Source organism: Crotalus tigris, unplaced genomic scaffold, assembly GCF_016545835.1.
Source record: "Crotalus tigris isolate CLP2741 ecotype Arizona unplaced genomic scaffold, ASM1654583v1 scf7180000017551.9496454, whole genome shotgun sequence".
NCBI lineage: Eukaryota > Metazoa > Chordata > Lepidosauria > Squamata > Viperidae > Crotalus > Crotalus tigris.
The window spans coordinates 1-67,327 of NW_024096469.1; the positions used below are offsets into that span (position 1 = coordinate 1).

General features: G+C 39.6%; 2 long non-coding RNA genes across 2 annotated transcripts; one reads left to right on the plus strand and one right to left on the minus strand.

The window, feature by feature from the left end:
* Window positions 1-3: 3 nt before the first annotated feature.
* LOC120307562 lies at window positions 4-16,453 on the plus strand. Its single transcript, XR_005556577.1, has 3 exons — window positions 4-53; window positions 10,943-10,976; window positions 15,901-16,453. It is a non-coding gene; the product is annotated as an uncharacterized LOC120307562 (long non-coding RNA).
* Window positions 16,454-16,856: 403 nt separating this feature from the next.
* Window positions 16,857-33,594, minus strand: LOC120307558. The gene is made up of 3 exons (XR_005556576.1): window positions 33,256-33,594; window positions 22,333-22,366; window positions 16,857-17,409 (listed from the first exon to the last, which is right to left on the minus strand). It is a non-coding gene; the product is annotated as an uncharacterized LOC120307558 (long non-coding RNA).
* Window positions 33,595-67,327: the final 33,733 nt, after the last annotated feature.

Here is a 67,327-nt window from a genome sequence, read left to right on the forward strand (position 1 = left end):
TCTGGTGCTAAAGTTTCAGATCGTTTAGAGCCATGGGGAATGGGATGAATAAGGTAAACTCTGCTTATCTTTGTTTTTTATTTTCGGGGTTGTGCTCGCGTGCGAGGGTTTAGGGGACCCCCCCCCTCCAGGACAGAAGCCTTCCGAGTGCCCCCCCCCCTTTCGGGTCCTTGCTTTGATCAGTACAAAAGGCTATGTTGAGTAACCCTTTGAAGAACATTCTAGATGCTGCAAGGGCTAAACAAATTACAGTAGCGTTTCGTTTGGAAAGCTGGGGTGTTTGCGGAAATCGGACGCGTGTCCGCCTCTCTGCGTGAATGCCATCTACACGTGCAACCAGATCCAATGCCTATAATGTATTCGGAAGTGGCTGGCGCTGAGTTCAGTGGATTTTGATTGCCGTTTACTCCTGCCGCTTCCTAACGGGGTTGCTCAAACAGTATAACTCCCGTTGGTTTCTAAATGGGGCTTACTCGAAGGTCGGTGGATTTAAAAGTTGGAAACCACGCGTTTTGCACCGCCTCTGTTAGAATACCTTGGTTTAGCAGAGAGTGAGAGAAAAATAGTTGTCCTAAAAATAGAAGACAAAAAACGCCCGCCTCGCTCATTAAAACTGCGCCGAGGCCCCCAACGCGCAGCTTAATCGGCAGCTTCGAGGTCTGCATTTTCAAAGTTTAAAGCTCAGCTCCCTTCCTCGGTGACTATTGGCGTCTTTCTCATTTGCATATAAAGCCGGAAATGCTTGTGATCATCAAAGATCTTGCAGCTGGGTTATTCAGCAGCTGGGCGAGGCTGCCTGGGCGCTTTAAATCGCTCGCATACCTCGGGAGCTTTTGCGAGTATTTTGTCTGCCGTTTGCTCTTTGCCAACGATGCTGTGATACGAAAAGGGAGGCCTATTGCCTCGATCTCCACACTCCTCCTATTCCCCCCCCCCTCCAAAATCCATTATTTCCATTTCCATTATTCTGTCTGCTGCTTGGATTGGTGGGAGATGTTTATACGTTTTCATTTTCAGTTATAGTGGAATAACTTGAAGGTAATTTGTGACGGTACTTTTGCACCTCCAGGTAGTCCCTGATTTACAAGGGTTCATTTAATGACTGTTCGAAGTTACAACCGCAATGAAAAAAGAGACTTACGACCTTTTTTCACCCTTAACAATTGTTGCAGCACCCCTCTGGTCACCTGATCAAAATTCAAAGGTTTGACAACTGACTCATATTTATGATGGTTGTAATGTCCCCTGGGGTCATGTGATGACATTTTGTGACCACCTGACAACCTAAGTCAATGGGGAAGCCAGATTCACTTAGCATCCTGTTCCTAACTTACCAGTTGGAATTATTTACTTAACAATTGTAACGAGAAAGGTTGTAAATTCACTTAAGAGCGAATTTTGGAAAGTTTAAAATGGCAGAGGTACCTGAAGGAAGTTGAAGTTATGTTTGAGTTGTAAATCAAAAATAGCATGCTGAAATTGAATCTGGGGATGAATAAAGTCAAAATTAACAGGTATGATACATTCAGAATTTCTAATTCGGGTTTCCACAAGCTATGAAATTTATTGCCAAGAGATCATTTCTATCATTTTAGTCAAAGTGGTTGTGATGCTGAGGTTAATAAGAATTTTTGTGCTATATATTTGGAGATCCCCTAGTTAAGGGGTGTCAAACTACCGGCCCGCAGGCCAGATGTGTCATCCGGAAGCCGTGCCCACCCCATTGCCGGCAATGGCAAAACCGTCCCGATATGTTGCCATGTCTGCCCTAGTTAGAGAAGATTGCTATAAGTCACTCCCCCCCCCCAAAAAAATTTGGTAGCATATACCAGTTGAAGTTTACAAATTGTTTTAAAGAGGGCCTTGTCATGGATTGTGTTATTGCATTCAGTTCTTTAGATAATCACATAATTAGCCTAAGCCACATCAAGACTTTTTAAGGAAGGTGGTGGGATGCAGATGCTATTTCTATTTGCTGATGACTCATAGAATCAGCTCATAGAATCATAGGGCTGAAAGGGATCTTGGAGGTCCCTTTTAGTCCAGCCCTCCTGCCAAGCTGGAGTCCTTATACCATTCCAGACAAATGGTTGTCCAATCTTGAGATGGAGCACCCACAACTCTGGGAGGCAAGCTGTACTGTACTATTGGCAAATTCTTTGACTGTCAGGAAAGTCCTCCTTATTTCCAGGTTGAATCTCCCTCTGACAAGCTTCCACCCACTGCTTCTTGTCTTCTCCTCAGATTCTATGGAGAATAAATCAGTGTCCTGTGACAGCCTGTCAAGTATTGGAAGACTGCTGTCATGTCTTCTCTGAGCCTTCTCTTCATTAGGTTAAACATACCTAGTGCCCTTAGCCGTTCATTGTATGATTTAGCTTCCAAATCCCTTATCTTTGTTGCTCTTCTCTGCATTCTTTCTAGGGCCTCAGCATCTTTTCTGAATCATGGTGACCAGAACTGGATGCACTATTCCAAGGGTAGTCTCACCAGTGCAGTATAAAGCAGTATTATCAGGTCCCGTAATCTTGATGCTATCCCTTTGTTGAGGCAGCTTAGAATTGCATTAGCTCTTTTGACAGCTGCCGTACGCTGCTGAGTCATATTTACCTCCTATTCTATAACTATGCATTTGGTTTTTCCTGCCTAAGTGCAGGACCTTACATTTCTCACCACTGAATTGCATCTGTTTGGATAGGGCCCAATGCTCGAATGTGTCAAGATTCAGAAGAATCTTGAGTCTCCTCCAATGTGTTGGCTTGTCGTCGTCCCCCCGCCCCAAAAACAAAACAAAAAAAGCATTGCTAGGAGAACCATTAACTTGCAGAGTTGATCTTTTGGGCCAATGCATCAGGTTTTTTTTCTGAGAGGAGATGCAATGCTTAGCTCCCAAGAAAAGAGTCTGGCCACAAACAGCGTTTCTGACTTGTCTGTTTTAAGGCTTTTTAAAGCGTTGGTTGCATTTGTAGGTTTCCACAACTAAAAAATGTGTTGCATGTTTCCTATAACCTTAAATGTTCATATAAATCCGGATTGTTTACTTATAACTTATTATTCATTGTGTATAAGCACCATCACTTTTTCTGTTGTTTTTTTAAATTTCGTTCACTTAAGTTTTTGGTTTTTTTTAATTGTCCTTTTTATTAGTTTATAATATAAAATACAAAAATACAAAAACAATAGGAAAAATAGGGGAGGGAAAAGAGAAGGGAAGAGTGCAGAAAAGAAGGGAAAAAGAAAGAAAAGGCGTTGACTTCTATTCCCTTTGGTGCAGTAGAATAAGATACTAACATCAAACCTCAACTTTTTACTTTTACCTAAATAGTATAAACTAGCCATTTACTTATTAGATAGATTTGTTGATATAGAAATGGCACTATCACTTTTTAAAATTATATATCATGTAATCATAGATTAGCTAATTTGTAAACATAATTATCCTATCTGGATCTTCAAGATCAGAAAACAGCTGTTTTGGATTTTCCGTGCTTCTCTAGTATCAGTTTTATTGATTGATTGCTTTGCTTTCCATTCAGTTGTGTCCAGTTTTTGGAGATTGCCTGCAACATTTCCTGCAGTTTCCTTGGCAAGGTTTTTCATAAGTGGTTTGCCATTGCTTCCTTCCTAAGACTAAGAGAAAAGGCCTGGCCTAAAGCAGGATTAAAACTCACAGCCTCCCATTTTCTAGCCTGATGTCTTAACTCCACTATACCAAGTGACCCTCACAGGATATCATATTTAATAATGGCCTTTGTCTTTAAAAATGGGTTTATCTCTTATATTTGAGCTTTAGATTTTATTCATTTTATGAAATTCCCAATATTTGTACAACAGAATTTATAATAGCTAGTGGTGCAGGCTTATGAAGGTGAAATCCTGCACATACTATTCATTTCATGTTTATCAACATAGATATTGACAAAGTACAGAAATAATGTAACTGATTTGACTGTAAGGTTGGGTAGAAGGTGAATGCCTGCTCTAGAACTAAATGCACAAATTTTAGAAATGAGGTTTGAGATACATATCTGCAAATAAGTAGAATGGAGAGATTTTCAAGAAACCATTCATTGTTCTAAATTTCAACATGTCCATGCAATTGTAACTTTATTAGCCTATAAGGTTTGGAGAGGAAACAGGGAGTAGCTTGAATGTCTATTGTTGTTTAAGCTGTGTTTAAGCTCAGTTGTGATGACTTCATTGCAAGGTGTGAGGGGGGGGCACAATAAGGGAAGTGGGTGTGACCATAACAAACCCCATCCACTTTACACTTTGATACTTCCCTTTGTAATACATGGGCCGTCTTGGCACAAGAACAAAGGATAGGTTGTAGCAGTTGCCCTATTGTATTCAGGGTCAACTTGGAATGAGTAAAGGAAGTTCCTTGCTGAGTGAGGGGGCTTGGCCATATTTTTATTCAATGACAGTAGCTAGAGCAAAACTCTGTTTGGCACTAAAACAGCATGCAAACATCTAATGAAAATCAAGTGCTAAAACTGCAAATTTATATGCCTCTGGATCTGATCTGACCTTCATAAATTGCCTTAGTTGGTCAACTGAGTCTATCCTTTGGTTAAAGCTATATATGGTTTGGACAAGAAAAATCTGCTGGAGGGATTACTTCAATTTTCAAAACTCCCTTTGTTCTTAAGCCGGGGAGGCTTACTTCCTTCCCCTTACTGACCAGGACCAACCCCCAGAGCTTGCAAACAGCTGCTGTTGCCACAGTTGGTGCTTGGATCATCTGGCTATTGTTTGTTCCTGTCTGACCAATTGGTAATGCCACCCAAGGTAGCATGTCCGCTCTTGGAACCTACATAGAGTGGAATGAGAGACATTCACTCCACATTCTTCCCTCTTCTCTCTTCTCTCTCTCTCTCTCTCTCTCTCTCTCTCTCTCTCTCTCTTTTTGTCTCCAGGTTGTTTTTCTTTTTGCCTTATTTTAGATTAGACGCTCTTTAGCATCATAGGCTCGGCTGGATTGCTTCCTGCTTATTCTAGAGGATGGTGTAGCTCAGTGGTTCTTAACTTGGGCGATATTGCCCCCCAGGGGGCGATTTCATTTTTCAGGGGGGCGATGGAACGAAAAGGAGCGACACGGGGGCAAAGGAACAAAAAGGGGACGATATGGGGGCGATGGAGCAAGAAGTTTTGGGGACACTTTTGAGACTTTTTCGTACAGTGAATCGCTGTATATCTGTCGTACAAAAACATCAGATCACTCGCTATTAGTGGATTGAATTATGTTTTCAAATGTTCCTCCAGCTAGCTTCAGTACAGAACACCGTACATATGTGAAGATGCATCGCTTATCTTCATGCGCGTTGCGCAGCAGCCTCTACCCATACAGTGGCGCGCCATTGGCCAGAATATGGGAGATATGGGGAAAAGACTGGAAATAAATTATTTGCATCAATATGTCCTGATGACAGTTTTAAAGAAAACAAAAAAAGTGTTTGCATAAATTGAAGAATTATTTCCTATGTTGTGATTGAGGTTATGTTGGGGGAGGGGGGCGATGACAACTTCCTCATTGGCTCAAGGGGGCGATTCGTTCAAAAAGGTTAAGAACCACTGGTGTAGCTCATCTTGCCCACTAAGATGCTATAAAGTAAGAGGCAACCTGGTGTCTTCCCTTTGGCTTACATGGGCCAGTCTTGGCACAAAAACAGTGGCCAGGTTTTGCACTGCAGCTTCTTCCATAAACCAAGAGCAATGGGGCTTCAGAGCAAGCATTGACTTGGGGCCATTTTATGCTACCATATGCCAAAATGTGATATATTACTTGAGTTACTGTCATTTCCCGGTTGACATATATATATATATATATAAATATTTATTAGTTATTTTATTCATGTGTCATTTCTCTCTTCAAACTAACTCAACGTTCTCTGTTTTTTTCCTCTTGCCATTCTGAGCTGGGCATCGTCTTATCAGAGTGAAGGCTGATTCATGGCTTCCAGACAAAATCAGCCTCTTCTATTTTCTAAATTTTCCTAGTGGCAGTGTTTACTTATGAACAGGCTTTAAATTATATTATGAGAGCACATTATAAGACATTTCCCGCTTTGATTGTAATGTAAAAGCAGGAAATACGTACATACATACCACCCAAATTATTATACTTAAAAGACGTAAGCGTTCTTCCATACATCATCATTTTCATTTCCTGAACCCTCACCAAAAACATTTTGAAACTCAATTGCAATATTGAGAATAAGTGAAAATTACTGTGCCACCTTAAACTGTTGTGGGTCCCGCAGCAGCAGAAACCCTCACCCACATTCCTTTTGAGGAAGAAAAGAAAGAAAACAACTGAATAGTTTATGACTTTTTCATTGTTTTCATGATGGAGAACATACAAAACTCTTGTTCATGTTGTTGCTATTCATCTTGTGTGAAAGGAAGCTGCAGAGGTCTCAAGTTAGCATTACTCTTGCAAGACCTTAAACCCAGGAATTGGAAAAGGGGGTTAGTGTAGCAAAAAAAAATCCTCTTCAGTGGAAGGAACATCTCAAGTAATAGCAGAATCCTTTTTAATCTTAGTTCCCCTGGCCATATTTCCCAGTGAAGTAAATCATTCAAACCTCTGAATAAAATCAAGTTTGAAATGTGAACTCTCTACACTGCATAATTGCACAGGGTGCTTTCTAATACCCCATCTTACATTTGCTTAAAAAATTATCTGGGCAGGTAGGCACACATCCAAGCAAGCATTCATGGTTTTTATTTTCCAAGAATTTCTGTGTCACGTATTCTTTGCAATTAAATTGATACGAGAAATTAGTGCTTTGTTTTTCAATATTCTACAACTATCTTTAAAAAAAAAAAAGTCAGTTGGGGCAAGGACCCTGGCAGGGTTAAATAATGGTGGACTTGTAGTGTATTAATTTTTTTTAGTTTGATTTGATAATGTGCCACCTAGTCAGTGCTAACTCTTAGCAACCACCTAGATAGATCTTCAGTTTGATCAGTCTCTGACTTGGCTAATCCTGTTTTTCTTTGGTAATACAGAGATACACAAGAGCTCAGAAGTCCTACTGCAAAATCTAGAATAATGTTCTTGCTGCAGAATAATTGTACCTGCTTTGTGATCACATTATTTTTATCCTTTCTATTGGATTGGGACAGCCTCCTCCCCCTGGTCCCCCCCCCCATATTTGGGCTACCCTGTCATTATTGCACTTTCAAAGAGCCTTGGAATTCTCGATCTCCAGGAAGATATATGGGGACACTTGAAGATCTTGCTGTCTATTAAAGGATGTTGTCAGGTTAGAGTTAAGTTAAGTTAAGTGTGGATTGTTCATTTTTTAATGTTATGTTTATTATCTGTGAGCTGCTTGGATTCTTCAGAAGTGGAATTGCAAACAAGATGAAGTAATAAATACCTCTGATGAACTTTGTCAGTATTGTTATGAATGTCAGTATTAAACAGTAACATTGTTTAATGAAGTGGAAACTGTCATTCATCTAGAATTCTGAGATATCATAGTTGGTCATGCTGGCTTGGGTTTCTGGGAGTTGTTGTTCTGCTACAGCTGAAGCACTACTAGGATCGCAACTTTGTAAAGGGATGTATTATTGGCCTTTACTACATTATACTCCTAGGGCAGAGTTTCCCAACCCTTCTAGCTTTGTGGACCAGCGGTGGGGAGAGGGGGATGGTTCAGCAAGTGGTGGGCAAGCACATGTGGCCACAAGTCACCCAAATGGGGTTCATCTGCTTGGCCACTGCTCACACAAGTGAGGATGCACACACATACATTTGCCCACCACTTCCGTAGCCTGGTTCCAAACAGCTCAAGGCCTGGTAGTGGGCCACGGCCCAGCGGTTGGGCATCACTATCATAGGGTAATTACTATGTTTGGTTGTCCATGTCTGTAATTTCCATATCTGCTCATTAGGATTGGATCGATAGGAAAATAGTTATCTACTAGAAATACGATTCTGTCTAATGTTTTTTATTATAGGATAAGGAGAAATTAGGAATCTTTTCATAATATCTAGCTCTAATGCACTTGACTATGGGGATACAGAAGTCGTGCTATGGATGTATTAAAATACATTGATATTGCTCATTTAATCTAAAGTGATATCTGGTTATTCCTGTAACTGTTGGAACTATCACCCACATGTTAATATCTGCGTATGCATATTATTATTATTAATCATCACAGAGTCAGCCAGATGTTCAGTCTGGGTTTGGCGGTTTTGTCTATCTATTCAGTCCTTACCAAGGACTTGGGATAGGAAGATGTGGGTGTTTGATGGTATTACAGATATTATTGCAGGATGAAGGCTGTTCCCAGTAAAGCTGCCTTTTGCAATTGACTGATGGCAAATTTTTCAAGGGCAGGGGTATTCAAGTGGCGCTCCAGTTGTTTTGGGATTGCACCCAAGGCATCTATTACTATTGGTACTACCCTTGCTTGCCTTTGCCATAGTCATTCTATTTCTATTTGTAGGTCTTTGTATTTTGTTATCTTCTCCACTTCTTTTCTTCTATCCTGCTGTCTCCAGGCACTGCCATGTCCACTATCCAGACTTCTTTGCCTTTCTTATCGACAAATGTTAACTCTGGGGTGTTATGTGACAGGTGCCTGTTTGTTTGAGTTCTAAAGTCCCAGAACAATTTAACTTCTTCATTTTATATGACTTTCTCTATTTTATGGTCCCACCAGTTCTTGCTTGTAGGCAAATGATATTTCTTGCAGATGTTCCAATGCACCATTGTTGCTGCTTCGTCATGCTGCTGCTTGTAGTTAGTCTGTGCAGTCTTCTTGCAGCAGCTTACCAGTTAGTGCATTGTTTCTTCAGTCCTCTCCTCCTCCTCCTCCTCCTCCTCCTCCTCCTCCTCCTCCTCCTCCTCCTCCTCCTCCTCCTCCTCATTGTGGGGTGCTAGTCTGCAAGCATCCTATGTCATGAGAATGTGGGAACAACCCCCAAAGTAAGCCATGCTCAACAAAGAATGGCAAGGATGTGGTAAAGGAATTTAGCATTGGTAACGAGTTCCTTAAAAAAAAGTCTATCCTAAATATTTTAGCAGTGTTTTATTTTAACAATATGACGGGACCAGTCTTTCTTAGAGGTGTTTTCGTGGTAGCAGAAATGACAGCTATGATGGCTAAATGTCTCTATGTTATGATTTGTAAATAAACAGGCCATTAGGTGCTTGCTGGCTTCCTCAGAGAGAAATTTATAATAGTAGCCGACAATTCTAGGACCTATTCTGCTAGCAGTTTAGTAGCTGTTAAAGAAAAACAACAACAGTAAAACCAAAGAAAATCTCCTACTGCTTTAAGAGGCATTTGCCACTTGTCCTGATTTATCACAATCTACAAGGCATAGTATTCCAGGCAAATGTCGTACCTCAGATATCCTGTACGGGGTGCATTCCTGAAATGATAAACAAGTTTCCTGCCTCCTTCTTTCCCATTGTCAAAGGAGCCGAACTAGGAAAGATCATGATTGGCAAGCTAAATTTTGACAGTGGATTTTGTGGAAACAAGTAGGCTTTTTGGTATGTTGGGTTAAAAAAGGAGAGATCTCTGCAAAGCTGATGGTCTTTTTTTTTTTTTTTTTTGGTCCTTGGTTTCCCTTTGAGTTCAGGCTTTTCCATGCCTGCCAACATTTCAGAATCAGAAATAGGAGCGTGGTAACCTCTAGGCAAGATGAGCAGCATTCAAGTCTAATAAATAAATTCATTGTACCTTGGGCACACCTTTCAACGTTATTTTGGGTGATCTTCCTAAGCAGCACCCAGCATACTAGACATCCAGATGGTATAAATGTTCCTTGACTTAACAGCCATTCCTTTAGTGCAGTGTTTCTCAACCTTGACAATTTTAAGGCATGTGGACTTCAACTCCCAGAATTCCACAGCCAGCAATGCTGGCTGTGGAATTCTGGGAGTTGAAGTCCACATGCCTTAAAATTGTCAAGGTTGAGAAACACTGCTTTAGTGACTGTTTGAAGTTACAGTGGCACAGAAAAAAGTGACTTATGACTGTTGCAGCATCCCATGATCACATGATCAAAATTTGGACACTTGGTAAGTGGCGTGTATTTATGACAATAGCACTACCCCAGGGTCATGTGATCATGATTTGTAATCTTCCCAATCGGCTTCCAACAAGCTGAGTCAATGGGGGAAAGGGGGGAAGCCACGTTCAATTTCTTACTAATTTAACCATTGCAGTGATTCACTAACAACTGTGGCAAGAAAGGTTACAGAATAGGGCAAAATTCACTTAACAAGTATCTCGCTTCGCATTGGAAATTTTGGGCTCCATTGTGGTCATAAGTCAAGGACTACCTATATTTTGGGGGAAATTGGAAGCACTCTACTATTGACTCACATCATGGATTGCAACCTTCTGGGCCTCATTTAGAATTGTGTGAGTGTGTTATGAACTTCAATGAGGCAATTTCTCTTTTCACAAAATGGCTGCTATGGTGGGTAAGACCAAGAATAAAACTGGTAAGGTAGCTCCCACCCATCTCTGCTTGTCTTGTTCTAAGAATTCTTAAGCTGTACAGAGTCCAGAAATATACAAGCAAACCAATTTAGAAATAACATATGTCAGTTTAGAGGCAGAGCAATTAATCTTCTAACTGTTGAACTCTGAGCTATAAATATTATCTTCTATTGGTAATTTTCTAACCCTCAGATGCTTTGGCCTATAGAACACCTAGAGGGAACCAGATTGTATACCCATGTTTGGAGTATTATTTCTTCTTACTGTTCTTAAATTATGGGACATTGTAATTGAAAGGTGCAAACATGCCACTGTAAAACAGTGTGGGAATGTGACAAGAAATAGCACGTAAACCTTACTGTGCTTGAGTGGTGTTATGTTCCCCTCTGTATGCAAATTGAACTGCGTCATACCATATTACCACAAAAGATTGACATTTGATATTATTTTTTTCCTCTCACAGATACTTCCTGGTTTGTTCCTTGGAAATTTTAAAGGTAAGATGAATTTTATTAGCAGCTATTGCAAAGTACTCTGCATTGCATCCCCAACATTGTCCCCTTAGAGGTTTTGCTTAATGCTCCCAAGGAACAGTGGCTCAGATTGACTTATTTGAAAGAAATATGAGTGCCCTTCTGATCAATTTTTCAAGCAGTTTTAAATAACAAATATAAAATTAAAAACAATCTTAGCTTCAAGGGCTAATATCCTATAGTAGGGGATCTCCAAACTTGGCAACTTTAAAACTTCTAGACTTCATCTCCCAGATTTCGCCAACCAGCATGGCTGGCTGAGGAATTCTGGGAATTGAAGTCCACAAGTCATAAAGTTGTTAAGTTTGGAGATACCTATTCTATAGGCAAAAATCTGATTTTGTTAAAAATTCAAACCTTTATGGTCTGCGTTCAGTACAGCGGATCTTCCTTAGAAGGGAGAATTGGACCAGAGAAATGCCATTTGCTCCACCTTATCTAAAGCGCTTGCTGATCTTACTTTCTTTTCAAAATAGATCCATTATTATTGCAGCTACTCTCTTCTCCTTAACTTTTATTTTCCTAGGGGATGTTTGGCACTTCCAGGCTGTTCCCTCCCCTGCCAAATATTTCACACTGAGTTCCAGAACTTGAAAAATCTAAATAGGTAGAAACCCATGTCCCTGTTAGCTCATTTGAACATTGTACCATCACAAAAGTCATGTAAGAAAGAAAATAATTTCACTTTATAGTTTCCATTAAACTTTAGTTTCATAGTTAAAAGGAGAACATCATATCAGTTTCATTTCTTCTGTGAATATTAGAAACAGTGGCCAGAAAATGAATCCTGCCCAGCCTTGATTTCACATGCTGTTTTTTCATTTTCTCCAGCCATCACTGAGGAATGCAGCCTTTTTAATATATAATAAAGTGACCAACTTTTTTACAATGAAAAGGAGGACACAAATAAATTGAAGAAAAAATATCATAAATAAAAGAAACATTTTATTCATTGCAACAATAATACAGACAACTTGCATGTGCAAAGTTTGCCAGCCGGGTGTTTTGGCGCGCTCAGCAGCAATTCCTATTGGCTTTCGAAAACCAATAGCGGGAAGTAGCACAGCTCATGCAAAAGTTGAAAAAAAAAACCATCAAAAAAAGGTGCCAGAACGCCATTCTGAGCGTTCTATGAGAAAAAAAAAAGCCCTGCAGATTAGTCTTCAAATATTGAAAAGGAGGACATGTAGGAGGACACTTTTTGAGGGAGAACAGAACTTACAAAAGGAGGACTGTCCTCCCTAAAGGAGGATGGTTGGTCACCTTATCTATGACCTCTGGACAAAGTGTGGTTAATTTTAAATATCATTTACTCGAGTAAAACCACTTCGAACTTTGGCTTATGAAGCTAGTTTGTTTAATTGGCCATATTTAATATTCCTCGTGGTTTAGGGTTTTGACAGGCCCTCTCATCCAGGCCTGACTGAAAATAGAAGCGAAAGCTGCAGGAGAAGGTGAAGGGACCAAAACTACTTTAATTCAGTTAAGTTGTGGTTTCATAATTTGAACCAGTCTGGTATGCTTCGTTTGTCTCTTAAAAGATGAAATATAGAAGTGTTTTCCATTTGCTTCAGCATTCCCCTTTCGATTTTGAGACAAAAATGAAATGACAGACCCCTTTTGCTGAAAAATTGTTCACTGTTATGTCAGAGAAATGGTGTGCTAGAACAGCAGACCTTTGAAGGTTAACCACATAAGGAAGAGAAGACAGAATTGTAGGCTGTTACTTTGAAAAGCACAATTCCATGCTGCTAAACCATGCCTCTCAAGTCGGGTGAGAGAGTGCACCATTTCTGATCAGACTTTGACAACTGTGTTCCTGTTTCATCAGAAACTCCCCAATGCATTACATTTTATATGAATGACATCAGAATGATTAACACAACTGCTAAATCATGGCCTTCTCTCTGGTTAAGAATACTGCCTTAGATGTTTGATGGAGTATAAAAAATAGAATAGAAAATAACCTGAATGACCACTTTTCTAAAGCTAAAAAAACTGCATCAAATGGGAGATAGGTAACCTGGATTTATTAACAGAGGGGATGCAGGTTTGTATCTGTAAGAAACAGATAGTGGATTGGTGCACACAATCTCCTCTGAAACTTAGTAGAATAATACTGTGAAGAAATTTGCTTTGCAATACAAGCTTAAAGTCAGAGGCACCCAATGTGATGAAACCAAGACCTGGTATCTGTTTCCCAATTTGGTTTTTTAAAACCTTTCCTTCTGTAGTTAGTGAAGACCAAAATATAGCTTAACTTTTTTTTTAAAGTGTTTATGGCTATAGCAAAAGTCAGAAGATCTCCAGTCTTGCTGTTTGTGTTGTGTAAAACGGTCCTTGAGATACTCTAAGCCATTCCTATAGGGGTAATACATAAATAACTTGAAAGTAAAGATAAAAGTATTTTTGTGGTTCCCCCAGTAGCCAATATATGGAAATATTATTTGTTTTATCAACTCAATATTATATAACAGGATTAACATAATTTCTTATTGAATATCAATATTAATATTCCACATGGATATCTATATGAAAGGGAAGATTATTCTTAATGTTTAAATTAAATATACAGAGGATGCTCAAGTTACATATATTGAACTGGAAGTAGGGTTAAAATACTTTCTCTCCCATTACCTGGAGCTTGTTATGGTCTGAAAATAATTCAATCTCAACATGATAGTGTAGCTTTGTGTCTGACAATCTACTAGTTCTCGATTGATAACCATTCATTCAACAATTTCAAGTTATGAGAGCCTTGGAAAAAGTGACTTGGCACCCATCTTCAGAGTTACAACCGTCGTACCACCCATGCAATCACATGATTGCAATTTGGGCACTTGGCAGCCAGCTTGCATTTATAATGATAGCAGCATCTTGCAGTCACGTGATCACGGTTTGTGACTTTCTCAGCCAGCTTTCAACAAGCAATGTCAATTGGAGAAGCCAGATTTACTCAATGCAGGGGTCCTCAAATTTGGCCACTTTAAGACTTGTGGACTTCAACTCCCAGAATTCCCCAGCCAGCCATGCTGTGATTCATTTAATAATGAGCCTTGGTGGCAAAGTGGTTGGAATGCAGTATTGCGGGCTAACTCTGCTCACTTTGCCAGGAGTTCAATTGCTTTGATCCTGACTGGCTCAAGGTTGACTCAGCCTTCCATCTTTCCAAGGTCGGTAAAATAAACCCAGGTTGTTGGGGGGCAATATGTGCTGACTCTGTAAACCACTTAACAGAGGGCTGTAAAGCACTGTGAAGCGGTATATAAGTCTAAGTGCTATTGCTATTAATATTCATGGGTAAAATGCAATAAAATCAGATCTGGTCACGTAATGACTCAGTAATGACTGCGTCACTTAGTGACCAACATTCTGGACCCAACTGTGGTTGTAAGTCAAGAATTATCTGTATTCCATTTTTGATTTGGATGGGTCACACCTGAGCAGAACTTTCTCTATTTTGGAATCTTCTTGAAGAGCTTTTGCTCAAGGAACAACCAGCTGTGGCTAAAAGGCCTTTTGCTCAGCTCCATCCTGGTGCCAGTTGCAGCTTTTTCCAGCTCAGAAAACTTTGTTTATGATTATTCATTCCTTAGTCATTTTTTCTTTGGATTCTGCAGTGTGCTGCCTGTAGGCTTGTCTTTGAAGACTATCTGGAAGTTCTAGCTGCCCCAGAATGCATCAGCTTGGACATTTATGAATACCAATATTTTGCCCATATAATACAGTTGCTTCAGTTAGTTTCTATGCGCAATTCAAAATACTACTGGTCATCTTAAATCTCCTCTTAGCTTGGGTTCTGGGTATCTTTGGGAATGTCCAGTCTATTATATCTTTCTAGTAAGAGCTGGAAACTGTGAAAGCTCTCTCTGACTTCCTGCCTAGAGAGAGTTCTATCTGCAGGGACCTTGGGCCTTCTCTGTAACTCTGTCACACGCTATTCTATAATGTTCCCCTGAAGACCAAGCCAGCCCCATTCCTTTTGAGCTTTCAAAGCAGTCAAGATTTCCAGCAAGTCTTTGGGACCTAATGTGTAAAATGGATCCTCCTAGGAGGAACGGTGGCAGTTCCAGGGGAATTCTGGCAGTTAAGAGTCCATACATTTTTAAATTGCTGGGGTTGAGAAATACTGCCCTAAAATATTGCAGGGGAAATTTTCCAATTTCTTTAGAATTAATATTGACACAGCTTGTTTGTTTGTTTGTTTTTTGCTCCTATAGCTACACCAGGCAAGCTATTAAGCTGATTATTAATCCAGATTTATTTTCTCCTCATGACATAAAATTCACATGATACTAATTTTGAAAATAAGTGCTACTTTTAAAAAATAAAAAATTAAAACGATTAATCAGATTATTTTGTTTCAAGGATTACATGATCATCAGCAAGTTGTTTTGTGCTAGTTTAGTGTTCGTAATGGGAGAAGCCTGGGAGTTTCCCTTTTGCAGAATTTTTTTTCCTCTGACTATCTATGTTTAAGCAGCTTTTTCTATTGTAGAGAAGTGTGATGAAGGGATAAGCTATTGAATGTACTTGTTCAATTAACTGTAAATAGTTTGCAAATAAGTATATGAAATTCAAAACATTTCAGGTAACTTTAATAATGCTAGAATCCAACTACATCATGGTGGCAAACTTTATAATAAATCATGTTTTCTGATTCGATTAATTTCATGGAATCAAAAAATCAAAACGCCTCTAAATTATATTTTGAGTTCATCTTCCATGACCTTAATGGGTTAGTATGATTCTTCCATATTTTACTTTCATAAAAACCCAAAGTGGTAGGTTACACTAGAGAAAGGCATCTCAATGTTTTTTGGATGCTTGTAAGAAGCAAGATAAGTGCAGCTGATAATTTTATTTCCTTGTCTCCTCTTTGTTACAGATGCTCGTGACACCGAACAACTAAAACAGAATAACATTACACACATTCTTTCAATCCATGACAGTGCTCGGCCCATGTTGGAGGTAGGGTAAGAAACTTACCAAACTTAAACCAATGTGGTTTCAGTAGGAATAAGCAGGCAAATGCTATTTTAGCATTAGTACAATATTGACTTAGGACTATTTCTGTAAAGGGCTATGGATAAGAGGAAGGAGGAAGTTGTCAACAATGATGTATAGATGCAGGGAAGGGGCTTTTTCTCAAGAACTCTGATTATCATTTTTCCATTAATCTGCTCAAATGAATCTAATGTCATAATCACGTCACGATAAGTCAGTGTCATCTAACTTCCATGTGATTTAACCAGTGTTGATTGTAACTGTACTTCTGGATTTCTGATTATCATCAAATTGGGCTACAAATGGCAATGTGTATTCCTCCAGACATTGAACCTCAGCTACTGTCAGCTTTTGCGAGTATGGCCGATGGTAAAGAATGATAGAAGTTGTAGTTCTAAATAATAATGTGGCCCATTTCTTGGGGTTCTGTTCAAAAAATAATTAGATCCTATAAACAATGAAACTTTGTTCATTTCAACTTTCAAGATTGAAGATATGTCTGTTTTATTGCATAGTCAAAAAATTAATGGGAATGTTACTCTATGTATATCCTGTAATTAAAACTTGTCAAGTGAGCTTCCTATTTTGAAAATCATGATGCAAGGATTTTATTTTATATATATATATATATATATATATATATATATTATATATATAAAATAAAATCCTTGCATCATGATTTTCAAAATAGGAAGCTCACTTGACAAGTTTTAATTACAGGATATACATAGAGTAACATTCCCATTAATTTTTTGACTATGCAATAAAACAGACATATCTTCAATCTTGAAAGTTGAAATGAACAAAGTTTCATTGTTTATAGGATCTAATTATTTTTTGAACAGAACCCCAAGAAATGGGCCACATTATTATTTAGAACTACAACTTCTATCATTCTTTACCATCGGCCATACTCGCAAAAGCTGACAGTAGCTGAGGTTCAATGTCTGGAGGAATACACATTGCCATTTGTAGCCCAATTTGATGATAATCAGAAATCCAGAAGTACAGTTACAATCAACACTGGTTAAATCACATGGAAGTTAGATGACACTGACTTATCGTGACGTGATTATGACATTAGATTCATTTGAGCAGATTAATGGAAAAATGATAATCAGAGTTCTTGAGAAAAAGCCCCTTCCCTGCATCTATACATCATTGTTGACAACTTCCTCCTTCCTCTTATCCATAGCCCTTTACAGAAATAGTCCTAAGTCAATATTGTACTAATGCTAAAATAGCATTTGCCTGCTTATTCCTACTGAAACCACATTGGTTTAAGTTTGGTAAGTTTCTTACCCTACCTCCAACATGGGCCGAGCACTGTCATGGATTGAAAGAATGTGTGTAATGTTATTCTGTTTTAGTTGTTCGGTGTCACGAGCATCTGTAACAAAGAGGAGACAAGGAAATAAAATTATCAGCTGCACTTATCTTGCTTCTTACAAGCATCCAAAAAACATTGAGATGCCTTTCTCTAGTGTAACCTACCACTTTGGGTTTTTATGAAAGTAAAATATGGAAGAATCATACTAACCCATTAAGGTCATGGAAGATGAACTCAAAATATAATTTAGAGGCGTTTTGATTTTTTGATTCCATGAAATTAATCGAATCAGAAAACATGATTTATTATAAAGTTTGCCACCATGATGTAGTTGGATTCTAGCATTATTAAAGTTACCTGAAATGTTTTGAATTTCATATACTTATTTGCAAACTATTTACAGTTAATTGAACAAGTACATTCAATAGCTTATCCCTTCATCACACTTCTCTACAATAGAAAAAGCTGCTTAAACATAGATAGTCAGAGGAAAAAAAATTCTGCAAAAGGGAAACTCCCAGGCTTCTCCCATTACGAACACTAAACTAGCACAAAACAACTTGCTGATGATCATGTAATCCTTGAAACAAAATAATCTGATTAATCGTTTTAATTTTTTATTTTTTAAAAGTAGCACTTATTTTCAAAATTAGTATCATGTGAATTTTATGTCATGAGGAGAAAATAAATCTGGATTAATAATCAGCTTAATAGCTTGCCTGGTGTAGCTATAGGAGCAAAAAACAAACAAACAAACAAGCTGTGTCAATATTAATTCTAAAGAAATTGGAAAATTTCCCCTGCAATATTTTAGGGCAGTATTTCTCAACCCCAGCAATTTAAAAATGTATGGACTCTTAACTGCCAGAATTCCCCTGGAACTGCCACCGTTCCTCCTAGGAGGATCCATTTTACACATTAGGTCCCAAAGACTTGCTGGAAATCTTGACTGCTTTGAAAGCTCAAAAGGAATGGGGCTGGCTTGGTCTTCAGGGGAACATTATAGAATAGCGTGTGACAGAGTTACAGAGAAGGCCCAAGGTCCCTGCAGATAGAACTCTCTCTAGGCAGGAAGTCAGAGAGAGCTTTCACAGTTTCCAGCTCTTACTAGAAAGATATAATAGACTGGACATTCCCAAAGATACCCAGAACCCAAGCTAAGAGGAGATTTAAGATGACCAGTAGTATTTTGAATTGCGCATAGAAACTAACTGAAGCAACTGTATTATATGGGCAAAATATTGGTATTCATAAATGTCCAAGCTGATGCATTCTGGGGCAGCTAGAACTTCCAGATAGTCTTCAAAGACAAGCCTACAGGCAGCACACTGCAGAATCCAAAGAAAAAATGACTAAGGACTGAATAATCATAAACAAAGTTTTCTGAGCTGGAAAAAGCTGCAACTGGCACCAGGATGGAGCTGAGCAAAAGGCCTTTTAGCCACAGCTGGTTGTTCCTTGAGCAAAAGCTCTTCAAGAAGATTCCAAAATAGAGAAAGTTCTGCTCAGGTGTGACCCATCCAAATCAAAAATGGAATACAGATAATTCTTGACTTACAACCACAGTTGGGTCCAGAATGTTGGTCACTAAGTGACGCAGTCATTACTGAGTCATTACGTGACCAGATCTGATTTTATTGCATTTTACCCATGAATATTAATAGCAATAGCACTTAGACTTATATACCGCTTCACAGTGCTTTACAGCCCTCTGTTAAGTGGTTTACAGAGTCAGCACATATTGCCCCCCAACAACCTGGGTTTATTTTACCGACCTTGGAAAGATGGAAGGCTGAGTCAACCTTGAGCCAGTCAGGATCAAAGCAATTGAACTCCTGGCAAAGTGAGCAGAGTTAGCCCGCAATACTGCATTCCAACCACTTTGCCACCAAGGCTCATTATTAAATGAATCACAGCATGGCTGGCTGGGGAATTCTGGGAGTTGAAGTCCACAAGTCTTAAAGTGGCCAAATTTGAGGACCCCTGCATTGAGTAAATCTGGCTTCTCCAATTGACATTGCTTGTTGAAAGCTGGCTGAGAAAGTCACAAACCGTGATCACGTGACTGCAAGATGCTGCTATCATTATAAATGCAAGCTGGCTGCCAAGTGCCCAAATTGCAATCATGTGATTGCATGGGTGGTACGACGGTTGTAACTCTGAAGATGGGTGCCAAGTCACTTTTTCCAAGGCTCTCATAACTTGAAATTGTTGAATGAATGGTTATCAATCGAGAACTAGTAGATTGTCAGACACAAAGCTACACTATCATGTTGAGATTGAATTATTTTCAGACCATAACAAGCTCCAGGTAATGGGAGAGAAAGTATTTTAACCCTACTTCCAGTTCAATATATGTAACTTGAGCATCCTCTGTATATTTAATTTAAACATTAAGAATAATCTTCCCTTTCATATAGATATCCATGTGGAATATTAATATTGATATTCAATAAGAAATTATGTTAATCCTGTTATATAATATTGAGTTGATAAAACAAATAATATTTCCATATATTGGCTACTGGGGGAACCACAAAAATACTTTTATCTTTACTTTCAAGTTATTTATGTATTACCCCTATAGGAATGGCTTAGAGTATCTCAAGGACCGTTTTACACAACACAAACAGCAAGACTGGAGATCTTCTGACTTTTGCTATAGCCATAAACACTTTAAAAAAAAAGTTAAGCTATATTTTGGTCTTCACTAACTACAGAAGGAAAGGTTTTAAAAAACCAAATTGGGAAACAGATACCAGGTCTTGGTTTCATCACATTGGGTGCCTCTGACTTTAAGCTTGTATTGCAAAGCAAATTTCTTCACAGTATTATTCTACTAAGTTTCAGAGGAGATTGTGTGCACCAATCCACTATCTGTTTCTTACAGATACAAACCTGCATCCCCTCTGTTAATAAATCCAGGTTACCTATCTCCCATTTGATGCAGTTTTTTTAGCTTTAGAAAAGTGGTCATTCAGGTTATTTTCTATTCTATTTTTTATACTCCATCAAACATCTAGGCAGTATTCTTAACCAGAGAGAAGGCCATGATTTAGCAGTTGTGTTAATCATTCTGATGTCATTCATATAAAATGTAATGCATTGGGGAGTTTCTGATGAAACAGGAACACAGTTGTCAAAGTCTGATCAGAAATGGTGCACTCTCTCACCCGACTTGAGAGGCATGGTTTAGCAGCATGGAATTGTGCTTTTCAAAGTAACAGCCTACAATTCTGTCTTCTCTTCCTTATGTGGTTAACCTTCAAAGGTCTGCTGTTCTAGCACACCATTTCTCTGACATAACAGTGAACAATTTTTCAGCAAAAGGGGTCTGTCATTTCATTTTTGTCTCAAAATCGAAAGGGGAATGCTGAAGCAAATGGAAAACACTTCTATATTTCATCTTTTAAGAGACAAACGAAGCATACCAGACTGGTTCAAATTATGAAACCACAACTTAACTGAATTAAAGTAGTTTTGGTCCCTTCACCTTCTCCTGCAGCTTTCGCTTCTATTTTCAGTCAGGCCTGGATGAGAGGGCCTGTCAAAACCCTAAACCACGAGGAATATTAAATATGGCCAATTAAACAAACTAGCTTCATAAGCCAAAGTTCGAAGTGGTTTTACTCGAGTAAATGATATTTAAAATTAACCACACTTTGTCCAGAGGTCATAGATAAGGTGACCAACCATCCTCCTTTAGGGAGGACAGTCCTCCTTTTGTAAGTTCTGTTCTCCCTCAAAAAGTGTCCTCCTACATGTCCTCCTTTTCAATATTTGAAGACTAATCTGCAGGGCTTTTTTTTTTCTCATAGAACGCTCAGAATGGCGTTCTGGCACCTTTTTTTGATGGTTTTTTTTTTCAACTTTTGCATGAGCTGTGCTACTTCCCGCTATTGGTTTTCGAAAGCCAATAGGAATTGCTGCTGAGCGCGCCAAAACACCCGGCTGGCAAACTTTGCACATGCAAGTTGTCTGTATTATTGTTGCAATGAATAAAATGTTTCTTTTATTTATGATATTTTTTCTTCAATTTATTTGTGTCCTCCTTTTCATTGTAAAAAAGTTGGTCACTTTATTATATATTAAAAAGGCTGCATTCCTCAGTGATGGCTGGAGAAAATGAAAAAACAGCATGTGAAATCAAGGCTGGGCAGGATTCATTTTCTGGCCACTGTTTCTAATATTCACAGAAGAAATGAAACTGATATGATGTTCTCCTTTTAACTATGAAACTAAAGTTTAATGGAAACTATAAAGTGAAATTATTTTCTTTCTTACATGACTTTTGTGATGGTACAATGTTCAAATGAGCTAACAGGGACATGGGTTTCTACCTATTTAGATTTTTCAAGTTCTGGAACTCAGTGTGAAATATTTGGCAGGGGAGGGAACAGCCTGGAAGTGCCAAACATCCCCTAGGAAAATAAAAGTTAAGGAGAAGAGAGTAGCTGCAATAATAATGGATCTATTTTGAAAAGAAAGTAAGATCAGCAAGCGCTTTAGATAAGGTGGAGCAAATGGCATTTCTCTGGTCCAATTCTCCCTTCTAAGGAAGATCCGCTGTACTGAACGCAGACCATAAAGGTTTGAATTTTTAACAAAATCAGATTTTTGCCTATAGAATAGGTATCTCCAAACTTAACAACTTTATGACTTGTGGACTTCAATTCCCAGAATTCCTCAGCCAGCCATGCTGGTTGGCGAAATCTGGGAGATGAAGTCTAGAAGTTTTAAAGTTGCCAAGTTTGGAGATCCCCTACTATAGGATATTAGCCCTTGAAGCTAAGATTGTTTTTAATTTTATATTTGTTATTTAAAACTGCTTGAAAAATTGATCAGAAGGGCACTCATATTTCTTTCAAATAAGTCAATCTGAGCCACTGTTCCTTGGGAGCATTAAGCAAAACCTCTAAGGGGACAATGTTGGGGATGCAATGCAGAGTACTTTGCAATAGCTGCTAATAAAATTCATCTTACCTTTAAAATTTCCAAGGAACAAACCAGGAAGTATCTGTGAGAGGAAAAAAATAATATCAAATGTCAATCTTTTGTGGTAATATGGTATGACGCAGTTCAATTTGCATACAGAGGGGAACATAACACCACTCAAGCACAGTAAGGTTTACGTGCTATTTCTTGTCACATTCCCACACTGTTTTACAGTGGCATGTTTGCACCTTTCAATTACAATGTCCCATAATTTAAGAACAGTAAGAAGAAATAATACTCCAAACATGGGTATACAATCTGGTTCCCTCTAGGTGTTCTATAGGCCAAAGCATCTGAGGGTTAGAAAATTACCAATAGAAGATAATATTTATAGCTCAGAGTTCAACAGTTAGAAGATTAATTGCTCTGCCTCTAAACTGACATATGTTATTTCTAAATTGGTTTGCTTGTATATTTCTGGACTCTGTACAGCTTAAGAATTCTTAGAACAAGACAAGCAGAGATGGGTGGGAGCTACCTTACCAGTTTTATTCTTGGTCTTACCCACCATAGCAGCCATTTTGTGAAAAGAGAAATTGCCTCATTGAAGTTCATAACACACTCACACAATTCTAAATGAGGCCCAGAAGGTTGCAATCCATGATGTGAGTCAATAGTAGAGTGCTTCCAATTTCCCCCAAAATATAGGTAGTCCTTGACTTATGACCACAATGGAGCCCAAAATTTCCAATGCGAAGCGAGATACTTGTTAAGTGAATTTTGCCCTATTCTGTAACCTTTCTTGCCACAGTTGTTAGTGAATCACTGCAATGGTTAAATTAGTAAGAAATTGAACGTGGCTTCCCCCCTTTCCCCCATTGACTCAGCTTGTTGGAAGCCGATTGGGAAGATTACAAATCATGATCACATGACCCTGGGGTAGTGCTATTGTCATAAATACACGCCACTTACCAAGTGTCCAAATTTTGATCATGTGATCATGGGATGCTGCAACAGTCATAAGTCACTTTTTTCTGTGCCACTGTAACTTCAAACAGTCACTAAAGCAGTGTTTCTCAACCTTGACAATTTTAAGGCATGTGGACTTCAACTCCCAGAATTCCACAGCCAGCATTGCTGGCTGTGGAATTCTGGGAGTTGAAGTCCACATGCCTTAAAATTGTCAAGGTTGAGAAACACTGCACTAAAGGAATGGCTGTTAAGTCAAGGAACATTTATACCATCTGGATGTCTAGTATGCTGGGTGCTGCTTAGGAAGATCACCCAAAATAACGTTGAAAGGTGTGCCCAAGGTACAATGAATTTATTTATTAGACTTGAATGCTGCTCATCTTGCCTAGAGGTTACCACGCTCCTATTTCTGATTCTGAAATGTTGGCAGGCATGGAAAAGCCTGAACTCAAAGGGAAACCAAGGACCAAAAAAAAAAAAAAAAAAGACCATCAGCTTTGCAGAGATCTCTCCTTTTTTAACCCAACATACCAAAAAGCCTACTTGTTTCCACAAAATCCACTGTCAAAATTTAGCTTGCCAATCATGATCTTTCCTAGTTCGGCTCCTTTGACAATGGGAAAGAAGGAGGCAGGAAACTTGTTTATCATTTCAGGAATGCACCCCGTACAGGATATCTGAGGTACGACATTTGCCTGGAATACTATGCCTTGTAGATTGTGATAAATCAGGACAAGTGGCAAATGCCTCTTAAAGCAGTAGGAGATTTTCTTTGGTTTTACTGTTGTTGTTTTTCTTTAACAGCTACTAAACTGCTAGCAGAATAGGTCCTAGAATTGTCGGCTACTATTATAAATTTCTCTCTGAGGAAGCCAGCAAGCACCTAATGGCCTGTTTATTTACAAATCATAACATAGAGACATTTAGCCATCATAGCTGTCATTTCTGCTACCACGAAAACACCTCTAAGAAAGACTGGTCCCGTCATATTGTTAAAATAAAACACTGCTAAAATATTTAGGATAGACTTTTTTTTAAGGAACTCGTTACCAATGCTAAATTCCTTTACCACATCCTTGCCATTCTTTGTTGAGCATGGCTTACTTTGGGGGTTGTTCCCACATTCTCATGACATAGGATGCTTGCAGACTAGCACCCCACAATGAGGAGGAGGAGGAGGAGGAGGAGGAGGAGGAGGAGGAGGAGGAGGAGGAGGAGGAGGAGGAGGAGAGGACTGAAGAAACAATGCACTAACTGGTAAGCTGCTGCAAGAAGACTGCACAGACTAACTACAAGCAGCAGCATGACGAAGCAGCAACAATGGTGCATTGGAACATCTGCAAGAAATATCATTTGCCTACAAGCAAGAACTGGTGGGACCATAAAATAGAGAAAGTCATATAAAATGAAGAAGTTAAATTGTTCTGGGACTTTAGAACTCAAACAAACAGGCACCTGTCACATAACACCCCAGAGTTAACATTTGTCGATAAGAAAGGCAAAGAAGTCTGGATAGTGGACATGGCAGTGCCTGGAGACAGCAGGATAGAAGAAAAGAAGTGGAGAAGATAACAAAATACAAAGACCTACAAATAGAAATAGAATGACTATGGCAAAGGCAAGCAAGGGTAGTACCAATAGTAATAGATGCCTTGGGTGCAATCCCAAAACAACTGGAGCGCCACTTGAATACCCCTGCCCTTGAAAAATTTGCCATCAGTCAATTGCAAAAGGCAGCTTTACTGGGAACAGCCTTCATCCTGCAATAATATCTGTAATACCATCAAACACCCACATCTTCCTATCCCAAGTCCTTGGTAAGGACTGAATAGATAGACAAAACCGCCAAACCCAGACTGAACATCTGGCTGACTCTGTGATGATTAATAATAATAATATGCATACGCAGATATTAACATGTGGGTGATAGTTCCAACAGTTACAGGAATAACCAGATATCACTTTAGATTAAATGAGCAATATCAATGTATTTTAATACATCCATAGCACGACTTCTGTATCCCCATAGTCAAGTGCATTAGAGCTAGATATTATGAAAAGATTCCTAATTTCTCCTTATCCTATAATAAAAAACATTAGACAGAATCGTATTTCTAGTAGATAACTATTTTCCTATCGATCCAATCCTAATGAGCAGATATGGAAATTACAGACATGGACAACCAAACATAGTAATTACCCTATGATAGTGATGCCCAACCGCTGGGCCGTGGCCCACTACCAGGCCTTGAGCTGTTTGGAACCAGGCTACGGAAGTGGTGGGCAAATGTATGTGTGTGCATCCTCACTTGTGTGAGCAGTGGCCAAGCAGATGAACCCCATTTGGGTGAATTGTGGCCACATGTGCTTGCCCACCACTTGCTGAACCATCCCCCTCTCCCCACCGCTGGTCCACAAAGCTAGAAGGGTTGGGAAACTCTGCCCTAGGAGTATAATGTAGTAAAGGCCAATAATACATCCCTTTACAAAGTTGCGATCCTAGTAGTGCTTCAGCTGTAGCAGAACAACAACTCCCAGAAACCCAAGCCAGCATGACCAACTATGATATCTCAGAATTCTAGATGAATGACAGTTTCCACTTCATTAAACAATGTTACTGTTTAATACTGACATTCATAACAATACTGACAAAGTTCATCAGAGGTATTTATTACTTCATCTTGTTTGCAATTCCACTTCTGAAGAATCCAAGCAGCTCACAGATAATAAACATAACATTAAAAAATGAACAATCCACACTTAACTTAACTTAACTCTAACCTGACAACATCCTTTAATAGACAGCAAGATCTTCAAGTGTCCCCATATATCTTCCTGGAGATCGAGAATTCCAAGGCTCTTTGAAAGTGCAATAATGACAGGGTAGCCCAAATATGGGGGGGGGGACCAGGGGGAGGAGGCTGTCCCAATCCAATAGAAAGGATAAAAATAATGTGATCACAAAGCAGGTACAATTATTCTGCAGCAAGAACATTATTCTAGATTTTGCAGTAGGACTTCTGAGCTCTTGTGTATCTCTGTATTACCAAAGAAAAACAGGATTAGCCAAGTCAGAGACTGATCAAACTGAAGATCTATCTAGGTGGTTGCTAAGAGTTAGCACTGACTAGGTGGCACATTATCAAATCAAACTAAAAAAAATTAATACACTACAAGTCCACCATTATTTAACCCTGCCAGGGTCCTTGCCCCAACTGACTTTTTTTTTTTTAAAGATAGTTGTAGAATATTGAAAAACAAAGCACTAATTTCTCGTATCAATTTAATTGCAAAGAATACGTGACACAGAAATTCTTGGAAAATAAAAACCATGAATGCTTGCTTGGATGTGTGCCTACCTGCCCAGATAATTTTTTAAGCAAATGTAAGATGGGGTATTAGAAAGCACCCTGTGCAATTATGCAGTGTAGAGAGTTCACATTTCAAACTTGATTTTATTCAGAGGTTTGAATGATTTACTTCACTGGGAAATATGGCCAGGGGAACTAAGATTAAAAAGGATTCTGCTATTACTTGAGATGTTCCTTCCACTGAAGAGGATTTTTTTTTGCTACACTAACCCCCTTTTCCAATTCCTGGGTTTAAGGTCTTGCAAGAGTAATGCTAACTTGAGACCTCTGCAGCTTCCTTTCACACAAGATGAATAGCAACAACATGAACAAGAGTTTTGTATGTTCTCCATCATGAAAACAATGAAAAAGTCATAAACTATTCAGTTGTTTTCTTTCTTTTCTTCCTCAAAAGGAATGTGGGTGAGGGTTTCTGCTGCTGCGGGACCCACAACAGTTTAAGGTGGCACAGTAATTTTCACTTATTCTCAATATTGCAATTGAGTTTCAAAATGTTTTTGGTGAGGGTTCAGGAAATGAAAATGATGATGTATGGAAGAACGCTTACGTCTTTTAAGTATAATAATTTGGGTGGTATGTATGTACGTATTTCCTGCTTTTACATTACAATCAAAGCGGGAAATGTCTTATAATGTGCTCTCATAATATAATTTAAAGCCTGTTCATAAGTAAACACTGCCACTAGGAAAATTTAGAAAATAGAAGAGGCTGATTTTGTCTGGAAGCCATGAATCAGCCTTCACTCTGATAAGACGATGCCCAGCTCAGAATGGCAAGAGGAAAAAAACAGAGAACGTTGAGTTAGTTTGAAGAGAGAAATGACACATGAATAAAATAACTAATAAATATTTATATATATATATATATATGTCAACCGGGAAATGACAGTAACTCAAGTAATATATCACATTTTGGCATATGGTAGCATAAAATGGCCCCAAGTCAATGCTTGCTCTGAAGCCCCATTGCTCTTGGTTTATGGAAGAAGCTGCAGTGCAAAACCTGGCCACTGTTTTTGTGCCAAGACTGGCCCATGTAAGCCAAAGGGAAGACACCAGGTTGCCTCTTACTTTATAGCATCTTAGTGGGCAAGATGAGCTACACCAGTGGTTCTTAACCTTTTTGAACGAATCGCCCCCTTGAGCCAATGAGGAAGTTGTCATCGCCCCCCTCCCCCAACATAACCTCAATCACAACATAGGAAATAATTCTTCAATTTATGCAAACACTTTTTTTGTTTTCTTTAAAACTGTCATCAGGACATATTGATGCAAATAATTTATTTCCAGTCTTTTCCCCATATCTCCCATATTCTGGCCAATGGCGCGCCACTGTATGGGTAGAGGCTGCTGCGCAACGCGCATGAAGATAAGCGATGCATCTTCACATATGTACGGTGTTCTGTACTGAAGCTAGCTGGAGGAACATTTGAAAACATAATTCAATCCACTAATAGCGAGTGATCTGATGTTTTTGTACGACAGATATACAGCGATTCACTGTACGAAAAAGTCTCAAAAGTGTCCCCAAAACTTCTTGCTCCATCGCCCCCATATCGTCCCCTTTTTGTTCCTTTGCCCCCGTGTCGCTCCTTTTCGTTCCATCGCCCCCCTGAAAAATGAAATCGCCCCCTGGGGGGCAATATCGCCCAAGTTAAGAACCACTGAGCTACACCATCCTCTAGAATAAGCAGGAAGCAATCCAGCCGAGCCTATGATGCTAAAGAGCGTCTAATCTAAAATAAGGCAAAAAGAAAAACAACCTGGAGACAAAAAGAGAGAGAGAGAGAGAGAGAGAGAGAGAGAGAGAGAGAGAAGAGAGAAGAGGGAAGAATGTGGAGTGAATGTCTCTCATTCCACTCTATGTAGGTTCCAAGAGCGGACATGCTACCTTGGGTGGCATTACCAATTGGTCAGACAGGAACAAACAATAGCCAGATGATCCAAGCACCAACTGTGGCAACAGCAGCTGTTTGCAAGCTCTGGGGGTTGGTCCTGGTCAGTAAGGGGAAGGAAGTAAGCCTCCCCGGCTTAAGAACAAAGGGAGTTTTGAAAATTGAAGTAATCCCTCCAGCAGATTTTTCTTGTCCAAACCATATATAGCTTTAACCAAAGGATAGACTCAGTTGACCAACTAAGGCAATTTATGAAGGTCAGATCAGATCCAGAGGCATATAAATTTGCAGTTTTAGCACTTGATTTTCATTAGATGTTTGCATGCTGTTTTAGTGCCAAACAGAGTTTTGCTCTAGCTACTGTCATTGAATAAAAATATGGCCAAGCCCCCTCACTCAGCAAGGAACTTCCTTTACTCATTCCAAGTTGACCCTGAATACAATAGGGCAACTGCTACAACCTATCCTTTGTTCTTGTGCCAAGACGGCCCATGTATTACAAAGGGAAGTATCAAAGTGTAAAGTGGATGGGGTTTGTTATGGTCACACCCACTTCCCTTATTGTGCCCCCCCCTCACACCTTGCAATGAAGTCATCACAACTGAGCTTAAACACAGCTTAAACAACAATAGACATTCAAGCTACTCCCTGTTTCCTCTCCAAACCTTATAGGCTAATAAAGTTACAATTGCATGGACATGTTGAAATTTAGAACAATGAATGGTTTCTTGAAAATCTCTCCATTCTACTTATTTGCAGATATGTATCTCAAACCTCATTTCTAAAATTTGTGCATTTAGTTCTAGAGCAGGCATTCACCTTCTACCCAACCTTACAGTCAAATCAGTTACATTATTTCTGTACTTTGTCAATATCTATGTTGATAAACATGAAATGAATAGTATGTGCAGGATTTCACCTTCATAAGCCTGCACCACTAGCTATTATAAATTCTGTTGTACAAATATTGGGAATTTCATAAAATGAATAAAATCTAAAGCTCAAATATAAGAGATAAACCCATTTTTAAAGACAAAGGCCATTATTAAATATGATATCCTGTGAGGGTCACTTGGTATAGTGGAGTTAAGACATCAGGCTAGAAAATGGGAGGCTGTGAGTTTTAATCCTGCTTTAGGCCAGGCCTTTTCTCTTAGTCTTAGGAAGGAAGCAATGGCAAACCACTTATGAAAAACCTTGCCAAGGAAACTGCAGGAAATGTTGCAGGCAATCTCCAAAAACTGGACACAACTGAATGGAAAGCAAAGCAATCAATCAATAAAACTGATACTAGAGAAGCACGGAAAATCCAAAACAGCTGTTTTCTGATCTTGAAGATCCAGATAGGATAATTATGTTTACAAATTAGCTAATCTATGATTACATGATATATAATTTTAAAAAGTGATAGTGCCATTTCTATATCAACAAATCTATCTAATAAGTAAATGGCTAGTTTATACTATTTAGGTAAAAGTAAAAAGTTGAGGTTTGATGTTAGTATCTTATTCTACTGCACCAAAGGGAATAGAAGTCAACGCCTTTTCTTTCTTTTTCCCTTCTTTTCTGCACTCTTCCCTTCTCTTTTCCCTCCCCTATTTTTCCTATTGTTTTTGTATTTTTGTATTTTATATTATAAACTAATAAAAAGGACAATTAAAAAAAACCAAAAACTTAAGTGAACGAAATTTAAAAAAACAACAGAAAAAGTGATGGTGCTTATACACAATGAATAATAAGTTATAAGTAAACAATCCGGATTTATATGAACATTTAAGGTTATAGGAAACATGCAACACATTTTTTAGTTGTGGAAACCTACAAATGCAACCAACGCTTTAAAAAGCCTTAAAACAGACAAGTCAGAAACGCTGTTTGTGGCCAGACTCTTTTCTTGGGAGCTAAGCATTGCATCTCCTCTCAGAAAAAAAACCTGATGCATTGGCCCAAAAGATCAACTCTGCAAGTTAATGGTTCTCCTAGCAATGCTTTTTTTGTTTTGTTTTTGGGGCGGGGGGACGACGACAAGCCAACACATTGGAGGAGACTCAAGATTCTTCTGAATCTTGACACATTCGAGCATTGGGCCCTATCCAAACAGATGCAATTCAGTGGTGAGAAATGTAAGGTCCTGCACTTAGGCAGGAAAAACCAAATGCATAGTTATAGAATAGGAGGTAAATATGACTCAGCAGCGTACGGCAGCTGTCAAAAGAGCTAATGCAATTCTAAGCTGCCTCAACAAAGGGATAGCATCAAGATTACGGGACCTGATAATACTGCTTTATACTGCACTGGTGAGACTACCCTTGGAATAGTGCATCCAGTTCTGGTCACCATGATTCAGAAAAGATGCTGAGGCCCTAGAAAGAATGCAGAGAAGAGCAACAAAGATAAGGGATTTGGAAGCTAAATCATACAATGAACGGCTAAGGGCACTAGGTATGTTTAACCTAATGAAGAGAAGGCTCAGAGAAGACATGACAGCAGTCTTCCAATACTTGACAGGCTGTCACAGGACACTGATTTATTCTCCATAGAATCTGAGGAGAAGACAAGAAGCAGTGGGTGGAAGCTTGTCAGAGGGAGATTCAACCTGGAAATAAGGAGGACTTTCCTGACAGTCAAAGAATTTGCCAATAGTACAGTACAGCTTGCCTCCCAGAGTTGTGGGTGCTCCATCTCAAGATTGGACAACCATTTGTCTGGAATGGTATAAGGACTCCAGCTTGGCAGGAGGGCTGGACTAAAAGGGACCTCCAAGATCCCTTTCAGCCCTATGATTCTATGAGCTGATTCTATGAGTCATCAGCAAATAGAAATAGCATCTGCATCCCACCACCTTCCTTAAAAAGTCTTGATGTGGCTTAGGCTAATTATGTGATTATCTAAAGAACTGAATGCAATAACACAATCCATGACAAGGCCCTCTTTAAAACAATTTGTAAACTTCAACTGGTATATGCTACCAAATTTTTTTGGGGGGGGGGAGTGACTTATAGCAATCTTCTCTAACTAGGGCAGACATGGCAACATATCGGGACGGTTTTGCCATTGCCGGCAATGGGGTGGGCACGGCTTCCGGATGACACATCTGGCCTGCGGGCCGGTAGTTTGACACCCCTTAACTAGGGGATCTCCAAATATATAGCACAAAAATTCTTATTAACCTCAGCATCACAACCACTTTGACTAAAATGATAGAAATGATCTCTTGGCAATAAATTTCATAGCTTGTGGAAACCCGAATTAGAAATTCTGAATGTATCATACCTGTTAATTTTGACTTTATTCATCCCCAGATTCAATTTCAGCATGCTATTTTTGATTTACAACTCAAACATAACTTCAACTTCCTTCAGGTACCTCTGCCATTTTAAACTTTCCAAAATTCGCTCTTAAGTGAATTTACAACCTTTCTCGTTACAATTGTTAAGTAAATAATTCCAACTGGTAAGTTAGGAACAGGATGCTAAGTGAATCTGGCTTCCCCATTGACTTAGGTTGTCAGGTGGTCACAAAATGTCATCACATGACCCCAGGGGACATTACAACCATCATAAATATGAGTCAGTTGTCAAACCTTTGAATTTTGATCAGGTGACCAGAGGGGTGCTGCAACAATTGTTAAGGGTGAAAAAAGGTCGTAAGTCTCTTTTTTCATTGCGGTTGTAACTTCGAACAGTCATTAAATGAACCCTTGTAAATCAGGGACTACCTGGAGGTGCAAAAGTACCGTCACAAATTACCTTCAAGTTATTCCACTATAACTGAAAATGAAAACGTATAAACATCTCCCACCAATCCAAGCAGCAGACAGAATAATGGAAATGGAAATAATGGATTTTGGAGGGGGGGGGGAATAGGAGGAGTGTGGAGATCGAGGCAATAGGCCTCCCTTTTCGTATCACAGCATCGTTGGCAAAGAGCAAACGGCAGACAAAATACTCGCAAAAGCTCCCGAGGTATGCGAGCGATTTAAAGCGCCCAGGCAGCCTCGCCCAGCTGCTGAATAACCCAGCTGCAAGATCTTTGATGATCACAAGCATTTCCGGCTTTATATGCAAATGAGAAAGACGCCAATAGTCACCGAGGAAGGGAGCTGAGCTTTAAACTTTGAAAATGCAGACCTCGAAGCTGCCGATTAAGCTGCGCGTTGGGGGCCTCGGCGCAGTTTTAATGAGCGAGGCGGGCGTTTTTTGTCTTCTATTTTTAGGACAACTATTTTTCTCTCACTCTCTGCTAAACCAAGGTATTCTAACAGAGGCGGTGCAAAACGCGTGGTTTCCAACTTTTAAATCCACCGACCTTCGAGTAAGCCCCATTTAGAAACCAACGGGAGTTATACTGTTTGAGCAACCCCGTTAGGAAGCGGCAGGAGTAAACGGCAATCAAAATCCACTGAACTCAGCGCCAGCCACTTCCGAATACATTATAGGCATTGGATCTGGTTGCACGTGTAGATGGCATTCACGCAGAGAGGCGGACACGCGTCCGATTTCCGCAAACACCCCAGCTTTCCAAACGAAACGCTACTGTAATTTGTTTAGCCCTTGCAGCATCTAGAATGTTCTTCAAAGGGTTACTCAACATAGCCTTTTGTACTGATCAAAGCAAGGACCCGAAAGGGGGGGGGGCACTCGGAAGGCTTCTGTCCTGGAGGGGGGGGGTCCCCTAAACCCTCGCACGCGAGCACAACCCCGAAAATAAAAAACAAAGATAAGCAGAGTTTACCTTATTCATCCCATTCCCCATGGCTCTAAACGATCTGAAACTTTAGCACCAGAGACTGGAAGCAATCTATTGAATAGGAAGCTGCAAATAAAAATACTGGGGCGGGGAAACAACGGTATTTACTCTGTATGCGTGAGCAATCAAATATAAAAACGATTATATTGTTAACTATTTTTCAGGAGCTCTAAAAAAAAATCTCCCATCCATCAGAATTAGCCGGGACTTTCCTCTTCAGGTGTTTTTTATAAACGGAATCCGCCCCTGGATTTCTCTGGATGAAAGCCCAGATAAACTAGTTACAAGTTTACACTGCCAGGAATTACGTCTCGGTCAATCCGATCTTTCTGATCTTACCACTCCCACGTGTGATTAAACTCCAGGCGCCGTGAAAATTGCCCCAAATAACAGCGCTAAAATTTCTGGGATTCGTAGTTTTATGCCCATTCGGTCGCTGGCTGAAAGCGGGATAGAAAAACTACAACGCCCGGCATGCACAGCGACAAGTTTAGGTTCCACCTTCCTGATCACGTACACAAAGTGTGAGAGCTCCGCCTACTTTCATTCCTGGAAAGGATGAGTAAGCGCCGGCGGCTTCTTTGATACACGGCTGTGGAGGCGGCGGGAGATGTTTGATTTCTGGGCAAAAGCAGCCTCCCAGTTAACGCCGTACATTTTTCTATAGATAGTTTATTTATCGCTGCTTATGCAAATATGTATTTTGTGAGAAGACGGCCCCCAATTAAATGAGCCTTTTCCAGTAAATTGCTATCTGCAGAGCTGTTTTCTAGAAGTCTATTTCTAGAAGCGTATTTCGATTTTGATGTTCCAGTTATAACAGCTATATCTTCCAACAGAATTGCAAAAAAATGATTTTGCTGTTTTCTTTTTGGTGTAGTTGAAATATTTTTGGCTTGTCTGGATAGAGGTTAATTAGAAAGGCATTGCTTGTTTCACTATTTTTCCCTAGTGTATATATTGCACTTATATATATATTAATGGTTTGGGATCAGGATAAATCTCAAATGAGTCTTCGCTGTTATGTTCCTCTTTGATCACCAAGATAATATGCAGAACTGCTAAATGCAGACTGATGGTGGAAGTGCTCTGAGGTGATAACTACACTCTAGACTTCTCCCTCTGCAGTTCTGGTAGTCCTCATTTAGTGATTACAATTGGGACTGGTAACTTGGACTTGGAGCAAAGTGGTCACAAAGTGAAACCACTGCTGTGTTTATAGATCTTACTTCAGCTTTCCTTTGCTTTATGAGCTTGTGACAGTTGTAAACGTAAGTTACTTCTTCATTACCATTGTAACTCTGAAAAGTCACTAAGACAGATAATAAACGAAGGCTTCCTGTTCTATACAGTCATCTAGATGCCTCTTGCAAATGCTACTATTTCATATTCCATATCCTTTTATGTATTATGTGTTATACTGCTTTTACTGTAATTTCTTAGAGATTCTTTGATGTTGGAAGCAGTGTATAAATATAATATAAATTTTGTTTGTACCACAGATGGGTTTTTTTAAAAAACAACCATGCTCTTTTGACTATATATAACACTTTTTTTCCTGAAGCTGTTTCTATTATAAAAAGCTGACTTTCTAATATTCTTTTGGGTGCTGATGGCAAAATTAAATAGTGCTGCAAGTGATTGAGGCCCAAAAGAATATCAATCCTAATAAACCAAAAGCAGGTTGCAGATACAAATAGGGCATCCAAAGTCAAATTGGCTTTCGAAAACTACCATTTTCCTGAAAGGCCATGAGGACTGGATCTTGCCATGCCCTGAATCCAGACTCTCCTCAGTGTAGCTTCCAAATCCTTTCCCATTTATATTTTCACTTGGCTTGCTATCTGCAATGCTATGAAAGTCCCTTCTCCTTCTTTCCTGTGATAGGCAATATCAACGCTGTCTGAAAAAATAAATCTCTGGGATGCCTGGCTAATTGATGGTACCATTTACAAGATATCGTGGCATAAGAGGTGACATGATAGCAGTGTTCCAGTGAGGGCTGCCGCAGAGAAAAGGGGGTCAATTTATTTTCCATAGCACCAGAAGACAAGAAACAATGGGTGGAAACTAATCAAGGAGAAAAACAATCTAGAATTAAGGCGAAACTTCCTAACAGTGAGAAACAATGAACAAGTGGAAAAACTTGCTTTCAGTGGTTGTGGGTGCTTTATCACTGGACAATTTTTAAAGAAGAGACTGGACAGCCATTTGTCTGAAATGGTATAAGGTTTCCAGCTTGAGCAGGGGGCTGGACTAGAAGACCTCCAAGGTCCCTTCCAACTCTATTATATAATTAAAGTTTGCAGCTTGAGCAAGGGGTTGGACTAGAAGATCTCCAAGGTCCCTTCCAATTCTATTATGTAACTAACTAAAGACACCTTTAGGGAAAGGCAGGGCACTCAAAACTTTTCTTGAGCAACAAGGGAATACAGAGGGTAGTCCTTAACTTATGACTACAATGGAGTCCAAAATTTCTGTTGCTAAGCAAGACAGTTGTTAAGTGAGTTTTGTCCCATTTTACAACCTCTCTTGCCACAGTTGTTAAGTGAATCACTGTAGTTGTTACATCCATGGTTGTTAAGTGAATCTGGTTTCCCCATTGATTTTGCATGTCAGGTTGCAAAAAGCGATCACATGACCCCGGGACACTGCAGCTGTCATAAATACATGCCAGTTGCACAGTGCCATTGTAACACAACTGAAACTGTTCTAATTTATTTTGTGATGCGAAGAATGAAGAGTCTGAGCCAACTTAAAAACACAACTTTTCCCATTGTTTTAGCTTCTGTCTCAATCATTATCAGACATTTGGTTGTTGCAGGAAATGGTGGGCCAAAAGCACCACTGTGTTTTTGTGTGTGTGTGAGAGAGAGAGACAGCAGACTAAGAATGCAGGAGAGCAAAACTACAGTTCCACAAACATTCAAAGGGGGAAAAAAGCGTAGCCTTCTACCAAACTAATCACTTCACCAATATTTCTGCAAATAAAGTAAGCAGACACTTCAGGAAATTTCACAATATCTTTTTGTCTTATTATTATTTTTTTTGTTGCTATTTCACCTGCGGTGATAGTTCTTTTATTTGTCACTGTCGCGCAGAAAATGAAACTCATCTTAATCTCATTGACTATCTGAACAGAACTGAAATGTAGAAAGACAATTTCATATTCTGGAACTTTTCCACTGCTGAGTAATTTTATTGTTTAATATAAGCTGATAGTATCCGAGCAAATATTCAGGGGTAACGCACTATAGAAATGAAGGAAGGTTTCCTGTGTACCGTAAAGCTTTATGCCAGAATTGAAATCTGTTGTAGTTTCAGATGAAATCGTGTTGTGAACCATTTTCAGGGTTTCACTGGTTTTTCAGCATTATGAAACAGGTGCGCTCTGCCTGCTCTATCAGCTGTTTCAGTACCATTTTCCCAAAGCAGTCAATAGAGTCAAGTTTAATGTTTTAATACTGTCCTGAAGTATATATGGTAACAAGTACTAAGCAGCTCAGACTGTTTGTGTAGTAACTTATATAACACATCAGTGTTATATATGAGTGAGTGCTAACCATCCAATCTGATTGGCTGCTAATAAATACCAGTGACGCGCATGCATTTACACATCTTTATTTATTAAAGTTGTTAAACCCCCGAAGTCTCTAATCCAGTGATGGTGAATCTTTTTGGAATAAAAAATTCAGACAGCGCCTAACTTGATTCTGCTGGTATATCACACACACCCTCCACAAACAAAACAAACAATTCTCCCCCCCCCCCCAATGCCTTCATCTAGGGCAGTGTTTCCCAAACTTGACAATTTTAAGGCATGAGGACTTCAATTCCCAGAATTCCACAGCCAGATAGCCCATTTTGCCTAACAATAGAACACACCCCCCTCATTGACAAGCACTTGCCCAGCTTCTCCAAACTGGCCAGCTAATCAGATTCTTAGGATTTTCTGTGTGGTAGCCCTCAACTTCTATAGAAATCTTTGCTTTTCCATTGTTCCAGTTCCTCATTTTTGCAAAGCAGACATCCAACAATTGTTGCAGTAAACATGGTTATTCTTGTATTGTGCTCCTTACTTGGGCAAAATTCCACAAGAAGTGCCAGAGAGCATATAGGTAACTGTGCCAATCACTTTGTCACAGCTTGCAAGTAAATACAGTGGCATCAAATAAGAAGGCACATCTCTTCATATAGTCTTTCACCCCAAAAGTTATATACAGGCTGGTTCAACAGTTCCAGAGCTGCATAAGAAAATAGTTTGTCACAGGCCATTTGAGTTTCACAAATTTCAAGCCCACATTTCTAAGAACTGTAGCTATTTTTTTTTCCCCAATGATGTACATTATGTTCATTTTCTGCGTTTGAACTTGCCCCCCAAAAACATTTGTAGATCAAGGCATCATAAACAAAATGCTTTTCGCTTTTGCTAATTTGATAATTCTTTAAAAGTGGTAATACCCACTGTGATATTGCTTTCATTTCCTGATCTCATCAAAAATAAAACTTTTATTTAGATCTTTGAGGAACTACAGCCTATACTCTATTTCAGACATCTGACAAAATTTGATACAACGACTTATTCAAGAAACGGTACAATTTTTTGGCTTTACATTTCAATGCTGGTGTCTCTCTGTTAAAGACTGTGTTGAAAAATCTTCGGGGTTTTCAGGATACAACTCAGCATCTTTTATAAAGTCCAGGGCTACAACTAATTGTGGAATGTTATGCTAGAGATAGCATTTTGCAGGTTAATCACTGATTCCAAATGGGTAGAATCAGAGGATGTGATTGGGATAAACTCTAGAGATATTCTCTAGAATTTATTTTGGCTTGTTTTGAATAGGATACGAATTCTGCCATGCATGGGCAGGATCCATGCCCTAGCTAACCCCTTTGGGAAGCATGGAGGAAAGCGTTGGACTTGGCTAAAACCTCTTTGAGAAGGGGGTTAAGTCCTTCTTTTAGACCAATATTGATAACATTGATTATTTCTTTATAGTGGTCCATTGGTAGACAGGTCAGATAGAAAGTGTCAAATAAAAGGAGAAGAGTTTGGAGAGGACGCATACAAAAAGTTATAAATGGAAACTACAATCTTCAAAAAACTTGCTAAGGGAAATTAACGTGATTGGTTCATTCTTTCCTGTCACAGCTGGGAGAGGTAAAGAATCAGGTGAAGCCACCAATTCAGAGCCAAGGTAAACAAGGAGCAGACGAAATCCCAGACTACCACTGTGTCCAAACTAGAGGAAAGACATGAAATCTGAAATAGAAGTTCTTAAGCCAATTTCATTTCCAGCCAGTTCATACACAGAACTGAAATCATTTAAAACTGCAGTGCAGAAAAGCCCACTTAGAAAAAATTAAGGACAAAAGAAAGTATACAGAGTATACTCTTTAATCCAATTTATTCTAGTGAGAGCAATAGAAGCATATGCCCAGGTTTGCTATTGAAATTAAACTGTGTACAGATAACTGCAGCTGGCAATATAGCAATGTAAAATGCAGTAAATTTTTATTTGAGTGAAGCAGGAAAATAAATAAGGGGATAATGTTTTAAAGTACTAATGGCTAGAATGGACCCTTATTATTTAAAATCTACATTTTAAAATGTACTTATAAGTAACAAATTACTGCATAGTCATACATATTTATAATAGATTCTATAAAATTTTGACCTGCAAACATTTTACCAGAAATGACAGTGCTTTATGCAAATATAATCATAATCATTTTTGATTTACATATAGGGAACATGAGAGGGCATTTATATCTGGAACAGAGATGATCTTGCATTTAAGTAGAAATTTAACAGCCATTGTTATATCAGCATGTTGACTTCCATAGCAATAGTTTTTAAAAAAATTACAGAGAGTTAAATTCTGAGCAATCAGCAACATCTATAAAGATTTCTAGATCAAATTCTGAATAAAATGTTTCCTTTTATTTGATTTGAAAGTCAAAAGTGCATGCTAAGGCGTAAATCTTCCTTACTTTTCAGTTTCAATAATGCTTAAAAACTATATTATCAAATATCATACTATTGCCTGTGATATTACATTAGGTAACTCAGTTTCAATATGAATGTGAGTCATGTTCATTCATGCACCCATACCTGGCATCTTCAAAATCTTTAATACCACAAGTTTTTTTTTCCTATCTGCTATTTACAGTCAAAAAATAAAAATAAAAATCTGTAAACATTTTTACTGAGAAACTTCTCTGTAAAAGAGAAGTTCTCTGTGTTATTTATTTTACCACAGTATCCTAAATGCAACGCAAGTTCCATTAACAGATAACAGACCCAAGCAGCTGACATGAAAGGTGTATTTTGTATTATTGTGCAAAGATTTTCCCCAATTTCTTGAAACACATTTTTATATTTTAATGCAAAATACTGATAAAGCACTTAAATACACTTTAAAAACCTACACTTAAAGGAAACAAGTAAAGGTTGTTTTAAAAGCTTAGTTTACTCCATTGCTGATTAAAGCAAGATAGAAAGATAATCTGACTGGAGAGGAAAGGATTTATGTGTTCAATCTTCCTCAGTTTAAAGCCCTACAAGTGTGGTATACATAACCCTTCGAATTCAGAGTTAGCTTCATTTTGGGAGTTATAGTTCAGCTTAACTACACATCATGTGGCCAGGACAACTGAAGGAAGTGATGAAGCATTACATGGATGTGATCTTTGCAATCAAGCCAGAGATTCATTTTCAAACAAATAAGTGCACACTCCTTTTCCCTTTCTTATGGCTCCAGACATAACTACATACATCAGTAGCTGGGCTGAAGACATCACTCAGTTTGATGCTTCAATAGCCCTTTGAATCAAGAGGTCTAACCAATTGCCTCTGAAAACTAGGAGCAGTAATAGTTGCTGGGTTTATACTCTCCTCCCCTCAGCTAAGTCAGATCAACACAGAAAATCTTTATCTCTTCATTTTTATTTGTATACTGCCCAGAGTCCCTCTATGAGAGGGATAGGTAGTTTTAAAATTTGATCAATAAAATAATAAATGTCAATGTTGTTCAGAGTGGCGTCATAATTTGAAAATGGAATGAGATTCAAGACAGTCAAACTTTGGAACATCTCTAAAAGCAGCAATCAAAAAAGAAGAAATAAATATTTTCACTTGCCTACCAAATCTCCAAATTCCTTTTCCTCTTGCAGACAAATAGATACGAAATGAGAAACTGTGGGCAGAACTTCAAAAACATCTTGCTTGTTTGCTCATATTTTGCTCTTCTTGCTCAACATAATTAAATGATTGAGTAAAGTTCTATTGTACATTGACTCACTCACATAAACAATGATCCCTTTAATGGATGATTTAATAATTGTCAACCACATGTTTGGGGTTAATACTATGGAGAGGACAATTCAATTCAAAATGTACAGATCAGAATTTGGGTCCAATTATTCCAGTCTCCTATATTGCACAGTAGCCAGCCAGATGCCTTTGGAAATCTCACCAACCAGATGTGACCTCCTAGGATTTTGCTGTGTGGTTAGTTTGATCAGCAGCTCAGCATAGCTTGATTAGATTCTTAGGATCAAACCTGAATAAACTCTCAGCATAACATGGCTTGGCTAGATAAGAACTACTGTTGCATACTTGGATGAAGTTACTAAAATGATTGTTCTCTGTCAATATGGCAGGAAATCCTGTTTTATACCTATCATAGTTTAATTCCAGCGCTCCTTTTTCTCACCTTTTCCATGATTGAACAGAGCTTATGCCCTGCATTTTTCAGTCATGAAACCAGGCAACTAGTGCCTGCTGAAATAGCTGATATCCCTGATGTCCCTGAGCTCTCTTTTTTAAAAATATATTTTATTGATTTTTTTACAATGACAATCTTTAGTGCTTAGTAAACAGCGTGTTGTCTGGGTTCATATATTTAAAAAACAGTCAATAATAATTTCTATAATTCCACAATCAATATATTAATCGTTTGTTTCCTTGATCTTTCCTTCTTCCAATATCAGCATTAGACAGATATATTTCTTAATATTTTCAATGCATACAAAGTTGGATATAGACATTTTTTTGTATTTGTACAAGTAACAATGACATCTGTATATAACATTTCTGCTTGACTTATATTTCAATTGTATTTGTAAATGTCATCTTATTAAATCATTATACATCCTGTTTACAGAATTCTTATTTATATTTAATTTCCCCTCAATATTCAGACCATTCTTATCAGTCATAATTTTCTCAAAAATGATTACCTTTAAATATCCAAACTTTTCATTTACTTATACCATCCCAATATTTTCATATTTCATATATTATAAAAATAATATATTATTTATATATGTATTAAGTTGTAGTTCTCTTCATTTGTAGCTTCCCTATTTAAATTGCTTTCTTCTAGTTTGTGTTCTGTTATCTGGTTTGTTTGTTCATTCTTTATTGTTGTTTTCTGAGAGTTTTTTATTTGTGATTTTAAATTGAAGATGTGCTCATTTATGTTGTCAAAGTGGTTTTTAATCTCATATGGTTTGAAACCATTGTCATTTGAATCTGTTGCAGCATTTCATACATTTCCTCTTGGAAAGTATTTGTCTCATCTTGGGGTATTGCTTCTGCAGATCTCTGATGTTCCAGGCTAGGTCCTTCAGAAGGGAATATTAGGTTTGGTTTCCTGTCACTTTTAGATAGGTATGCAATATTCATTTCTCCTCCCTCCAGCTAGTCTTTCACCAGTACCATAGTCTCTGTGTTTAGCCTTATCAAACCAGCCAATCTTAAAAACCAAACAACCACATCTTATATATTTCTTATCTTTATATATGGTTTTTGTAATCCAATGCATTTCCAATTATCAAGGCATCTGTGAAAGCAATGATTTATAACAATTCTTCTATTCAGGGGTCTTTGAATTATCAAGCAGTCAGAATTGCAGCAAAATGTTTCACCACCTTAAAGCCTTCCAGTAAATTCCCTCCTAGAAGATTAGCCAACATTTTTCTTTCTCTGCAAACAATTCTTGAGCTTAGACAACAATTAAAGTTGTTGGGTTTTTTTGCAGAGATTTCTTAAGTTTATGGGTGGCCCAGTATGTTTTCTTTCTTTGTTCCCAGCAGTTTTCTATTTAGCTGAGGGTTATTAAAGTTCAAGGGAACTTTCTGGGCGTCTTGCCAATTTCTGAATCAGTGTTATATTATTGTTCTATGCTCTAGTTCTCCACTAGATGTCAGTAGTTATTTATTTTCCAAATTTTCCAAACAAAGAATTATTTTTCTTTTTTTAATTTCATCAGAACTCTTTAGGATATAAAATCTTAATGGTTTTCTTAATTTTTAGATTTATCCAGACTATAGTAATATTAATTTCATTTCAGTATATTTCTTTTCCCCTTGGAAATTAATTCACTGCTTCCCTATGGAGGGGTGGGGATGTAATCCTTTCCCTTCACTTTCAGAGGATTTCTTGCTTTGGGGATCTTTTCCAAGGAATCAGTTACAAAAATAGAAGAGAGAAGATCAATACTCTAACTCAGTTCCAAGCATGCTGTTCACCGTTGTTCTGGTTTGTGCTCTTGGACTTCGGCTGTTAGCAGCTTGGGCTAGACACTGGTGTGCAGCTAGCCTTTCTCCTGTCAGGTTAGAGGGCTTCCCCCAGATCGAATGGATTGACCGCCATTGTTCCGTAATCATCGGGGTGGCCCTCTTTCTTTGTCGCCTCTGGCAGGGCGAAACCAGCCATGGGTTACAAAGCCCCACAGTTCCTCGGCTGCATCGCTGCAAAATGGAACCAGAAGTCCTGTCCCTAGCTCTCTTTCAATTAGCTTGCATGCTGGCTTTGAATCTAGAACTTCTATTAAAGTCATAACTGCGGATACATATAACTTTCTTTGTACATGTGTAATTTTTTGCTAAAGGCAAACTATAAACCTCCCAGTGGCCATAGCTATCTCTTGTGACATCTGGTTTTCTTATGTCTTGTAGCAGTTTGTTTCATTTAATTACAGGTGGTATGAAAGAGTTTTTTTGGACTGCCTTCTTTAATCCTTATAATTGAAGAATCGTGATCATCTATGGAGATTCTCAGTCATCCAGGTCATGGTTGCCCCAAAGGGGCTTTTTCAAAAGAGAACTGGATTTTGCTTTGGATGAGAAGTGAAGCATTTTCAAGGAAAAACAAAATCCAGTTGCCTTTCGAAAAACTAACTTTGGGAGAATCATCATTATTAATGTAAACAGAGAAGAAAGAAAACATCTCATACTAAAAAGACTGGCTTAGTCCATGGATGGGTGACACTGAGAAATCAAAGAATTGAAGACTAGAATAAAAAGACAAAAATATCCTTGAAGAAGGCAATGGCAAATAATTGCCGTTACCCATGGGAGAACAAAAAGTGGTAAATGGAAAAATTAGCATTGTATGTGCTGTGTACACACACACACACACACACACATATACAGACACACGGGGAAGAGCTTGGGTTGCAACATCATAACACATCATCAGATTTTATTGATGCCCCTGGTTGCCAAGGAAACTGCATAGAAATATATACTGTATGTCAGCCTCTCAAGATAGACCAGACTATGAAATCGAAGCCATATGGGTCAGGAATATTTTTATTGTAACAACCATAGTAACAGAATCTTGCAAGTCTGAATGTACTTCCCCCTCCCTCCCTTTATCTTGTGAACCAGGGAGGGGCTTGTCTGAGACATCTACTACTTTCATTTACTGAGACGTTTACTACTACTTTCTCAGCCAGACTTGGGCCACTTTTCTCTCACTGTCGCCTTTTCCTCCTGTCTTTCAAGGTCTTCTTTCCTTCTTTCTTCTACAGCAGGGGTGTCAAACTCACCACATCACATGACATGTTGCGGCGTATCACAACTTTTTTCCCATTGCCGGAGCTGGGGTGGGTGCAGTTTTGGCATGACGCATCTGACTCGCGGGCCGGCAGTTTGACCCCCCCTGCTCTGCAATATGTGGGTCACTGAAAATCAAATTCAGCTAGATCAAATTTTCCTTAAGTGGATCAGGTAAAATTGTGAATTGACTTAAAAATTTATGCAGGTAGTCTTCCATTTACAACAATTCATTTTGTGACCATTCAAAGTTACAATGGCACTTTAAAATGTGAGTTATGACCATTTTTCACACTTATGGCCATTGCAGCATCCCCATGGTCACGTGATCAAAATTCAGATGCTTGGCAAGTGATACATATTTATGACAGTTGCAGTGCCCCGGGGTCATGTAGTCACTTTTTTGTGACCTTCTGAGAAACAAAGTCAGTGGGAATCTAGATTCACTTAACAACCACATTACTAATTTAATAAATGCAATAATTCTTGTAACAATTCTGGCAAGAAAGGTCATAAAATGGGGCAAACTCTCTTAACAAATGTTTCACCGATCAATATACATTTTGGGCTCAATTGTGGTCATAACCCGAGGACTACCTGAACCTCAACAGTCCTTACATAGGAGTAAATATTAACACTGCCTAGAAAATGTTTCAGGAGCTGGCATCTAAAAAAGATCTGCAATTTTGCAAGTTACAATGGCCTCGATACTCATGGTTAATTGGTTCCAGCGATGAGTACCAAAAACTATGAAAACCAAACAAATTTTCCCCATAAGGAATAATGTAGGGAGTCACAAGTCAGCCAACACCAACAAGGTCTACCTTGTGCATTGAGTACCAAACAAATGATAACCACCAGGACAAAATTTTAGCATCAGAAGGCATTGGGTACCAAATCCGATGAGTTTCAAAGCAGTTGAGTACCAAGATACCACTGTGCGTTCAAGGAAAGAGAAGAAATCATCTAACTCTAGAGCAGTGTTTCTTAACCTGAGTGATATTGCCCCCCAGGGGGCGATTTCATTTTTCAGGGGGGCGATGGAACAAAAAGCGGCGACACGGGGGCAAAGGAACAAAAAGGGGGCGATATGGGGGCGATAGAGTGAGACGTTTTGGGGACACTTTTGAGACTTTTTCGTGCAGTGAATCACTGTATATCTGTTGTACAAAAACATCAGATCGCTCGCTATTAGTGGATTGAATTGTGTTTTCAAATGTTCCTCCAGCTAGCTTCAGTACAGAACGCCGTACATATGTGAAGATGCATCGTTTATCTTCATGCGCGTTGCACAGCAGCCTCTACCCATACAGTGGCGTGCCATTGGCCAGAATATGGGAGATATGGGAAAAAGACTGGAAATAAATTATTTGCATCGATATGTCCTGATGACAAGTTTAAAGAAAACAAAAAAAGTGTTTGCATAAATTGAAGAATTATTTCCTATGTTGTGATTGAGAGGTTATGTTGGGGGAGGGGGGCGATGACAACTTCCTCATTGGCTCAAGGGGGCGATTCGTTCAAAAAGGTTAAGAACCACTGCTCTAGAGCAGTGGTTCTCAACCTTTTTAATGCCGCGACCCCCAACCGGTCGTAAGTCGAGGACTACTCAACCAGTCGTAAGTCAAGGACTACCCAACCGGTCGTAAGTCGACGACTTTCCCTGCCCGGGAGCGCCGCACATGCGTGGTGCCGCCCCCTGCCCCAGCCGAGGTGTAACTGGCAAGGGACAGCGATGGCGCAGGGTGACCACCGGCTGGGCCACCAGCTGGCCAGCCCAAGGGAGGTAAGGCATCTGCCAGGCCCCACGTGCACCAGCAACCCTCCCTGCGCCTGCCGGCCTCCCACCTCCCACCCCTGGCCCTCTTTTACTTACATTTTTAGTAGTTGCTCAGCAGGCAGGGGTAGAAACTTCCAGACAGCTCGCCTTCGCTGCAGACAACTTGCAGCACCGTTTGCAGACTGGAACTTTTGGTGGGCTCAGCAGGGCAGAGACAGCCTGGACAATTCCTATTGGCTTTTGAAAGCCAATAGAATTAGACTCTATTCAAGAGAGTCTATTCTATTGTCTTTCAAAAGCCAATAGAATAAAAGGGAGTAGCACAGCTAAGGAAGAGGGGAAAAAATGGCAGACTGGGTTGTTTGGCGACCCCCATGAAATGGTCATTCGACCCCAAATGGGGTTGCGACCCACAGGTTGAGAACCGCTGCTCTAGAGGCGCATCAGGTGCCATTTCACTACCCTTTTTTTGGGGGGGGGGGAACGGTCATAACTTTGGTTGACAAAATAATAATTGATTCCATCTTGGCTCTGAAGCTTCTGCTACAATGTTTAGAATTGCCTGCTGAAAGGAAACAAGCCTAATTCAGATAATAATAATAATAATAATAACAACAACAACAACAACAACCCCCAGTGAGGCACTACCTTGACGTGGTTGTGGGGCTTGTGTACTCTGAGGAAGATGAGAGCTATGGCAGAGGTTCATCCATACCGGACAGGTCTCATCAGAGGAGTCAGACAAAGAGTGTCTCTCCCATAAAAAATATGGTGAGACGTAAATTTCAGAATGCCATACAGGCTCGGATGTCGCCCAGGTTAACAAGGTCCGCGCTAGATATTGGAGATCCTGGATATCTGGTGAAAAATGGGTTACAGGACTCAAGACTGTTGGCTGAGCAACCAGGGCCAGCAGCTGCAGAACTACTGGAAGAAAAGGTGTTTACCCATTGCAAATACACAGTGATTGAAAAGGAACTGCTTCCATCCTGCGACGATATCTGTAATACCATCAAACATCCACATCTGCCTATCCCAGGTCCTTGGTAAGGACTCGATAGGTAGACAAAATGCCAAATCCAGTCTGAACATCTGGCTGACTGTGTGATGATCCACAATCATCATCATCATCATCATCATCATCATCTTAAAATCCAAACTCAGTGGAGGAAATACCATAAAGGCAATCAACACCTGGGCAATCCCAGTTATTAGGTACACAGCTGGAATAGTGGACTGGACTCAAGCAGAACTAAAAGCAATGGATAGGCAGACCAGAAAAATAATGACAATGAATCATGCCCTTCATCCAAGCAGTGACATTGATAGACTTTATCTACCAAGGCAAATAGGTGGGCGTGGAATGCTACAAGTACATCAGATGGTTGAAGAAGAAAAAATGGCTTTGGAAGAATATCTGAAGGACAATGATGAAGATTCACTGAAATTAGTATATCAGGAAGGCTTATTGACTACTGGAGAGACCAAACTGGCCTACAAGAAAGACCAAATGAAGAACAGAATAGAGGCATGGGAAGACAAAGCACTACATGGCCAATACATTAAAAAAATAGCTGGGAAAGCAGATAATAATAAAACCTGGCGGAACTTCCGGTGGATTTTGCGCGCGCGATGGCGGCTACTTTGTAGCCGTCCTCCTGGGTAAGTGTAAGAACCGCTATGAACAGCAGACATCAGCTGTTCAGCGGTTCAAAATCCCCCTCCCGGGCAAAGGGGGGGGGTAGAGAGTGTCTGAATAGTGGTAGAGCCTCTTTTGCACCCCCCAAGTTTTTTTGGGGGGGGTGAAAGGAGTGCTCCCACGGAGTTCAGACTTGTCTCCGCTTCCCAGCTGTTTTTGTCCTCAGGGACAAAACGAGCCGCTGCAAGCACCTCCGTGCTTAAAGAGAACTGGTGAGTTTTTTTTTTATAAACGGACAGAGCTGAGTAGAGGGTTTAGTTTTTGCTTTCTTTGACTTATTTGGATTTTAAGTTTTAAGACTTGTTTCTATTTTTATTCTCTCTTTTTATTTTTCTTTCTTTGTTGAAAGGGAAAGTAAAATGGCGATCGGCAAATCTCTCGGTGTTTTTTTTCTGGAAGTTAGAATGCTGAACGGCAGGCTTTTTGGTGTTTCTCTTTCTTTCCTTTCCCTTTCCCTTTTTATTTTCTTATGATTGGAATGGTTGTTTTTGGTATCTCTAAGTATTTTTTTGGAACGGACTTTTTCTATTTAATTATTTTTTTTCTTCTCCCTTTTTTTTTTCTTTTCTTTGAACTCCCTTCTTTTTATTGTAATGACCCTTTTTTGAAGGACTTTTTTCTGTTTAATTTTTGCAATTTTTAAGAAGGAGTAAAGCTTTTTTTAAATTCCTTTTCTCTTCTTTTTTTTTCCCTTTTTTCTTTTTATTATAATGACCTTCTTTGGAGGGAGTTATGATTTTTGAAGGAATTTTTATAATTTTTTAAGAAGGACTAAAGGTTTTTCTTTAAGATGGCTCCAAAGCGTCCAGGGATTTCTACAGCTTCTAAATCAACAGTTTCACCCTCTTCTGGGGGTCAGCTAATAACTATGAAGGATTTGCAAGACATGATGGGAGATGTTATAATTCAAATTAGGGCAGAAATGAAAAAGATTTTAGAGGAAAATAATAAGATCTTGAGACAAGATTTTGTTTTGGCTTTAGAAGGAGTTGCTTCTGTTCTTGAAAAGGTGAACTCCCATGTGGAAGAGGTAACTGAAAAAGTGGACATAATGGAGGGGAAAATTGAAAGTATGGAAAAAGAAATGGAAAATGAGATTCGTATGCTTCAATATGGACAAATGGAATATGCCTTAAGAATTAGAGGCCTGGGAGAGTCTTTGCAAGGAGATCTGAAGGAGATGGTTGCAAAGGACTTTGCATTGATTTTGAATACAGAAAAAGAGGGAATACTTAGTGAAATTGAAAAATTATTTAGGGTTAACTCTGTGGTGGCAGCACAGAAGAATCTGCCAAGAGATGTGGTAATTTACTTTGGTAAAAGATCTTTACGCAATGAAATTGTGCAAGCCTCTTATAAGAAGAGATTTCAAATTGCTTCACAAGATGTTATAATTTTTAAGGAGATCCCATCTAAAATTTTAAGAAGAAGAAAGGAGTTTGCTTTTCTAGCAAATTAACTTAAAAAGAGAAAAATTTTATTCAGATGGGATGTTCCGACTGGAATGGTGGTGAACTACCTGGGGACATATTATAGACTTAATACTGTTTCTCAAGCAAAAGATTTTTATACTTCGGTCCTGGGGGTATGTTCATCGCAATCTACTAAGTTTAAAGCTTTGGAAGAAAAGAATGTAGAATTACAGTTTGAAGAGCCTATATTTATGAAAACTGGCGAATTTTTGTGTGAGAGGCCTCAACAAGTCCAGGTTGAGGAGCAGAAGACAACTTGTGCAGCATACAATTCCAAAGAAAAGCAGCAATAGAAGAAGGTTAAGGAAGTTTCATATTCAGTGGTCTCTGAATCTCTGGGAGATGTTAGACCTACAAAGTCTTTGGAGCAATTTTCAAGGGTGGAATTGCTGCCTGAAATGGAAATTGGGAAATCTCAGTTTGAGGGGCATCAACAAGAGAGGAACGGGCAGAGGATAACTTGTACAACTTACAATTGTAAAGACCAACACAAGGAGGAATTCAAGGAATCCTTACCTGTATTGGCTTCGGAGTCGATGGGAGACTCAGGAATTTTGGAGCAGTCTCCTAAGGCAGAACTTGCAGCATTTCTTACGAGTTTGATACAAGAATGGAGAATGGAAATGGAAGAATGGAAGAATGGAGAATGGAAAAAACTGGAATGTGAATAATTAATAATAATACTAATATAATTTAGACTGATAAGGATGCAGTTTCTTACGGATGGAATTTGTTATTGGTGAAGATTGAAATGTTTAATGTGTTTATTATGGATAGGCGTATAAGGGAATTTTGGTGTTTTAAGTTTTGAACCTTTAATGATAATATTGTTTAAATTTGTGTTTTGAAGGGATTATAATTTGCTCATTTTAGTGAGGGGATTCTAATGTTTTAAATTTTAAGTAATGTTTAAATTTGTGTTTTGAAGGGAGTATAACTTGTTCAAGTTTTACGTATGCTTAAATTTGGTTTTTAAATATTATTAATATTTTTAAGAGAAAATAATTTGTTTAATTAAATGTCTAGATTTGTTTAGGAAAGAAAGTAATGTTTAAATTTGTGTTTTTGGAGGGAGTTTATATAGAATGATGATTGTATTTAGATTTTTTTAGGATTTAAAAGTGTTTCTAGTTTTTAAATATTATTAATATTTTTAAGAGAAAATAATTTGTTTAATTAAATGTGCTTAGATTTGTTTAGGACTTATAGGTTTTTTAAGTTTTTTCTTTTTGGATAGGAGAGAAGATTATGAAGATTGAAGGAAATATGTATTTACTTTAAGTTTTTTAAGAGTATTTAGTTTTAACGGTATAACAAAGGTTTATATGTTTATTTTTTTGTTTTAGGATAAAGAAAGAGGGAGAAATTAGATTTTACACTATAGATATAGATATTCAAAGAAAGTAATGTTTAAATTTGTGTTTTTGGAGGGAGTTTATAGAGAATGATGATTGTATTTAAATTTGTTTAGGTTTTAAAAGTGTTTTAAGTTTTTTTTTTAATTAAGCCTGTACTCAGCTCTGGGAAGTCCAGGGGAGGGTTTGGGAGGTTGGGAAGGGGGGGGTGAGGTAGGGTTGGGGGGGGTATGGGAAGGGGATTTGTTTTTGTAAAATGTAAAAAATTTTCAATAAAAAAAAATAAATAAAACCTGGCAATGGCTAAGAGCAGGAAAATTGAAGAAAGAGACCGAGGGACTAATTCTGGCTGCACAAGACCAAGCCTTAAGGACAAATGCATACAAGTCAAAATTGAGAAGACAGCAACAGACAGTAAGTGCCGCCTATGCAAAGAAGCTGAAGAAACAGTGGACCACTTGGTAAGCTGTTGCAAGAAGATTGCACAAACTGATTACAAGCAGCGGCATGACAAAGTAGCAACAATGGTGCATTGGAAGAGCTGCAAAAAATATCATTTGCCTGTAAGCAAAAACTGGTGGGATCATAAAATAGAGAAAGTCATAGAAAATGATAAAATTAAACTGCTCTGGGACTTCAGAATTCAAACAGACAAGCACCTGCAACATAACACCCCAGACTTAACAATTGTCGATAAGAAAGACAAAAAGTCTGGATAGTGGATGTGGCAGTGCCTGGAGACAGCAGAATAGAAGAGAAAGAACTGGAGAAGATAACAAAATACAAAGACCTACAAATAGAAATAGAAAGACTGTGGCAAAATCAAGCAAGGGTAGTACCAATAGTCATAGGCTCCTTGGGTGCAATCCCAAAACAACTGGAGCACCACTTGAACACAATTGGCATTGACAAATTCGCTATTGTCAGTTGCAAAAGGCAGCCTTATTAGGAACTGCTTCCATCTTGCGACGATATCTGTAATACCATCAAACATCCACATCTGCCTATCTGAGGTCCTGGGTAAGGACTCGATAGGTAGACAAAATGCCAAATCCAGTCTGAACATCTGGCTGACTATGCGATGATCGATAATAATAATAATAATAAAGTTGGAAGGGACCTTGGAGGTCATCAGGTCCAACCCCCTGCCCAGGCAGGAAACCCTACACCATTTCGGACAAATGGCTGTCCAGTCTCTTCTTAAAAACTTCCAGTGTTGGAGCATTCACCGCTTCTGGAGGCAGGTTGTTCCATTGCTAAGGAAAAGTTATTAAAATTGACAGGGAATGTTGGAGCAATTAATAATATTTCTCCCACTTACTCTGGATTCCTTCTGTTACACAAACTGTCCCTTCTGTATCGATGTGCTTTGTGCTGAGGGTGGGAGGGAGAAGAGGAGGCAAAGAAAGAGAACTGGGATAGGATGGGAAAACAATGGGGCTTATATACAGTATAGCTAAACTTATAGTCCCTCTTCGAGGGAGATGGGTAGTTTAAAAATGCAATAAATAAAATAAAATAATCTCCCTAGATTTTTAAAGTATTCTGAAGGTGTAGAAGCACCGGATCGTGCCAGTCCCTTAAGACAGTCCAGAAAGGAAACCAAAACCATGACTAGTAATTTTACTTTTATTGTAAGGTTACAGTAACAGGATCTTGCAAATCTGAGCATGCTTCCTCCTCCCTGTCTTTACTCTCCAGAGAAATAGGGAGGGTCTCTTGTGGGACACTTTCTCAACCCCTTCACTTTTGTAGGCAGATGGTTGCCCTGATTGCAGCTCTTCCTTCTGTCTCTCAAGGTTCTTCTCACAGTCCATTACAAACCCTGAAAGAAGAGATGTCAAAAGAAAATTGTGATGATAGAAAAAAGGGCATTAACTACATATGCCTTTGCCCACTTGCATCTAACCATAGCACCAACATGTCATCACAATCGCTTTTTTTCTTCCATGTCCCCTTCATCTTCTTTCCAATCCATTACTGAGGAAGCTTAAAGTCATCCTTAGTTCTTCTGGTGTCCAAGATGTGTTTTATCCCTAAAGCAAGTCATGAACACAAAGCAGCTTATGATAGATGTGGTCTGGCCCATTTCAGTAAGTATTTGGCCAGTCTCACAATTAAGTGACTTTTAGGGGGTGAAATTATTCTAGCACAGTGGTTCTCAACCTGTGGGTCGGGATCCCATTTGGGGTCGAACGACCATTTCACGGGGGTCGCCAAATAATGCAGTCTGCCATTTTTTTCCCCTTTTCCTTAGCTGTGCTACTCCCTTTTATTATATTGGCTTTTGAAAGCCACTAGGATAGACTCTCTTGAATAGAGTCTAATTCTATTGGCTTTCAAAAGCCAATAGGAATTGTCCAGGCTGTCTCTGCCCTGTTGAGCCCGCCAAAAGTCCCATTCTGCAAACAGTGCTACACCAGTTGAGTAGTCCTCGACTTACGACCGGTTGAGTAGTCCTCGACTTACGAATGGTTGGGGGTCGCGGCATTAAAAAGTTTGAGAACCACTGTTCTAGCACCTATTGGGCGCCTTAGGTTAATATAGGAATAGTCCTCCTTCCAGCTTGTGGGCACAATAAAGACTGGGCCTGGCAGCAGGAAAAGTCAGTTCTTTTGAACTGAGCTCTCTGTACCAGATGATCCCCAACTTACTCAGATCTCCTACTGTCCAAAACTGTACCCATGGTGAGACAATTTGCCACCTGGAGAGCAAGCTAAATTCTCTACATCTGCAAAAGTTTGCTAATCCACATGTGGCCATTTTTTTAATAGAGCTCCCCTTCATCATGAATGCATCACATATCAGGGGTTCCCCCCTTGCTATGTGAATTTCCCATTGACACCTGAATTTCCCTTTGACGTGGGAGTTCCCCCATAAAGTAGAGAAACTCAGTACGAAACAAACAAGAGTAGAGTATAGCATTCATCTTTAGTATTTCCCAAAGTCAACGGGGCAGCAGGGGATAGTGAAAAATGAAAATTCAATCTTTCTTTTTTTACTTCTGGGTTGTTGTTGTTATGAAAGTTTTGAGTGCTGAAAGAGAACCACTTGAAGAGTTCAGGGATAAAAAAACCTGGATACGCCTTGTCTCTAAATGTTCATCTATAGAAGTCAAATAACATTGCAGTAATTTTAGGCAATCCTTTAGCCTGTTTGGCCTACTGTCGGAACTGCAGAAGCAACTCTCTCCTCTCCACTCACTCTCAATAGGGAAAGAAGAGGGGGGTTCCCTCTGTGAAATATGCCCAGCCTGGTTTAGGGCACGAAACCAGGTGCAGCCCCAGTGCACGGGAGGGATGTGGCAGTTGTCACCTGTAAATTGCTGCTGATCTTCACGGACACTGCTCCACAAGTTGCGAATGGTGAGATCTTGTTTCAGAAGGTAAGCTCGTGGGATTGTTGCTACTATATCAGCCTCTCTGCTACTTGAGTTGCTGGAGGCCATCTCAAGGTTGGCTGTGGAATCCCCCAAACATATGATCTTGGGGGACTTCAATTGCTGTCCCTTGGAGGCAGCTTAAGGATTCACAGGACTCTCCCAGGTCATTGCTGGCCTAACTCAAAACAGTGGCCACATACCGGACATGATTTTCTTGTTGAAGCAGTGTCAACGTGATCTGAGGGAGAAGATATTGCTGTCCCTTCTGTCATGGTCAGATCCTACCCTGGTGACTTTGATTCTCTTATGCTGCTCTCTCCACAGGGAGGTAGGACCCATTTGATTGGTTTACCTGCAGCGACTGATGGACCATGCAGTATTCCAAAGGAAACTGGGGATTGCACCTGAGGCTCTGCTGCCTCTGTCCTCCTGAGGCATTGGCCACTGTCTGGAATAGGCAGGCAGCTGAGGCCGTGGACAGGATTATGCCTATGCGATTTCCCTTGGGCCATCATTCCTGACAGAGGTTACAAAGAAATTGAAGTAGATGAAAAGGATCAAGTGATCTAGAACAGAGGTCCACAAGCCCCAGTCCGTGGACCGATACCAGTCCAGGGCCTATTGGCAACCAGGCCACACAAGTGGCAGGTGAGCACACAAAGCTTCATTTGTGCATTTGCAGAACTAAATTGCGCACGTGAAACTGTCCCCTCCCCTCCCCCCACACCACGCCACTGCCACTGTGGTCCATGGAGTCAGAAAGGTTGGGAACCGCTGATCTAGAATGCTGCTGGAGGAAGACAAGGGATGAATCTAACTGAAGACAAGTTAGAGCCAGTATTAAGCCTGCCTTATGGTGGTAATAGCAGCAAAATATCAATATTTCTCTGTTTTTATTGCATTTGCAGACTGTTGCCCAGTGGCCATGTTTAAGGTTACCCAGACCCTCTAAGAAAGGGGCTCCCAGTGGTTTTTCTTCAGGGTCACATAGAGGAATTATCTGTACATCTGGTAGATAAAATTGTTCAGATCCATTTTCACTTGGAGTTCAAGGGTGGAGCAAGTTCTTTGGAGATGCTTGAGAAGGGGATTTAGCTGATTATCTGGACCCTATTGGACCCAAGGAATTGAACAGGGTCCTTAGGACTGTAAACATGACCACCTGTGAATTTCATACATGTCCCTCATGGGTCAAGGCTGCCCAGGAAGTGATATGTGGGTGGGGTCTGGCAATATATAACTCATCTTTGGAGTTGTGGGGTGTGTGTGTGTGTGTGTGTGTGTGTGTGTGTGTGTGTGTGTGTGTATGTGTGTGTTCTGGCACACTTTAAAGAGATGCTAGTTCATCCTCTCCTCAAAATGCCTTTGCTAGACACAAACATACCCTTTGGATAATTTTTATGGGAAATTTTGTAGGAAATCACATTTTTAGGGAAGATGGTTGAGAAGGTTGGTAGGATTGCAGCTTCAGAGGTTCTGGGTGAAGCAGAATTTCTGAACCTCTTTCAGTTTGGTTTCAGACCTGGATATGTGCAGAAACAGCATTGGTTGCAGTTCTGGATGATCTCTGGCTGAAACGAGAGGGAGTACTTCATCCATTCTCGGTCTTCTTGACCTCTCAGCAACTTCTGATACCTTCAACCAGGGTATTCTTTTGGAGCAGCCCTGGGAGTTTGTGGTGGGGATGCACAGTTTTTGTTCTGGTTCATCTCCTTCTTTCATGGTCAGTCCTATTCAGGGTTAATAGGGGCCGAGAGGTCCAGCTAATAGCTCCTGCTTTGCAGGTGCTACAGAACTTGCTACTATATTCTTTTTTAACATCTATATGAAGCTGCTGGGCTAGATCATCCATCATCAGATGAAAGCCAATCTGTATATCTGCTGAATTAAGTGATGCTGTGGATCTTCTTTTGTGACATCTGGAGGCCATGGGATCCGGATAGGGAACATGGACTTCAGCTGAACCCTGGTAAGATGAAGTGGCTTTACCATCTCTGGTCTTGGATGGATCCAGTGGGTAATCTGAGGGCCCTCCTGAATCATGACTGCTTCTTGAGGAGCAATGGCAGTTGTAGCTAGCAGGACCTTTGTGCAACTTTGTGTTGTGTTCCATTTGCACCCTTTCCTGGATCAGGAAGCCTTGTCAGTCATTCATGCCTTGGTCATCTCCTATATTGACTATTGCAATGCATTCAACATGAAACTGCCCTTGAAGAGTATTCAGAAGTTGTAGCTAGTATACAGTGTAGCCATGTGAGCAGTTTTGGACACCTTACAGACTGTACATATAAAAACTCTGCTGCGTGAGCTGCATTGGGTACCAGTTTGCTTCCAAGTCCAATTCAAGATATTAGTTATCACTTTAAAGCCCTTCATGGCATGGGATCAGGATATTTGAGGAACCATCTTGTCCCAATTACATTGATTCATCCCAACTGGGCAGGAAGGAAAGGCATGTTACAGAATTTTGACTGGTAGGGTCTAAGAAGAGAGTCTTCTTCAAGAAGGCCTCTTTTGACAGTCCTCACATGTTTCTGATAGTGGCAGAACTGAGAGAAGAGATTTACCCAAAGATCTTAAAGGCCAGGGAGGGTCAGTACAGAGAACAACTACAGTTTTACCAATAGCTAGACACAATTCACGGAGCCTTTACAGCAGTGGTTCTCAACCTGTGGGTCGGGACCCCATTTGGGGTCAAACAACCATTTCATGGGGGTCGCCAAACCACACTGTCCGCCATTTTTTTCCCTTTTTCCTAGCTGTCCTACTCCCTCTTATTGGTGGCCACACCCACTTGGGGGTCACCACAACATGGGGAACTGTATTATGGGGTCACGGCATTAGAAAGGTTGAGAACCACTGCTTTACAGGTTATTCATTGAAAGTTAAGGTAGTTGAAATGTAGTCAGAGAAACTCAGATGAAATCTGCTATTATCCATGGAGTTAGTAACCTTGCAAATGAAATTTTAAAAACCCCATGACTTTTAGGCAAATACCCTTTTCTCAAAAGACAGTGCCACATAGCCAATCTTGAGTGAACTTAAAAGCTAGAGGGAAGGCTTACAGACGGCTGAATTTACCTTACCTACTTAGAAATTCCATTTTTAAAAAATACTTTGCTGAAATACATCTTACTAGCAGGGCCAAACCTCAGTTTTCTAGCTGCATCTTGAAACATGCTCTGCCAATACATTTAGGATGGAAATACTTCCAACCAAATCTTTTAAGGATGAAATTCTAAGACATGTTTTTGGAGTAGGGCAGTGTTTCCCAAACTTGACAATTTTAAGGCATGTGGACTTCAACTCCCAGAATTCCACAGCCAGCACTGCTGGCTGTGGAATTCTGGGAGTTGAAGTCCTCATGCCTTAAAATTGTCAAGTTTGGGAAACACTGGAGTAGGGTCTAGATTTCAGTGAATCAGCATGTTCTTTAAGTGAGAGGCAGATTATTCATATTTCCATTTTTATAAAATCATAAAGTTAACCCCAGCCTTTCAGGTCTTTGATTTAATTCTGAAAATGACTGTTTTGTGAAGAAATACATGCTTATCTTCTGGGCAGCATAACCACTTGGAGCAACATTTCAGCGTTCCAAGGTGATTTTTTAAAAAAAACAAACACACACACACAAACATAAATACAAATAAAATAAAATAAAATAAATTGGGTAGTGCCACTGGAGTGTGAGCCTATGAAAGAGAAGGTATGGCTCAAAATGAAATGACAACAGGATGAAAACCTTGAATAGGGGAAAAACCCTTAAATGCAACGGTCAAGTAGAAAATCAGTTTGCTGTCCATTATTAGGCATTAGCAAACCCTGAAAAAAAAACACCTGTGGTTAAATACAGTCACAGCCTTAAAATCAACAGGATGACTTCCCTGATCTTCATTTCGAGCAGCATCTGCTCCTTGACTGAGGCTTCCTTTAAAAGTCAACATTTTGATCAGAACCCAGGTAGCTATTGTTTTAACTTCCCAGCAGGCTCTTCTCAAACCACCTCTTTGAATGGTGTTGGAAGAAATGAAAAGGGTCTGCATTCCAGAACAATATTGTGAGAATTAAAATGGCAGCTACCTGACCCTGACTGGGTGATGCTTGTTGCTGTTGGTCACCGAGTTGGCTAAAGAGCATTTTAAAAAGATATTGCAGCTCTCTACATTGATTTTCCTCTTTGAATAATTAAACTAATCTGCCAGTTACATGAGCTTAAGGGAAGAGTTAATTATTTGATCCCGAAATGGTACTCTTGACTTTTTTAGTTGAACTCTTAAAGAAGTATACAAGAATCCTTTGGGAAGGTGGTCAGAGATTGGGGTGGAAGCATTGCTGTTGGATAACTAAGCAATGTAAGTGGAATAATTCTTCCTCAGTTCGAAAAGCGTATGCATTAATTTTGCAAGTTCAATAAACAGTGACCTTTGCTTCCACCACTGAATTAAATGGCATTTTAGGATGAAATCCCAATCCTACAGTAACAATGCTGTAGATCAGACATGTCAAACTTGCGATGTCATGTGATGTATTGGAGACGTATCGGAGCTTTTCCCCCATTGCCGGCAATGGGGTGGGTGCAGTTTCGTCGTGACGCATCCGGCCTGTGGGCCGGCAGTTTGATACCCCTGTTGTAGATTCTCAGAAACAGAGGAGGAAGAGCAATTGAAGTAACTAATGGTGCGACAAAATTCACTTAACAACTGTTAGCAGTATTCCAATATCTCAGGGGCTGCCATAAAGAAGAGGGAATTAAGCTATTTTCCAAAGCACCTGAAGGCAGGACAAGAAGCAAACGGGTGGAAACTAATCAAGGAGAGAAGCAACCTAGAACTAAGGAGAAACTTCCTGACAGTGAGAACAATTAATCAGTGGAACAGCTTGCCTCCAGAAGCAGTAAATGCTCCAACACTGGAAGTTTTTAAGAAGAGACTGGACAGCCATTTGTCCGAAATAGCGTAGGGTTTCCTGCCCGAGCAGGGGGTTGGACTAGATGACCTCCAAGGTCCCTTCCAACTTTACTACTATTACTATTACTATTACTATTACTGTCTCGCTTAGCAACAGTTTGGGGCTCAGTTGTGGTTGTAAGTCAAGGACTAGCTGTACTTTTAAATCTAACAATGGTCCACAGGACCAGAGTTCCCCTTCTTTCCGTATATCATAATGTATACCCTTTTCCACTGATGGTATTAAATAAGGTGACCAACCGTCCTCCTTTAGGGAGGACAGTCCTCCTTTTGTAAATTCTGTCCTCCCTCAAAAAGTGTCCTCCTTCATGTCCTCATTTTCGATATTTGAAGACTAATCTGCAGGGCTTTTTTTTCCCTCATAGAACGCTCAGAATGCCGTTCCGGCACCTTTTTTTGATGTTTTTTTTTTCAACTTTTGCATGAGCTGTGCTACTCCCACTATTGGCTTTCAAAAGCCAATAGGAATTGCTGCTGAGCGCACCAAAACACACGGCTGGCAAACTTTGCACATGCAAGTTGTCTGTATTATTGTTGCAATGAATAAAATGTTTCTTTTATTTACGATATTCTTTTCTTCAATTTATTTGTGTCCTTTTCATTTTAAAAAGTTGGTCACCTTAGATTAAAAGAATGAAAGAAGGAAACAAAGCAAAAGAATCACTCATTAATAGGGACGTGTTGTGCAATATCTTTCTGGAGTCTGAATCAGATTGGTTTATAGCTGATTACAAGAGGAGGACTTGCAATATTACACCAGTGGTGAGAAATCTCACTTTATTCTAAACGAAAGCTTTCACCAAGAAAGTTGTCACCAGGTATTCTTCTCATAAACATTTAGGCTAACCGTTTGCTCAAAGCAAACTCAGAAAGACTGGATTTTATATGTGTGTTATTGTTCTAAAATAAATAAATAAATAACATTATCTATGTTCCTCTCTCCCCCCTTTCTCTACATACTAATTCAGGAAACAGGTGTTATTAGAAATTTGTAAGGAACCACCTTGCAAGCAAAATACTTGTTGGTAGCAGTCATATTGTGCCCAAGAGGGAAACCTCTTCAAGAGGAAAAGGGACCTGAATCACAGCGAAACCATCTGCAAAGAATGAAAGTAGCATTTGTATTTGCAAGAACTGATGTTTTCTCACTGGAGTCCAGGTTTTTTTCTCTCTCCCATATGTCTTGGGGGCATCCAGCAGAGCAAAAATATGGAAAGTGAGTGAGGGGTATTTTTCTGAGCTTCTCTCTTTTATCATCACCACTATTTTTGTGGGAAGATCAAGATGAGATTTCTCAAGGCCAGTGAGCTTCATAGCTAGTTTTCAGCGAAGGGCCTTTGCTGTCCCAGACATAAATGATATTTTCAGAGAAGGTTCATCCTTTCTTACAATCAAAAGACCTTGTGTGGTTCTGCCACTTCTTTATTTTTTGGAATAAAGAAAAAGATAGAAGAAGCAGAGGGAAACATAGAAGTGTTAAGAGTTATTCCCTAAAGTGTTTGCAGTGTTATTCTCCAAAGCACCTCAGGGCAGGACAGGAAGCAATGGATGGAAACTAATCAAGGAGAGAAACAACCTAGAACTAAGGAGAAATTTCCTGACAGTGAGGGCAATTAATCATTGGAATGATTCACCTCCTGAAGTTGTGGGTGCTCTAACACTGAAGGTTTTTAAGAAGAGGTTGAAGAACCACTTGTCTGATATGGTATAGGGCAGTGGTGGGGAACCTATGCCACGCATGCCAGAGGCGGCACTCAGAGTCCTCTCTGTGGGCACACACGCCATTGCCCCAGCCCTGCCTCCCTCCACAGCCTCCTCATCAGCAGCAGCCCCCAGGAGGAGAGTCGCCCCCGGGTGTGGCCCATGTGGAGCAGCGCAGCCAAGGACATGGCAGCCAGGCAGCAGGGACAAGACTCCACCTTTGCACATTGTCACATGCAGATAATGCTGCGGGGCATGGGCGCAGGGTGTGGCTAACATGGCATTGCAGGGCCGCCTGGGTGATCTGCGGCTGGCCGTGAAGGCAGTAGGTGGCCCTGCGGCCGGGCAGGCAGCAGGAGCGGGGCACGGGATGGGCCGGTTTTTGGGCACTCGGTGTCTAAAAGTTTCACCATCATTGGTATAGGGTTTCCTACCTGAGCAGGGGGTTGAACTAGAAAACCTCCAAGGTCTCTTCCAACTCTGTTATTCTGTAGAGGAAGGAGATGAAGAAGTCATCCATACAGTTCCATTAATGATGTTGAGTGGTTGCTTTGAGACCAATGAGCGTGATTAATATAGGCAATTTTCAGAATGATGGCCGTCTTAATGAAAATGAATGAAAAGCAAAAGCAGTTTGCAGTAAGTTCAGGAGTGGGCTTAGCATTATGCAGGATGAATTGGCCACACCAGGCAATAGATGGTCACACTGGAGACCCAAACTGTGGGATCCTGGATTGCTTCCTACCCTGAGCTTTGATAGAGAACCATTCCCTGGAGAGATCTTATCAAGTATTCATGAGGAGACTAAAGCAAATAATTCTCTGCAGGGAATGGCATTCATCCATCTTAGTTCTTTTCTAAGATAGCAAAATATCTTAAACTGGCCCTCTTCTATTTCTTTCAGATTCTTAAACTATAGCCCTCCCAGGAGCATTCAAGTTATTATCCTATACACTCATTCCTAAACCTGCCAGCAGAAGGCAAACCCAGCCTACTGACAAGCTCCAGGTACTTTTTATTAAACAACAGTATATTTTATTAAACTGAAATTCATTCCATTTCCTCATTCCAATATTCACATACCAAAATATTTCTATGTCAGCCTGATTTCAACTTTTCTTTTTCTTTCTTTCTTTCTTTCTTTCTTTCTTTCTTTCTTTCTTTCTTTCCTTTCTTTCTTTCTTTCTTTCTTTCTTTTTCTTTCTTCCTTTCTTTCTTTCTTTCTTGCTTGCTTGCTTGCTTGCTTGCTTGGTATACAGGTTGCTCAACAGCACTAGACCTCAGATTCACAAATTCCTAAACGTTTTAAAATTGGGGTCCATCACATGGAAAGAATTGCCTCAGTTCAGAACAAGACAATCTGTGGCTCAAATGATGCTTGCAGACCAGAACTCCCATATTCCTTGGCCTTGCTAGCTGGGGCTGATAGAAGACGAAGTCCAAGGACAGCGAAACTGTAATGTTCTCTGCATTCAGACATCTGTAAAGAATCACTGAAAAATTTGCAGTTGCACTGTGCTTTGGAGCCTATTCCAAAATGTCTATCAGATCTTCAGGAGTGTAAACATAGCACCTGCCTGAAATTTCTTCCAATAGCCATGGTTTGGCTTCACAGCAGTATATGAGCGTACCTGGTTTAGCAATGTAATTTGAGACCAGAGCATAAACCTCTGAGCTGTAAAGGGATGTGTGTGTGTCTCCATGTTAAAAACAAAACTTCCTTGGTCTGACTCTTCTTACTTAAAACGGAGCAGGTCAATTTTTCAATGAAGATATTTTGGATCTGGAGAAAATATCTACGGTATAAACAATCTCTTAATTTAAAGGGTTTTGCAAGACCACAGGGGAAATTAAAGGCAGTTAAAGTGATGTCAAGGCCATAGACCTTTTATGTCAGGGGTGTCAAACTTGCCACATCACATGATGTGTCGCTACATATGACTTTTTTCCCCCTGCTGGAGTTGGGGTGGGCACGACTTCCGTGTGAGGCATCCAGCCTGCTGGCCGGTAGTTTAACACAGTGGTTCTTAACCTTTTTGAACGAATCGCCCCCTTGAGCCAATGAGGAAGTTGTCATCGCCCCCCTCCCCCAATACAACCTCTCAATCACAACATAGGAAATAATTCTTCAATTTATGCAAACACTTTTTTTGTTTTCTTTAAAATTGTCATCAGGACATATCGATGCAAACAATTTATTTCCTGTCTTTTTCCCATATCTCCCATATTCTGGCCAATGGCGCACCACTGTATGGGTAGAGGCTGCTGCACAACGCGCATGAAGATAAGCGATGCGTCTTCACATATGTACGGCATTCTGTGCTGAAGCTAGCTGGAAGAACATTTGAAAACACAATTCAATCCACTAATAGTGAGCGATCTGATGTTTTTGTACGACAGATATACAGCGATTCACTGTACGAAAAAGTCTCAAAAGTGTCCCCAAAACTCCTCGCTCCATTGCCCCCATGTCGCCCCCTTTTCGTTCCTTTGCCCCCGCGTCGCCCCTTTTCATTCCATCGCCCCCCTGAAAAATGAAATTGCCCCCTGGGGGGCAATATCGCCCAGGTTAAGAACCACTGGTAACACACCCATTCTATGTGTTAGATGCACCAATAGGTGCTCTAAACACATATGCCCCTTTCTATATACATTCAATTTACTAACTTTACTAACAGAAGGAAATTTTGCATAGACTGCGCAACCTATCAGCATGGAAAGTTGCTTTGTTATACAGTTCCCTCTAGTGGCATATTTCTGAAAGAATGGAAAGCAGACGCCCCAAATAAAACCTAAGAGACTTACCTTTAAATTAATCTTCAGAACATGAGCGATGCAGACATTCTGCTAATCAGTATTTAACCAGAAATGTATTGCAGTAATGGGAATAAGAGGAAGGAAATATCCTTAGCAACATTTTTTTTATATATATATATATAATGCATGCAGGAAGAGTGCCAATATTGGCAGGCAGACGTCTCTCTTAGTATACAATTGATTTGGGATTCAAGAGGACCAAAATTTAATCTTAATCGGAATAAAGCTGGAAGGGACCTTGGAAGTCTTCTAGTCCAACCCCCTGCTCAAGCAAGAGACTCTATACCATTTCAGACAATTGGCTATCCAATCTCTTCTTAAAAACTTCCAGTGATGAAGCACCCACAACTTCTGATGGCAAGCTGTTCCACTGCTTAATTGTCCTCACTGTTAGGAAGTTTCTCCTTAATTTCAGGTTGCTTCTCTCTCTAGTCAGTTTCCATCCATTGTTTCTTGTCTTGCCCTCTGGTGCTTTGGAAATATAGTTGACTCCCTCTTCTTTGAGGCAGCCCCTCAAATACTGGAATACTGCTATCATGTCACCCCTAGTCCTTCTTTTCTCTAGACTAGCCAAACCGAAATCCTGCAACCGTTCTTCATATGTTTTAGTCTCCAGGCCTTTAATCATCTTAGTTGCTCTTCTCTGAACTTTTTTCCAAAGTCTCAACATCCTTTTTGTAACATGATGACCAAAACTGGATGCAGTATTTCAGGTGTGGTCTTACTATGGATTTATAAAGCGGTATTAATTTTCCACCTAGCTACTTAACTTGCCTTTTACCGCACCCTAATGGACTGATCCAATTCTATAGCTGATTTTTGTATCTCAAACTGCATTTATTTTCCCAACAGAGAAGTTTGACAGCAGAACTATTTCCCCTTGGAGGTGACTGGCTGTATTCAAGACAGATTGAACAGCCATATTTAGAATGCTTTGAGTGGGAATCCTGCTTCAAAAATGAGTTGGACTCACAACCCTCCCAGTTCTGACTCTATACATGCTTACACTGTTGACATAGAGTGCATTGAACCACAAATTAGTCATTTCAGTTTGGCATGTTGTGAGAATCCAAGTAGTGTGATTAGTGTATGAATTAGTGTATGGATTAGTGTGTGAATTGAGAAAACGTAATTGAGAAAGCATGCTACATGAACACCTTCAGGTAAATTAGAAAATTAGCAAAGTAAATGAAAGATTAAAGGGAGAATACACAAAAGCATTTATCAAAATATTCCCTAACCTGTTCATGTGCAGTTTCAAAAAGAAATACTAAAGCAAAGTTGAAGCCATAATGTAGAAATACTTTATTCTGATGGATCCAGAGTTAGGCATATTTAATTGGGTTCATTGGAAACAGTGGGACAAGTTAATAATGAATTGTATAATTAAGATTTAATCAAGATCCAGCTGATAATAACAAACCATTATACATACATATATGTACATATATATACATACATATACATATACATGTTTTCTGAGGTTTTCACGGGTGTTTGTATGTAAGTCTTTGGTTATTTAGGTTTTCTCCCGCGTCAAATTGGAAGTGTCTTGGCGACGTTTCGACGAAATCTCATTCGTCATCTTCAGGCTGGTGTTTTCGGCACGAAGCCGAAAACACCAGCCTGAAAATGACGAATGAGACTTCGTCGAAACGTCGCCAAGACACTTCCAATTTGACGCGGGAGAAAACCCGAATAACCAAAGACCTACATACATATACATATATATATACATATACATACATACATACATACATATGTATACACACACACACACACACACACATACATATAATTATGGGAGGATCCAAGATGATGACACACTTGTAGCATCTGAAATCAGCTCTTGGCTTGCAACAGTCCTCACCACTTTTGTCTTAACACAGTGCCTCGAAAATACCACCCTGGGGCTAGAAAAAAACATGGACAAGATCCAGCAACTTACTGGAACCCATAAATCTAACAAGGCAGAAAAATAAATGAGGATTAACTCTTATCCGCCCACCCCAGAGGCAACTAAAAATGTGAGTACAGGTATTGTATCTTACGATCACAACTGAGCCCAAAATTTCTGTTGGCAGCTGTTAAATGAGTTTTGCCCCCTTTCACAACCTTTTTTCCACAGTTAAGCAAATCACAGCAGTTGTTCAGTGAATCCAGCTTCCTCCATTAACTTTGCTTGTCATAAGCCAGCTACAAATGGTGGTCACAATACCTAGGGACAACACAACTGTCATGAATACATGCCACTTGCCAAGCATCCAAATTTTGATCACGTAACTTCCTCTTTTACTAGTTTGGCTGTCGAGGGAGATACAAAGTTTTGGTTCTTGTGCTTCTGATGGCCTCAACCATCGTTCATTGATGCTGTGTTAGTGTGTCTTTGAGGTTATCGCTCCATCTTCTTCTGGATCTTTGGCCTTCTGCCCTTTTTGTATGTGCCTTGTATGGTATAGTATCTCAAGCCATTCTCTCCAGATGAGCAAACCACTTAACAACTAGATAGCTTAAGATTGGTTCTATTCCAATTCTTTTTCTTATGATCTCTTTTGTGAGTTTATCCCTTCTGGTCACTCCAGCAAGCTTTCCCCAAACATCTCATATCCTGGTGACTAACTTTCACTTCTATTTTATTGCATGTGTCCATGTTTGGCACTGGTAACATATGAATATGTTGAATATGCTTTGTTTGAGCAGTGCTACAGTGGTTTCAAAATGGGGCAAAGTCACTTTTTTCAGTGCCATGATAACTTCAAACAGTCACTAAATCGGGGAATGCCTGCAATGGATCCTTGGCTCCAGTCCCTCTTTCGCCTTCAATGACTGTAATAAGACACAACCCAACCAGAACACTGTCCAAAGACTATGTCCAAATCATCTCCCAGAATAAGGAAGCAAGCTCCCAGTAACCACATACACACAGAGATAATAATTATATTACCAAACCTTTCCACGGAGCTTGCCTTCTCTCTGCAAATTTTTATATTGCAATGATTAAATGAAATTGTAGCCATGGCGGGTATCCTCCAACAAGCCCTGGTTCTACAAATCTCCCACAGCAATCCAGGAGTTAATATGATAAAAGAGGTTAGTCACATCAGCAGTCCAGCTGCGGGTGTATCCAGGCATCCAGAAACAGTTAATTTAAATAATTATGATTTTCCCCTTAGGATCCTTTATTATTAATCTATCTAGCAGCAGTTCTTTTTCCAGTTAAATAAGTTCAGTTCTGCAGCACGGAAATTTTGAGAACATCATGAAGCAGAGGAATAGGAAAGGTTTAAGGGGTGATTTTCCAAATAAAAAGTAATTTAAAAAAAATATATGTTACCAGGTGCAACCTGGTACTGTCCCAGCATCAATTGTATGCAATCAAATGAGATTCATTAGTTCCTTCCTAGGGGGTGAAAAGATTTTTCTGTATTGTGAGCGCTCTCAGATGTAGACTACAAAAATGTCAGAAGAAGTGGGCTTGCTGTAGCTCTCTGCTGCTGTTTAATTAGCGTATTTATAGCCCGTACAATGTAAATATAAGAAACTGCTATTTTTCCCACTGTTTCAGGGTGCTTTTTGAACAGCATGCTAGTTTGTTCGTTGCCGAAAATGGGTATTTGTTTTCTTTTTGCATTTCAAGCCATCTTCTGCTGGGGGGGGGGGTGTCTTTAGAAGCTATGAGAAAGTAACTGTCCTAAACCCATCCAAGCATTATTGGCAGGTGAGAGTCTCTTAAAGAAATCTAAGCTTTCAAAAGCCCATCTGGAGAATATGTGTGAAAGGCCTATTTCCTGTGTTGCTGTCTTACTATGGGTTGTAGTCCTTTAGGGCGGGGCTTTTCAACCTTTTCACCCATTGTACCACTTTTAGGATATGGCAACATCCAAGTACCACCAGTCACCTATCAAGGTGTCAAAAACTTGATGACCAAAAAAGAAAAAAAGAAAAGAAAAAAGTGATAAAGTGCAGGTAGTCCTCGATTTACAACAGTTCGCTTAGTGACTGTTTGAAGTTACAATGGCACTGAAAAAAGTGC